Source organism: Nesoenas mayeri, assembly GCF_963082525.1.
Source record: "Nesoenas mayeri genome assembly, chromosome: Z".
NCBI classification, from domain to species: Eukaryota; Metazoa; Chordata; class Aves; order Columbiformes; family Columbidae; genus Nesoenas; species Nesoenas mayeri.
The window spans coordinates 32,067,513-32,139,601 of NC_137542.1; the positions used below are offsets into that span (position 1 = coordinate 32,067,513).

Sequence of the window (72,089 nt, forward strand, 5' to 3'; positions counted from 1 at the left end):
ATATTTTTAGCTATTATCTATTGTCAGTATCTTTGAGAGACCAGAATGAATAGCCTCATCATCACTTCAGGTCTAGTGACACCTGCACAATTAATAGATTATTTTAATAACAACAAAGCTGAGTGGCAATTGGCCCATTTTGCGAACAAAAACATAAATGTGTCTGAGACATTTAATAATTACAAAATCGTTTCTTGAGGCAAGCTTCAGTGCTGTAACATCCAAAGAAAAGCCAAAGATGAAAATAGCTGAAGAAAAAAACTGAAAATGCTTTATTTTTTACTTGAAGTTCTTTGTCTTTTTCAGAGATTCCTACTGCTAGGAGTAGGGTTTGTGTGGCTGTTTGTTCAATGGTGGGCTGTAGAATGAACAGTTGTTGAAAGTTAGGGCTAAAAAATCAGCAATCTGAACAGGTTTTTATTAATAAAGAATGATGCAATGGAATATTTAGGACCAAAATTATTCCCTGTGTGTTTGCAGTTCATTCAGCTGAATGGCACTGGTGGTGTTACTGAGAGTTCAATAGCTGAAATCCTTTCCCTTCTTCCTAATAATCTTTGGGGCTTTCTTCAAAGAGTGACAACTATATGTGTTATTTGGGCTTTAGAAAAGGAAAGACAAAGCAAAACTCCAGTGCTGACTACAGGACTGTGGCTTTGAACCATCTGTGTTGCTAGGCATGATGCTCTGCCCTCTGTAAGAATTTACAGTGAGAGAAGCTCCGTGAGGACCAGCAGCTGCTAGATGTATGAATTAGCAGCTGTAATACAAATCCTAGCTGTTCAGAAAAATTTGTAGTAAGGCTGAAAACCTGCAGTTTTCAAAACTTGACATAAATTTTTCAAATAATTGCTTCTGGGTGACTCCAGTCTTAAAGTCACAGGAAATATGTTGTTCTTTTGCAGCTCAAGAAACAACTATGTAGGACTATTTTTTTCAGCAGAATGACCTCAAAATGAGTCATACATCTGTGGTTAAATATTTTATTAAATGCAGTAGGCCCTGTGCTATCTGGTGTATTGCTTCAGTTGATTTCACTATACAGTTTCAAGGTCCTGCTGACTCCTGTACTGAGAATACATAACAGCTTTATTTATTAAACAGAGACACGATGGCAGTGACACTAGTCGAGATACTGTGTTTTACGGTATGGGGAATTATTTCCATTTAAATTCTGCAGATCCCTGATTATACAGGTTTTGAACATGATTGTCAGAATTGCCAACAGAACATGTGCAGTGCAGTTATCATGAGGGTAATTATCATCCACTGCCTGGCTGTGTAAACAAAGAGTCATCTGAAAAAGCTATTGGTAAATCACTGATGGTCCTCATTCAGTCCTGGAAACTGTTTTTCTCTAGAAACTGTTTTTAGAAACTCCATTTCTGACGCCAGTCTTTATCTACCCAAGCAAGGCAGAGATTATCTTAACTAGGTCACTTGTTGTCTACGAAGAACAATACTTATACTGAACATCATATGGAGAGGTTCAAGAAAAATACAGACTATAGGATCAACATTTAGTTAGGGAGAGACTTTTGTTTAATGTTATGAGCTAGCTGAACAAAGTGAGTGATCCCAAAAATATTTGACAATATTTTGCTTTGTTGTATGCCACATTTCTCTTTTAAAAATTTAGTTTTAGTATAGAACAAGAGGAATCCAAAAGGGTTTTTTTTTAATAATCTGTACATCTGGAGAAAATTTACTACCTTGAACTAGTTCAGGATATACCTTACAAATGGCATAGGGACTCTTCATTGTAGCAGAGATAGGCCATAGGAACAAGGACTAAGGCGAAGATGAGTCATACTTAATGTTGTTTTGAAATATGAATTTTCCAACAAAACTAGTTTGTTAATGGCAGATTACAGGTATTTGGGTAGACGAAAGCTTCTCTTCATAAAAATTGTATTTTTGTGCCAGGAAAATGGAAATTGAGTCATACTGCTTATGCTGTAAAAGAGGTTTTCCTCGTCGTATGACAGAATACGGCTTTGTTACTGCAGTGATATATGACTGATTACAGTGCTTTTACATGCCATCAATTTTTAAGTAATTTCCTCTCCTATCTAATTTATATTTCTAATTAAATCCTTGGGTAGAAACTGAACTGAATACATACGACTATCTTTTTGCTGGCAATTTGTGGAATTACAAGCATTTGGAAAAAACGTGGTTTTGTATAATTCCAGGAGAGACCTCAAATATCTCTGCTCCCAGCACATGAGAATTAAATTTCTGTGTGCTGGCAGGAGACGGATTTAAGACATAATCCTCCTCTCACTGTTCCCTACTAGTTGATTTAGGCAGTTCTTGCTCTTTGAGCTGACTTTTGTGAATATTATTCTCAGGCATATAACTCTTCCCTTATATTTTTTAAGGCACTGTCATCGAACATGATGTCTGTGAAGCATTTGAGCTCTTGAGCAAGGCACTGAAACAATGCCTGTAGCCACTCTATTTCCCTCAGCTATTCAGCTTCAAAGATGAGCAACATTTGCTTGTAAGCATGACGGCTTCTAATGGAGCAGGAACTTAAATCTCTCTTGCGTTATATATAGATATATAGATAAATATATAAGTACATATATATTTGTAAAGCTATAGATATGCTTAAAACAGTAAAAAAGATCGAAAATGTTGAAGGTTATAACTACAAAGGCTCCAAGTAGGAGGACTTCAAAATGTGGTATCACTTCCAAAACGATAGTCTCTTTGTCTGTATCCAAGACCTTGGTTTGGATTATTACAAAGGTAAGGATTCACTTACAAATCTGGAGTACAGTCCAAATTTTCGTAGCTAGTTTTGATTCTTGGTTTTAAAGAATTTTCACAGGTTAAGAACTTCATCCCATCTTCTTATGAAACCTTACACAGCCAGGAGTAAGTGCTACTCTCTACCAGAAAATGGAAAGGAGTTAGAAACCTTCATTTTCCTTCCTGTATCTCACTTTATCTGATTGGCTTAATCACCTCCAGTTCTGTAAACTGCAGTGGCTAATTTGGGATATACCATGTTTACTGACAATTTGCAGTTTCTTCAACAACTTTATTTTTTAAAATGTAGGAAAGGTATCAAAAATTTGCACCGTGAAATGCAGCTAATGGAGATATTTAAGAGGCGTTTTTTTCAGCTACACACGTGATGTTCATTTAATTAGAGCCACAACAGAATTACACTCTAGAAGTATTAAATTTAATTGTAATGTTAGTGAAGTGAAAAACAATCTACAGTTCATGCATGCTATTTTTTGGAAGCTAACAGACATAAATACCTTTTAATTTTAAAGCTCTAGTTTGACATTTGAACGAATGACATAACTAGCTTTTTATGCATCCGCTAAAGACAATAGCTGCTAGTTCTCCTTGATAAAAATGTTAAATGTCAGAAGACAGTTTCAATGTTAATGTCAGTTTTGCTGTCTATGAATAATCTTAACTTACCAAGAAGCATAATCATTCAAAAGTAGCTGAAAACTAGATCTGTGAGGGCTCTTAGTTAGTAATGCAAATGTGTATGTGTAGCAGCCTGTTCCTACATAGTTTTAGGACAAGAAACTGGTAGAATGAGCTAATGCTCAGGCATTCCTCTCCAGAGATCTATGTTCAAATTCATGCTTTTACAATACTTGTAAAAATGAATCTTCACACATAAATAATACAATCCCTCTGTGCAGTTCGCTCATGAACTAGGACTGGAATAGCACAGGTGTTACTGCCTGAGCTGGAAAATATGTGTAGAAAGGAATATCCAGGGAAAGAAAAAAACCAAAACAGTAGTATAGTCTTCTACTATTAAAGTGCAGTCCGCTCAGTGGAGAAAACTATTAGCATATAATAGAAGACAGGTGTGTTAATACATTGTTAGAAAAGTACTTAAGATGCCTAGTAGCGATGACTTCAGAAAAAAAAATTAAATACCTGAGTAGCGAGGCAAGTGATTAATGATCTTATAGCTAACTATATTTTATTTAATTATGTTGGCATTCTGTATCATTTTTGAAATTAGTGTTGTTATGTCCTGCATTTGGAGAAAAATGCACGTAACTCACCAGAATTTCAAAGGCAGCTACCTGGTAAAGTCTGCGTGTTTAATTTCTGTACTTTCAGTAAGGCCACGAACGTAACTAGTCCATTTTTTTTTTAAAAACCTCTGAGTACATTTTCACATATCTGGTACAAAAATGTGTCCAGATTGCGGAAGTCAGTACTATTGCGTCCAACAGAATTCCCTTGTAACATGACCAGTTTCAACATTGCTATGTTATGTTCCTAACTTCTTACTATTACCATTTCTTTAAAAAAATTAAGAATGCAAGTATATTTTCTTATTAGCAAAGAGAAAAGAATGAATGAGAAAAGAAAGAAAAAAAAAAAGAAAACTGAATGGAAATTGTGCTAATCAGTACAACAAAGTCACAAAGTCATCAGTTAGTTTGTCTGCCATCCATTACACCTTTTGCCCTTTTTCCTTTTTCTTTTCTTTTTTTTTCTTTTCTTTTCTTTTCTTTTTTTTTTTTTTTTTTTAAGCGAACTGAGCTATTTTGTTGAGTTCTAAACCCAGAAACACCACAAAGAGTAATTTACTAATCTTGGCCAGTCCTATACTGCTAACACTGTCTATACATACTTGGAAGCACAATTAGTTTTGTGAGCATAGCATTATCAGTTACTTGAAGAAGACAACAACAGTAAACTGGGGGATTTGCAGGTCTAAGTGCCCTTTTCATTATCCCTGTATATGGTACAGCTGACATCATGCAAAACCACCCACTTCCAATGCAGGACTATGTTCTAATGGGAGCTATGCAAACCTCACGGTGCCAGGAACAGCTCCAGAAGGAAATAGGTCAGTGTGTATTTGCTATATTGCAAATGCAATTCCTGACCATTTGACTGTGTCTGATGCAGTCTTTGGAGAAACTGAATGAAGGCTGTTTTGGTAAAAGATTCTCAGGACGTGGACAACCTGTGGATTTGTTAGTGATACTGGAGTTTCATGTCACTCTGATAATCATCTAATGTATTTAAAATTAGCATTTCCACCTTACACATGTGTACCTTACACGTCATATCCTTAATCTGACAAATAGATTATATGATTCTGGGGTATTCTGTAAGGTGTTATGTCTAGAATAAGAGGACACAATCTGATGATCTTCTATTGTTACCCTTATGGTGAAACTAATGAGCAGACTATGTGATTCTGTGAACTATGTTGTCAGTTATTGACAGTACTGCTAATAATACACATCACACTATATTTATTCCTAAAATTACTACTATTCATGTGAAACTTTATTTGCCTGTCTGCTGAATCTTTGCACCTAATTTTACTGCAAGTAACATTTTTTGAGATAGCAAATTTTAAACAGGACATTATTTGCTTGAAAGTACTTTTGACTTAATGAAGTTTCATAAATACTAGCACATCTCTTATAATTTCTGCTGTGTGAGAGGATGCACATCAGCTTACTAGTGGCGTTGTTAGCTGGGGACAGGCTACTGAAAATGAATTATCACTTTTTCACTTTATTTTTTTTTAAAGTAGAAGATCTTTTTTGCCTTCCACCCACAGTCATCCAGTATTTTTCAATTTTAAACAAGCAAACAATACTGCTCCTCCCTTTACCTCTTTTTTCCCTCCACACACAAAAAAAAAAAAAAAAAAAAAGGAAAACCAATGGTAATGACATTTTCTGTATGTCATTTGCAGGGAGTTTGTAGCTCAACTGAAATACATTCTTTACAGTGGCAATTACACATATGGGAACGCAGCTGGCAGTGTGAGGGATGTTTTAAACGCTTCATCTCTTGATAAGTGGCATCTACCTGACTTGGGTGAGGAGAATATAATTCAGGCCATGATCTCCTTAGAAACTTTGTATTTTTTTACCATTTCCTAGGGATCCTGGGAAAGATTCATGAAGATTAATCCAGACTATAACTGTATTAACTGTACCAGACTCACTGGGACAAGAGAGTGGTTATGTCTTTGCCCTCATAGAATTTTACTTTCCCTAAGTGATCATTCCAGTCTTGTTTTTTTAAACATAAACATTTATGTCATCATTGACCACCCCTATTTGCAGAAGAAAACGTCAAGATATATGTGCTAAATCTCAAAAATAATTACTTTTATTTATTTTAGTCTCCCTCCCTTTTTTATATGTGAGGTTAGCAGTCCAGTTTTCCATCCACAACTCAGCCACTCTGAGCTGCTGCTTTACCCCTGCTACATGAAATGAAACTTTCCAGGCAAATACTGGGGCATAATTTTGCAGCAACACTCAAGCCCCATCCGTCAGCCATTCCACATGATAATCTGGGTGTGAGGGTAGGAAATGAAGAGCTTAGCCCAAATATTTTCTTATTCTGAAAGGAAGCCCTTCCTGGTATTTGACGTAATTATGATTCAGTGTAACTTCAGTGCCTGTTGAACAATCACATATCCATGGGAAATGTGACATTTTGCTGAAACATGCTTTGGTGCCACTGCTGGCACCTGACCTACTGGCTAAAAGAAAGAAAACTACTGGCTTGAAAATAATATACTGTTTTCCTCTTAGGAAATACAGAGCCTATGGTTCTGTAGATTCTGCCTTTATTATCTTCTTCATGTCATAACCATCCTATTTCTTGAGATACTGCATGGGACAGGACTCTTTTATTAGCCTTTTAAAAGAGGCAGATTGCCCAGGCTGTCTTGGTTACACTAAGGAATATGGAGGAGCAGCTGGAATTCTGTATATTTTTAGTGGGCACAGCTGGGAAACAAACACCTGTAGGCTGCTCAAGCCAGCTAAATACTGCTGAAATACACCACAGAGCTCCAAAACACCAATGGCTGACCTCGTGATGGACAGAGCATGAAAGAGGAACATGTGTTAGAAGACCAAAGTAGAAAGAAACAAGAAAAGATAGTTGTTTATGGATCCTACTCTTTTATAAGAGCTTGGGTTCATACCACAGTTATGACAGAAGAGAGACTTACAATGCCCAGTGTTGAAGAGAGTTGCTTTTTCAGTATTCTATGATACTACTTAGGGCTCATCAAAGCTGGTATCATGATCCATTAGAGGAGGACACCATGCAAGTAGTGTATCAAAACAGGCTACAAAACAGACTTTATGCAATCAGCCTTAAATCAAACTGAGACAGTATGAAACTTGGTTAAAATAATCTGATACTTTATTTCAAAAATTTCAAAAGCAATGCATTAGAACATATGATTTAGAGTTTTAAGATTTCTGCTATATTTTATACACATGAAGTAATAATCTCTGGCAATCATTAATAAGATTAAGCAAACTATCTTTTAGTCAATAAGTCTAACATAAAGTGCTGTAATAATTCTTTTTATGCTATATAAGTGATTATCCCCATAAAGTGTGCAGATTTTCTCCACCTGTTGTTGATCTGCTGCTAATCATGTAACACAAGTTTGCTCTGTCTTCAGAATTAGACACTCCAAACAGCCCATTTAACAAACAAAGGCGTAAGGATAACAACAGAAATCTCAGCATTGATACTGGCATAAACCTTTTGGGTTTGGGTTTGTTTGGAAGGCTTTCTTCTCCTTCACTTTCTTTCATCTTACATTCTATCAGAAAAGTCCTCTGCAGAAGAGTTGTCTTTTCTTCCAACCACTGTCAAGCCTTTATTTCTTAAAATATATATTCAGAAGTATATATGAAACATAAACCACATTAAAAAAAAAAAAAAAGATGTTACTGGTATATTTTCTCTCTCTAGAAGCAACACCTTGTGTCACAACGTTTACATGTTCTATCTTTTTTTACTATGTTTCATAGCACCTATCACTCATGTTCATTTAGTACTGAGAAAAACTATCAGACTCAGCATTTAGATTCCAAAATTAAAATAGATTTCAATCACATTTTATAGGTCATCTACTTAGAAAGTGGTCTCAAGAGGCAAAATTTTATTAGTGAACAATAATGATCTAGTGAGGAAAGATACAAGACATATCTGAATGTAAATATCAAGCATTTAAAATATTATTCTGCATAAATATGTATAAATACTGGTAATATTACTGTTTTTTCATACAGTAGCTCATATAGACTGTCCCTTAATAGCCTATTATAGGTTAATTACAGTTTTATTTTCCCAGATAAGATCATCTCATGTACTTCTTTGGATAACAAGACATATGCTTTCTTAGAATTATCTAAAAAATAAAGAGGATCAGTAATTGTAGATGGATTAAAACCTTCATCCACCAGTCTAACTTTCTGTTGTTTGAATGTTCCCGTCATTTCCATTTTTTCCTAGAGAAGAAAGAAAGATTTATTTTCCAATAGAAGAACTTCTTTCCTTTTGCTTACATTCATGTTGGCTTTTGAAAATCTTACTTGATGTAAGTTGGACACTGTTTATTCTTATTATGCTAGAAAACTAGAACTTTTGTGCTGCTATGGGCCAACACATGGCGGAAAAAAGCTACTGCCCATTGCTTTTTGCATCGTTATGCAGTGTTTCATCAGTGTCTCACCTGCTCTAGCCCCAGCCTGCCCCAGATAATCTAGCTTCTTCATTTGTGTGCATTACAAAACTACACATCCTAAAGAATGTGAGAGTAAAAGCTGTCATTATCAAGAACTTCTTACTGATAACACTCAAAATATTCTTTATATCTATGATTATTGTCACCTTTAATAAAGGGCTGAAAGAAACACATACTAAATCAGCCATACTGATACTCAGCCAGCTCCAAATAAAAGTTGGCTTTCAGCATAAATTTTATGTTCCCAGCTTCTTTTCAGTGTCCTTGTGTCCTTTGGAAAAGCAGTGGGAAGCACTGTAGTGAGACTGTTTTCTCTATCCTCCCTACCTCTTATCAGCCCCTCCTTTAGACCTCTCTCCATTATCTTCTCTTCTGTATTTATTTTTTATGTATATGCAAAAAAATATCCAAAACAAAAAATGAAGTATTATCTCCAACAACTCAGAGAGCTATTATATCTACTCCAGATCTACCTCTTGATTGTATCTACCTGATTTTGTTGGTCTAAGAAACATTCTGTCATCTTCCAAAGTATGACTACATGTCAGATCAAGCTTGATAGGTTTTAAATTTTTTTCCTTGAAGTTTCACTCACTACCTTCTTTCTGGATTAACAGCAGCAATACCAACAGCAATTCATCTATAATGCAGGCATTTAACTTCTAATCAAGGTTCCAGATACTTGACATAGGCTACGTCCAAGAGTCAGATACCTTCTGCCCAGCATAAAGGATTTTTTGGTACATCTATATAGCAAATGTAGACTCAGTTCTCATAATTTCTTACACTGACTACTGCAACATTCTCAAGTGTAATTTTGCTTGTATCAGAATGCTGCTGCAAAGGGTATCTTCCTGGACTTATGAGACAGATGCATATATATTTCAGTTTCAAGGTTCTTCACAGTCTTTTACTTTTCCCCTCTTTGTTATGAATCAGTGTGCAATCTCTGATTGGCCCAGGGAATGAACTTTCATAACTTCTCTTTTCAAACAATGATTTTTTTTTTTTCATCTCCTCCTCAGACTTAGGAGACTTCCTTCATAAATATCTTAAAAAATATTTTTCTGTTTGCCTTTGTCATTATGTTTTCAAAATACCAGAAATTAAGATGCTGATCAGACTTCACTTATTGTGATGATCAGTATTGTATGTTTTCTGTACCCTCCTTTATTTTTTTTTCTAAACCTATTTAGTCTATTGTATTACATTTACATTTTAACTCTTTGCAGGAGGGACTATTTTTCTCCCAAATTGGACAGTTATGATAGCAGAGTACTAGCACACAAACAGGGATCATTTTAGTGATTATGGTGGTGACAATAATAATGTACATTTTTAATTCACCATTTCAATTTACCTACTACCTATTCAAATGCTTTAACTTTTGTCATGCTGTTACATAGCAAATAACATTTCATTTATTGTGCACAATCACTGTCTCCTGCTTTAGATTTACTTTTCTCTTCTCTGATTTCCACTGAATAAAATGGATTTTAGATTATTTTCTCCAAATGTAATTATTCACATTTTACCATCTCAATCATTTTGTTTTCCCATGTTCATGCCACTAATCTCCTTAAATCCTTTTGTATGATCTCTTTCCTTACTCATTTGTACAATTCCTCCCATTTTAACAAAATCTGCACATTTTATTGACTTTTTGTGTAATTCCTTTGCCAGGAATCCATTAATGAAGACAGCAAATGGGACTAGTTCTAAAACTAATGAAGTTATACATGAACAAGCACTTTCTGTTATTTGTTTATCCTTCTATGTTCAAATACATGTTTGTATGCACTGTGCAATAATTCAGCTTACCTGGACTCTTAAAAAAAGAGGACAAGCATAACTTGGTAGATAGGTCACTACTTGCTTATACATTTGCTCCAAGTCTAATGATGTGTTCTTCTTTAAAATAAGAGAGGCCATTCCTGCTTTTCCTTCATGATCTGGGGTAAAGGAAGTGAGATGAGAATTTTGAAACATGAATAAAGTTGACATGTTAGTGAGAAACCTTAAAAAACATAACTGTAGTGCCTTAATAAACTGACAGTCATATCTTCTGAATTTCAGTAAAGCTGGAAGATTACATTCTCATTTTATATGGTATTACATGTATTTGGAGATCACTCAAGTGATCAGTTAAGCAATAATGCTGAAAACGAATGAGACATTCAAAACTGCCTGGACACATTCCTGTGTGATCTGCTCTGGGTGAACCTGCTTTAGCAGGTGGGTTGGACTAGATGATCTCCAGAGGTCCCTTTCAACCCCAACCATTCTGTGATTCTGTAATTTTCTGATTCTTCACGTTGTTCTTGGTTTTGTAGTATATATGTAGTTTATATATCTGTCGTTTATGAGGCCAAGTGAAAAGGGAAATAAGTCAGAAGAATGTCTTCATACTTTTTACTTTAGAGTTATTTTGATCTCTACCTTATTGACATTTTATGTTGACACACAGATGTGTGGATCTTTCACAGATGCCAATTTAATAAATCTTTGAACTTTTATTTAGATCATGTAGCTACCACAAATTCATGAAAGATAACTTCTCAAAAATATGCATCACTGCATACATATAAAAAGGCATGATTCACTGGCTCACTCACAATCTGGTGGTATTTTCACTATCTACATCTACGTTTTAGCTATGTATTAAACAGATGAATCAATCAGAAGTGATTCATAGGCTTAAAATATGAAATAAAAGAGCTATGAGAGTTAACAGCTAACCTAGGTGAAGAAAAAGATACAGCTAAAGCTTCCTTTACCTGGCACAGACACACCATACACATTTGCTTCTTGTATGAAGTCCAACATTACGATGACGTCAGAAACTTCTGTAGTTGCAACATTCTCCCCTTTCCATCTAAATAATGCAAAAATACTTTAATCTCATGAAAACATATGGAAACCTCCTCTTTAAAAAACATTCACTTTAGTAGGATCTCCATTCATTTCAGACTAAGAACACCTCAAATTTGTTCCCACTTGTCATGCTGGTATATTGATCTGATTACCAGAAGACAATGCTTACAATTGAAATGGTACTGGATATTAGCTATCAGTATAAACCACAATGAAAGCTTATCATAATCTGATAAAGTGTTTTTTAAAATTTTGATGTATCTAAATGTATCAAATGTGACCAGTCTTTACTATTTGATACATTTTTCTCTGCTTCAGTATCTAAGGTCCTTGCTCTAAGCAAAACCATCGCTAGTCACTGTGCTTATTGGAAGGACTGTTCTAGGAGCTGCAATTTCTATAAAATATTCTGGAAATTAGCTATCCAGCTGCATGGGAACACTTTTTACAAAATTAAGCCCCTATCATACACTTCAATATCATTATAAATCACAGTAGTAATAAACTGAAGAATTTTGGTTGAGAACAAATACTATAGAACAGTATTCTATTCTGCAAGTTCATGTTTTTATTGAAGAAATGTGAAAAGAAACAATTATTATACCTGAAGGTATCTCCAATCCTGTCCCAAAAATAAAGAAAATTCTCATGGTCTTGAACCATTAGGTCTCCAGTATTAAAATAAACATCTCCCTTCTTAAATACCTCACAGAGTAATTTCTTTTCTGTGTGTCTCTTATTACCAGCGTAACCAAAGAAGGGGTTCTTCGCATTGACTTTGGAAATGAGAAGACCAGCCTCACCTATACAGAGAAGTGGAAAGAATGTAAACCTAAGGTATCATTTCACATTTCCTGTACTTTACATTAATAGTCATTCGGTACATATGATTTTACAGGACCAGGAATCAAGTTTGGCAGGCTTCAGTACATGAGACCCAATAATAAAAACTTACCTGTTTCTACTGCTTCGTGATTCTTGTGGTCACCTCTACATGCAAAGTGACCACAGAGACACAGTATAACTGAAACTATCAGCCTTCTGTATTTCTTTCTGATGACTTATCAAACAATTTTCTCCCAGAACTGCCACCTTTCAGTTGTGAGTTCACCAGCAGGTCTATTATACTCTCAAAGTGAACACTTCAAGTGAATATTGTGTCTCACTCCCTATACCTTAGGAATTTTTATTAATGTGATATAGCCTCATTGCTTTCTCTTTGCAGTGGAATATAAAAAATTTAATATGTTTTTTTTTTTCCTAAAAAAATACAAAGAGATAGGGATAGGATTATCCTGTTATGCATGCAAAGTGTCGGGGTGGTAGTTTGCTGAAAGTGGAGTAGTGATATGAACTAACCTTTTTGGAAGCACATTCTGAACAATAAAGCTTAAGAGTTACGTTACTTTGCATCAGAGATAAAAATTTTAAAAATAAAAATATATAACACTAAAAATGTGTCCAAAGGGTATGCACAATTTTTAATTTAAGACTGCCTCCTCATAAGAGTTGTGCCTTCTTTCCATAAATAGGTAGGGTCTAAGGTGTAAGCGTTTTGTTCACTGGTAGTGCTCTCAAGACACAGGGCACAGGTAAGAGAACGTCTATAGATAAAGATAATACTTTTTAAGAGACTGACCAGTGTAACTGGAAAAAAATTAGACCAAATGTCTAATTAGAGTACGTGTAGCCATCACAGGTTGATTCAACATCCCTACAGATAATTTTCTATAAAATTTCATGTTTTGGGGACAGTATCTTTCTGAAAGTGACCATCCTTGATTAAGACCTGTTAGAGAATCTCTTAACTCCTTTGAAAAGTCTGCTTCAGCTCCTTGGTAAAGCTTTCTATGTGATCTTTAATATGATATGTTTTTGCTTCAATTTCCAGGCATTAATTACAGCTGTTACCTTCCTAAAGTATAGCAGAGATGCTTCAGCACCTGATAAACACTTCGAAAATAGGTATAATCAAGAGATACCAGGTATTTGATAAGCATTTTGAAGAAAGCTACAAGCAAGCAACCTATTTATTCAAAACAAAATAAAAAACAAAAACATAAACAAAAAACCACACACAAACAAACAAACAAAACAAGAAAAAAAAAAAGGAAAAGAAAAGAAAAAGAAAAAAATATAAGCTTTATCAACTCAGTCAGGAACACTTAATCTCTCAACAAAATGCATTGCTCTAATCCACCAGTCTTGTAGATCCCATAGGCAACCATCTCACTATGTTAGCTTCCTTAAAAAACACAGAGGTCATTATCTACAGCTTCAGAGATAATATCACATCATCACATTTGAAAGTTGCTCTTCTGTGCATATGTCCAGGGATCTCCTAAGTTCTTCTGGTGTCAGCACTGGTATGTTTAATAATGTGCTGTCTTAGATCAAAAATCATACTTTTTTTGTTAGAGCGAAGAGTAATAGTTGGTGTTGGCATAAGTACTGTAACAAATAGCAAGGCTGCTTAAAAATTCTCTGGAGTATTTGTATTATAGGCAAAAGAATATTATAGCCTATTAAAATACATACTTACCTTTCTTAACTTTTTCACACCATCCATGCTTATTTCTAATTGGTTCATCTTTTTCGAAATCATACTTGATTAAATCAAATGGGAAAAAAAGCTAAAAAAGGGAAAAAAATATCATCAGTTATTCATCTACACAGTGACATCTGGTGGCAGCAAATATAAGCAAGGAAACCTTTACTCCAGTCTTGCCCATCTGCAAGTAGAATGTAGTGTCATTTAAAACTAAAAATACTCTGTATGTAAACTTACATGATTTCCTAGAGGTAAGAAACATCAAAACATTTTTATAATCTTGTAACTTTCAAAAGTCCTTTGTGAAGACATAGAACTGTAATTTTGTTAATTTTCTTACAAATAAGTTACAGGATCCATATATCAGTGGAACAGCCTACATAAGTCAGAATAATAGAAGTATATCTGGAATTTAATTGACATTTAATGATGGTGGCTGATATGAAAAGTGCTCTTGGGGTCTTCTGGCACCTGAAACAACTGGCAAAAACAAAGGCCTAAGTGAGATCAACTTGAGTGCCATCACACGGCACGCACAAGACAAACAAGTGATAGGGGCCAGTCAGTATGGGTTTACGAAAGGCAGGTCCTGCTTGACCAACCTGATCTTGTTCTATGACAAAGTGACCCGCTTAGGGGAAGAGGAGAAGGCTATGGATGTTGTGTACTTAGACTCCCGAAACGAGGTTGTAGTGTTGAGGATGTTGGTCTCTTCTCCCAAGTAGCAAGTGATAGGACAAGAGGAAATGGAGTCAAGTTGCAGCATGGAAGGTTTAGATTCGAGATTAGGAAAAACTTATTTACAGAAAGGGTTCCATAGCACTGGAACAGGCTGCCCAGGTAAGTGGTGGAGTCACTGTCCCTGGAGGTGCTTAAAAGATGTGTAGGTGAGGCTCTTAGGGACAAGATTTAGTGTTAGATGTAGGTATGGTTGGATTAAATGATCTCAAGGGTCTCTTCCAACCAAATGATTCTCTAATTCTATGATCTCCTTACAAAGGAAAATCTGCTTCATCTAGGGCTTCAGACTTGCTTACCTAGCTTCAGTTCTTCCCTCAAGCTTTCACAGGCTGGTTTATGGTGGAAAGTCTTGGTGTGAGCACCAGCAGAAGAATATGTACTTTCATGTTGTTTGACATGGTATGTAGTTGTCCATGCTCCACAGTTATGTCAGGGTTAGTTCTGCATTTCTCTAAAATACCATTTACCCTGGAGTTCTGACACTTCTGACCTAACTGACCTGCCAGTTATGTTTTACAGCTAACCTTCCTCTTATATAAGAATCACAGAGAATGTGGCTCTGAGTAAGGTGAAGAAGAGAGCAAGATGTTCTTGTCAACATCAGAAACCACAATACTTTTTTTCTCCAATATCCAGGGTCTAATTCTTACTTCATTTTTCTGCTGTGATATAAATCCAAATTAGGCCTTTGAGGGACACTGATGTCTTATCATATGCCTGACACTACACGGACCATTGTGTTTGCAGTTTTTATCCCAAGGCTTCGGTTTGCCCAGCTTGGGATTCTGATTTTCCTTTTCTTATAGAAGTATATGAGCAATCTATTTAAGAATTAGTCAAACCAAGGATATAGAATTCTCTTCACAGCACATAGAGAAAACAATTTTTAAAAATATTAATACATACCAGCCGTTCTTCACAATAAAGCAATACAATATAATTTAAGGATAGTGTTATGAAAGTGATTGAAGCAAAGGGTAGAATGCTAAAACATAAAACCATTTGCTGTAGCTGTATCTTTTCCAGATATTAGTCTGTACAATGCATTATTTTACACTGTTATAAATACTCAGAAATTTTAATTTAGTATCTGAGATAATTTAAAAACTGTTAAGATCTTTACTATTATTTTGCTGCATACAAGTTTTAGTACCTGCAACTTTAGAATATTTACTATGCCTATTCCAGTTAGGTTTTTTTTAAATAATAGTCACGCTAATACATAATTAAAAGGAGAAATCACCACATATTGCCTTAGGCATGCATAGTGAAATTATGCCATTATACATCCTGTGCAAAAAGCTGTCTCCATGCAAAACATGTAGTCTGGGTATAGGCCTACATTTGTTTTATCTCATTATTTAAAATTTATTGGAAAAGAGGGCCTGAGCTATTGAAGCATTACCATATTATTTTTACATAGTACTGCATGCAGCATTCAACATTTTAATCTACAATTTACTGCCTAAAGAACCTCATAAATGTACTGAACAAAAAGCATAATTCATCTGGTTGAAACTTAAAATGAGTTGACTTGTAACATTACTGTCTGTTACTATGCTGCCTGAATGTTATTTAATAACAGCAACCCCCACTCCCTCTCCTTTTTTAATTGACTGGAAATATGCAAGTTTAAATGTTGTTTTGAAAACAGTTTTGAAATTCCTTAAGTTTCAGCTTAAAGTGAATGCTCACAGAACCTTCATCAGAGAACAAAGATAACAAGCTATTGCTTTGTATGTAGTTATTTGTTTTAGAGATGAGATATTGCTGAATTCTCTAAGAGCAGATCTGTTTATAAAACACAGCATTACATTTAGTAGATTTAGTCCCAAACATCTTAAAAAGTGAAATGTAAGAAAAAAAGTCTGGAGCATACTATCATCATAGTTTACAAATGTTTTACTTGCAATGATTTACTTATCCTGTAAAGAGTAGATGTATAGGTCCTCTGAATAGTTTTATTAGCCAAAGTAAACAAAACCAATAAAAAAACCCTTTTAAAGCTATGCTTGATATTAACTGAATCACCACATATTAAAAAAAAAAAAAAAAAAAAAAAAGTATCAAATACACTTGAAGTACCTTAGATTATTTTACCTCAAAACTAGTCAGAAGAGCAGAAACAACATTAATTAACTTAATTAACTTTAGAGCTTCCACTGCTTGGATCAAAACAGGCCAATGTTCTTCCTGTGAATACACTCTTTCAGGGTTTTAAGATTTGCTTAAACCCAACTTTATTTACTTTGAAACTTAGAAATATCTCTTCTGCCACTTAAGCTCTATGACTGTGTGAAAAAAATGCACAATAGTAATTCTATGTTGCTGTGTGAAAGACGAAACTTTTTATATGTTGAAATGATTTATGATTTGTTCTAAGATTTAAATATTTCTCACCTCAAAGCTGATTTTGATCCATACAGTTTTGAGTAAGATAGATTGTAAGATCATAATGTATGATTGTAATACAAGAAAATAAGTAATAGTTGGAACACTTATACTTAAAATAATAAAAAATACATTTATAAATTAATTTTGGAATATTTTTTCTACATGCTGGGGTTTTTTAGGTGTACTTGCTATGGGTTATTTTTAGCCCTTCTTACAACCTTCCTTGGATCTCATTAGTCTCTCCCACTGCAAGTTCTCTGGCATCACTCAGAATTTATTTCAGTGTAAGAAACGAGATTTATATATATGTTTCATAGACATGACTGAGAGTCTCACAGATTTTTCCCATTTACATAAATACAGACAATATATATAATATAAAATAAAATTAATCGTTAATATTAACTACATATGTATGCCAGATGAAAATATTAAGCAGCAATTTATTATATTACTATGTTAATTGATACACTACCTTATTTTTAAAACATTTTAAGTTCTACCATCTATAAAGCTATTCAGAGGCTTCTACTTTTCTGTTCATTTGCTTTACATGAATATTATTATTGAAAGATTTATTCATATACCACAGTGATGCTTTCTAATACATGAGTATAGTGTGAAAATGAAGAAGTGCAAAAAAGAGCACTGCCTCAAGTTAACATATCACACACAGTGGCTTCTTGGATGTCTGGGAACTGCTATAACATTCATCTGTTTCTTCCTGTTAACTTGTGTCTTCCAAATTATTTATGAAAATAAATGTGTTAGGTAGAACTTTAATATTGATCACAAGTATTTGTACCCAAACGTTGGCAATTACTGTCAGAAAAGTTACTTTGCTCATTCTGAGAGCTTAATTTGTCTTTTAAAGCTGTAACCTTTGTCTGCATTTCACCTTTAGAAACTGTACCATTGCCATTACCTACAATAGATATGCCTTCCTATTTGTTTTCCTTTTTCCCTGCTAAAAATATTATACTTTGAACCTACATGCCCAATGCCTGTATGCATGGGTTTTATACTGCATTTACTTCCTTCTGACTGTGCAAATATGCCAGTAGAGAGTAAGTTTCTTCTTTCTCCTTCACTGTACCACATGCATGAACACACAGGACTCTTCCCCTTTCTCTATTCCCAGTTTAATAAATAAGTGTTTAGGAAATCCCTGGAGAGTATGTCTAAAGGTATCTCCTCATATCGTCCCATATGTCAAAAGAACAATATTTGAAAAGTTGTAGCATTTCTCTAAAGAAAGAAAAAAATGGGAATTGTATAGCTGGGCTTTGCCTGTGCCATCCTCTGCTTTCCAGTAGGATACAGTCTCCCTTTCCAATTTCAGATCATTCGTGGGTAAGCAAATCAGAAACAAAGCTGCTCTCCTTCACATTTTGCTAGATATCCAGTGGGTGCCATTCAGACTGCAGTAAACCAAGCACAACAGCTACACTTTAGAATGCATTGTTTAATAATCTGTAACCTGTAAAATGTATTTAAAAACATGCAACAAATGCCTGAAATAAGTAAAAATGAACTTTTCTATTGCATTAAAATAGTTTCATGGTACTTACAGATTTCAGAGTAATCAAAAATACCAATAAAAGGTCCCCAAACTTAAGCACTTCATAGAAACATAGAACAATTTTGGTTGGAACAAGTGCATATTTTATATATATACTTTTTTTAAAAAGCAAAAATAACGGAAAGTGTGTCTTGTGGTATTTTTAACACTCTTTCTCTCTCTTAAACTATTACAGACTTTTCTGAAACCGCATTTTATCTAAATCCTTGTTCATGTCAACACTACTCTGCTTCAGCGTATGAGGGAGCTAGCTGCTCCTGCAAACATGCGCCGTGAAGCAGACTGAGGAAACTGCCAGCCCGAGGAGCTGCACTGGTGACAGAAGCAGAGCCCCAGCAGTCAGCAGATTGCAGAACTGTTAACCTGAGACATGTAACTATTGTAATATCATTAATATGCCATGTAGTTCCATGGACACAAATTCTTTCAGAGAGAGACTGTGTATGTTGCACAACCACAAATGCTATGGATCAAAATATACTATTTATGAAAAAGTTCCTGATGGAGCTTTGGAGTAGTCTCTGAAACCTCCTTGATTTGGAAGAGATTTGGGGCAGTTCTATTTCCACATAAAATGAGTCACATAATCCACCCACTGACCTGGCTAGACAAACCATGCCTGTGAAACAAAGGTGAGGCAGTTTGTCACTGCAGTGAATTTGGTTTTCAGTGACAACCTTCATTTTTTTCTCAAACTCTACAGTCATAGAATGCCAAATGCATATACACTGGAGGATGGTCTGGGTGTCAGTATGCCCCAGGCCCCTCGAAGAATGGCAGTAGCTAAATATTGAGGCTGCTTACAAATAATGTGCTTTAGCTACTTTCCTTATGACAGAAACTAAGGAAATAACTGAAGACTTACTATAGATTTCTAGGGAAAAGAGAGTACTGAAAAAGACAGAATAAAATTGATTTCAAGCTGAGCCAAATGGAATGAATGGCTTTTTCTGGTTCATAAAATATCTTATGGTCTTTCCATATTCGTACTCAGTAAGCAACGGGACAATCCATAATTATCTTAGCAGACTATACTGATGTTTCCATAGACTCTAACAGTTCCAACTTGGAAGAGTATATAAATTACAGAAAAGATGTCTAGTGAGATCAAGTGTTCAGTTACAGCTCCATTTATTTTTTAATTGCAGTTTGCATGAGCTATTTTTTCTCTCAGTCTGCAGTGACTGAGTCAAATAATGAATCCAATTATTAAAGAGGAAAAGGTAGCATGTTTCATGTGCAAAAAACCCCAAATTCTAATTCATCTTGGAAACGCAAACAGAATATGTTAATGACATACAAAGTGCCACTATTAATACACACAAAACCCCCACACTACTTAATTAAAAATAAAGATAATTAAACCAATAAATAGGTAATTTCAAGTCTAATCCTTTATCTGCTGTAACCTTTACATGGTATTTCCAAAAGGTTAATGACTTATGACAATACTCTGTCAAAAGTTCTGAAATACTGAAACTTGTTTTTCAGATTTGGAATAAATATATAATTATTAAGAACAAAAAAAAAACCCAAAACAAAACCAAAAAAGGCATGTAGCTTTAAAAAGTCTGAAACAAAAATTAACATTAACTCTTAAGGTTCCTGTGCACATACTGTTCCCTAAATTCCAGATTCCCGATTTCCTGTAGTGGATCTTTATCCTTCTAGAGACATCCACCAGCGCCAGATGTCCACCGTGCATCAGTCACACAGAACAGAGAATCAGCAGAGTCGGTCTGCTTGAACTCCTGAGCTCTCAACAGCTCCTGAAAAAGACACTAGCTTTCATGGTGTTTTTCTGAGTGTTTCCATCCCCTTCCTGAAGTCTGGGTTCCTATTCCAGAAGTGAAGAGTGTAACATGGTCTGTGGTGATCATAACGTGGTGATGGTGTGTCGAAGTTGTGGACCTTGGAACATACACTGCCTAGAAATCTATTTGCACATCACCAGAAGATACCTCTGATGTATTTCCAAACAACATTTTAACATTATTACCTAAAAAAAGTTTTGTCAGGACATTTTACTATCAGTTCTCCTCGGGAGAACAAATTACACTTAAGTCAGCAGGATTTATATATACAGGCAGATATCTCAGTATAGATAGGTATCTCAATTAATTTGCAAATTCTAGGCAATGCACATAGTCCTCTTTATTTCAAGAACAGTAAAAATTGATGTAAATAGCAACGTCTTGAATATCTAGTCTCCTTGCTGGAAAGCCTAGCTAAATAATCTTTCATATTATTAGCTAAAGCCTGCAACACGTTACTTACTGACTTCTCAACCCATTTAGGAGATGGTATTAATACGTCCCAAAGAGAAAATCTATCTGTGAATTTTGAGGTGAGATAAATTCTTCTTCATTTACTCAGAAGGACGTCACACAGCCACCCTGTGTAATATAAATAATATGTATTCCTCTTCCTCAACTTTGTCAACAGTGTCAAAGCTGATTAAATACAACACAATCAAATAAGCAGTGAAAAAAAATTTTGATTTTTCTAGTTTCAGTAACTTAGAACAAACCAAATAAATACAGTCGACTTAGTAGAAAAGGCGCATAGAATTTTTAAATTAATAGCTTTGGCAAATATTGTCCATCACAATTACTCAACAGTGATTATATTTCTATTGTTTTATCTTTGAAATTTGTGAATAATGATACAGACTAGGTGTAAATTCATTTGAGTTAATTATGTTTAGTTGCAGCTAGGTATAAAATATCTCTTACAGTTATATCTCCCTACATGTTATTTTAATTACCATTAATTCCCATTTGTGTCAAATATTTACATAGTAAAATGCAATATAAATACACTGTATTAAAAAAAGCTCTAAATATAAACCGTAGAAAACTGTCAGAACAACACAGGTGTATGTTTATTTCATGATGATGAGTTCTGAAGTATTAAAACAAACCAAAGTAATACTTGGAACCTCCTCAAAACTGTCAGAAGAAAGGCAAGGCCTTTTTGACTCTTGTGTATTTTAAGAAAAATCTGTGTGCTACTGCTGAAAACATAACTGGCTTCAGTGCTAAGCACAAACTGCAATACTTTGGCAGCCAAGATTTTACAGAGGGTCAATTAAACTTGCAGTAGCTAAGTTAGAAAATTTGCCATGGACTTATGACTGCAGCCCCACGTCCTGTGGTCAAACTGAAAAACACCTTTACATTCGGCAGTTCCTTTACAAAGTACAATGTAAATAAATAGTCACCTTATAAAAGAAATTGGTGCGTCCAACAGATCCAATTTTTCCTGTGTGGTTCATGAAACAAATGTTTCCTTCAGTAGCACCATAAAACTCACAGATCTTAATAGCACCAAATCTGTCTAAAAATTCTCTCCACACATCATTTCTTACTCCATTTCCTACTGCCAGTCGGACTTTGTGATTCTTTTCTCCTTCCTTCTGTTAAAAAAAAGAAAATAATAGTTTAAAGTATAATCTACTGATAACCTTATTTGATTGTTGCATCTACTGTGGGAAAAATGTACTTTCTTCAAATATATCAAGTATAAACAACAGAAACAACAAAACATCACCACCATCAACAACAATTAAGAAGTTAAAGAAAGCTGGCAGAGGTGCCGACAGCTACACTGCAGCAAACTGCAATCAAAACCTTATTATCTTGTTGAGCAAGCAAATTATTCCCTAAATAACAACTAAATTGATTTATATAAATGCTTCCAAATTGTAAAAGTTGTATCATCTCAGTTTGTTTCCACTCAGAGAAATTAGAAAACTGAAAGACAGGAATTAAGTCTGCAATGTATTAAAGTCAGCATAGACTAATGGTTACTTTCTTGTATCTTCAGAGTGATTATAAGAAACAATCAGAGTTCACACACTCGTAATATCTGTTCCATCCCACACATTACGTATGAGTTATCTTTTGTATTTCTTTCAATATGAAGACTTTTACAATTTTGTTCATTGTTACTTGGAATACACTATTCCTTTGTGATCTTGAGTCTTAACTGTTGTCAACTCCCATGTTTTATTACAAGAAACACAATAGTATGAGTTGACACAGTTCAGTGAGACTAATTTTATGAATCTGTTCTCAAACCTTGCAGTTGCATGGAGCACCTTTAAAATACAATGATTTAAGTATCAGAAAGCAGAAGATCCGAAATGTTGTTTTGTTTTTCAGTTTCACCTATTTTAAAATAGACTTCCTTTTTAATCATTGCAAGTGGCAATACAGAAAGTCTTAGAAGTGAGACAGCACAAAATAAACAAAGGTACAGTTTGTTACCACATACGTTTAGAACTCCATAGCACTCTGGTATCACAACACTGTATATACCTTTATATGTGCACTTAGACAAGTGTATACAAACATCTCTACATATACACATATTCACACCATATATATGTGTGTGTGTGCATAGATATACACATCCATATATATATACCAAAGAAAGCAGATAGTCCTTATTTTCTACTCTTCTATCCTTGTTTCCTTTCCCCTCACAACGCTAATCCAGTATGAATTAGGTATGTCTTTATAGTGAAAATCCATTTTAGCACCTTTAATCTGGCTTAAAAGTATAGCAAGTCATTTCTGCGAAGAGAGCTGGTCAGCCAACTGAAACAAGAATCTTTAAATATTTTGTATGTTAAAAACATTTAACCTTCTACTGAATACATAGACAGGAGTGTTCCTCAGAGGCTTATGTAATGGCGAAATGCAACTTTTCATGTGGATCATGAAATCTCATTTTTATAACAAAAACTCTAAACACAGTGAAATTTTAAGCTCCTCCTCTACATCACAAAGAAGGACCAGTCTTTTTTCTTCCCTGTTCAAAATCGGTAACTCCTAGAATGATAAAAAATTCCTTTATTGAGCATCAGATTCTTTCTGCTGGATATCAACTTCTTTTGCTGAAATGATTCAGCAAGGAACTCACCTATTTCACTAGATGCAGATAGGTCTTACAATTACAATATAAGGCATTAGTCTGCTATTCTGCCTCAAAACTACATCACTCACCAGCCTCCCTTGGTCACTAACCATTCTGTTTCTGCAATAATCCAATTCTTTCCTTTTCACTTCTCCTCTCCTATCTTACTTTAGATGCAAAAATCATTTTGGAACACATAAGCACATACTTCACTGATTTAATGATAAATCATTAGTAACAAGTACTACATTACATAGTACAACAAAACTGACTGTGGACATAGCCTGGAACAAAGTGCATAAAAATTACCCATAGGTGTAATTTTTGGAGTGGTTTCTTTTTTCAATTTCAGATGCAATGTCGCAATGCAACAGTGCAGATTTTCATATATCTGAAATAATAATGTCTGTTATACTACACATTCAAAATCATTATACTGTGAAAAACAACAAAAGTATTCCTTTTTTTAAGAGAAAGTGTTTCAGTGCTACTTTGAACTTTGTCAGGAAAGATTTCAACTCTTTTTCTCCCCTAGAAAATTGTCCTCCATCTTCAGTCAGCTCAACTTAAAACATTTCAAAGTGGGTTATTTTGCTTATAGTTTCATTGCTAAACTGAAATTAACATGTCAGTAACTGAACTGCAGTTACTCCTTGCTGACACCGCTGAATTATTCAAATATACTGCCTCTGCTAAGATGAAAAATAGCATACAAGATTATTTCGCAGAAATCCTTTGTTCCACAACAAACGGAAGAGACAAATACGTGTGTGTATATATACAAACACTAAATGGGTCATTCATCAGAATGGGAACATACAAAATCTCTAGAGATCCAAGTTAATAAACAGGCAAGTTTGTTTCCATTATTTATATTTTTAGAAAGATAAAAGCATTGATGGCTGTTTGCTGAAAAGACACAAACTAGGAAACAATGACCTACATATATTATGGGGTTTTTTTGTTTGTTGTTTTTCTTGTTGTTTTGTTTTGTTTTCCAAAACAACAAATATAGCTACTTCACTATCTTCAATCACTCATGTTATTTTGGCTGATTTATACTACTACAGCACAAAGTTGTTTCTCTAGTGGAAAAGATGGCAGCTGGCAGCTCATCGCCTGGATGGATAAAGAACTGGCTGGATGGGCGGGCCCAAAGAGTTGTGGTGAATGGAGTCAGATCCAGCTGCTGGCCAGTCATGAGTGGTGTTCCCCGGGGCTCAGTATTAGGGCCAGTTCTGTTTAATCTCTTTATCAATGATCTGGATGAGGGGATTCAGTAAGTTTGAAGACAACATCAAATTGGGTGGGAGTGTTGATCTGCTGGAGGGCAGGAAGGCTCTACAGAGGGATCTGAACCAGCTGGATCATTGGGCTGAGGCCAATTGTATAAGGTTCAACAAGGCCAAGTGCCGGGTCCTGCACTTGGGTCACAACAACCCCAGGCAGTGCTATAGGCTCAGGGAAGAGTGGCTGGAAAGCTGCCTGGCAGAGAGGGATCTGGGGGTGCTGACTGACAGCCAGCTGAACATGAGCCAGCAGTGTGCCCAGGTGGCCAAAAAGGCCGACAGCATCCTGGCTTGTATCAGGAATAGTGTGGCCAGCAGGACTAGGCAAGTGATTGTGCTGCTGTACTCGGCACTGGTGCGGTCGGACTTTGAATACTGTGTTCAGTTTGGGACCCCTCATCATAAGAAGGACTTTGAAATACTAGAGAGAGTTCAGAGAAGGGCAATGAAGCTGGTGAGGGGCCTGGTGCGCAAGTCTAACAAGGAGCAGCTGAGGGAACTGAGGCTGTTTAGCCTGGAGAGAAGGAGGCTGAGGGGAGACATTATCGCTGTCTATAGCTACCTGAAAGGAGGTTATAGCATGGAGGTTGTTGGTCTCTTCTCCCAAGTAGCAAGTGATAGGAAGAAAGGAAATGGCCTCAAGTTGCTCCAGGGGAGGTTGAGATTGGATATAAGAAAAAAATTCTTCCCAGAAATGGTTGTCAGGCATTGGAACAGTTGCCTGCATGCGTATTCTTAGTCTGCTTTGACAGCACAGTTCCTAGTTAACACTTCCTTCACTAAAAGCTGTATTTCCTCACAGTATCTCATTTATGAAGGACTTAGCACTTTGCCCTACTCAACTATCACAAATAAGTGCAAATAATGTGTGTTCTGTGATAATTTGCTCGGTTTTATGTTTCTGAATGTGATTAATAGTTTTCTATAGATAATTAGAAGGACAGATTTTAGATAATAGACTGTTAGAACACTTTTCCAAGATTTAAAAAAAAATGTCTACTTATTCATTTTCCTGAACTGTGGTTTTCTTTTCTTAGAGAGTCATTCTAAAATAAAATGGAAATTGAATCTGTATACACTTATTTCTTATAGTAAAGGTGAAACATTTTTTTCAATGCCTTTTGAAGCATTAACAAGCAAGAACTGTTTTTACCTCACACCTGGACTTTTCTTCAGTTCATTCTGCCAAGATCTTTGAACTGTATACCAAATATCTGCATACTTCATAAATCAGTTTCTGGCACACTATTTCTTCATTTTGAGTGCTTTCTTCATTTGTATAGTAATAAGTTGACAAGTCAAGATCTGCCTTATTACACTGAATACCACATACTTGGGATTCTTCATCTGCCAGCCTTTTCTCCTTAAGTGTTCTTTGCAAACTATGTGGATTATCTACTTGATTAAGTCGTTGATAAAAGAAATGCCTTTTAAAGTGCCATCAACAGTATATAATCGGTGCGGGAAGGATTCGTGACTGGGGCTATATAAAAATTTACTTAGCAGCTGCTTTAAAAGAATAAAAAAAAAACGTGTTCTTTGTCCCACTTTCACCATTTCTGTGGCAGGAAAAGCCAAATAAAGAGAAATAAAGGCAACTCCAAGCAAAGGAGGCATGAAGTGTTTCTTGTATTATGGCCTTGATGAAACTAAAAGCAATCTCAGGACTTGAGAAATGCAATATTAATATATAATATAATGGACAGATCACACAGGATTTACATTAATGTATTTAGAAGGAATGTGTGTAACAACACATTCACCAAGTCTCTATTAGCCCTGAAAAGAAGGACGTAAGGTAGTTAGTAGACAGACTATAAGATGAGATATCCTACTGCCATTATGATGACAGAAATAATTAATTATTCAAGACGCATGCTTATGTTTACTTTTCAGTAATGCCTAATTACAAATTGTTAATAGATTTTTTGAGCAAAATACATACACCAATTTAAAAATACAAGTAAAGAAAACAGGAAGAGTACTGAAGAGGTCCACCGTAAGAAAGGAACAGAAATTCTAGGAACCGGACACTTCCTTCCAGTTCTGGAACTGGTTGTTTACTATTTAGTATAGATCACTCTCACCACACTTTCATTAATCAAGCTCCTGATAATCTAATAGGATTAGATTCTAAAAGGAGTTTTCCTCCTTTAGCTCTTCTAATAGGAAATATTTTGTTTAGCTGTACTTCTACTTCCTTAGGTAAAAAAAAAAAAAAAAGGTCATTTTTGTCTGTGTTCCATCTAGTAACATGAAGTAGATAGTTGTATTTTTGGTGATTGCTACAAGAGCCCACAAGTCAAAAAGAATTACAGAAAACTTTCTAATGGTCAATTCAGAGAACTAAAGCGTGCACAGGTAATTTCTTGCACTCATTATTGCACACAGTATTCTGTAAGCAATATGATGATTCCCTTTGTAAAAGTACGATTGCGATCTGTAGGTTTCACTATCAGGACATTTGTTGCATTGCTCCACTAGCTTAACTCAAAAGATGAGTATCTAAGAAATGAAGTTGAAAGGAAGGAAATTGGTCAAGTTATATGACCTCCTAAAGACTCAGAAATGTTTTGAACCATCATGCTACAACCAGTAGGTGACATTGCAACTAGTATTCAGTGCTGTTTTGGGTATGGAAAACCAATGCTTCCCAAGGCCAAAGGAACCCTATAAACATTATAGAAGACTTCTTCGGTAAGAAAACCTGGAAACCTTTACCATTATTCCTGGGCTGAATGAAGAAACAGGCACAGAATCATCCTGTAGATGGAGTCCTAGAGAGGTATGCCAGTACCTTTAAATATCAGAAAGTAGTAGCAAAAATGGATAGGATTATAATTTGTTCTTAAACCTAATTTTTAAAAATAGTGTTGTTTTCATAGTCATGGCAGTTTAAAGCATAAAGTTTATTGTGATACATTTTAATTAGATCAACTGATATAGTTGGGAGTTAAAAATACAAGCTTTGAAATCCTAGGTCCATTTTTAAGCTTCATTCTAGATGTGCTGAATACATTATTAGTCTAAAAATTCTATTTTCTCTAACTGCACGTACAGTGTTTAATTCTCCTTTTAGACACTACTGATACTGTAGTAAATCAACAACAACTTGGGTTAAGAATAATATCTGCTTACAACATACACGGGTGGTCACTTTTTTTTTTTTAAACAGGTTACTAAAAGAATAAATAAATTGCTAAATTCCCCTCAGTAAATAAAATTTCAATGACATACAGAGATTTTTCAGAGAGTTCAAATGGAAGGTACAGATGTGGTTGTCTGTAACTGACACATTACTGGCTTAGGGTATTTAATACAATGTTTATGCTGAAAATCTACAAGGGTCTTGCTAAATTTCCATTAGTAAACAATTTCCATTACTGAACATAAATTGAGCTAAACTTTAAGGAGAATAAAATGTAATGTCAAGTAAAACCTGCACCGCAAATAAATGCCTACTGATTCCGTTTTCCTTCCTTACCTGACTATCAAAATCTGTTTCTAGGTGGGAGACAGTGGGACACATATAAACCGTGTTCTTACACCCTTCACACAACACTTCAGTGAGCAGCTCGGAAAGAACGCTTCATTCTGTTTGCTCATCCCAGCAACACTGACCTCCTTGTTTTCTCCTTCTAAACTTTTATTGTTCTGACACAGAAGAGTTTTAATAAAATAAATCCTTAAGCTCTCCTTCAGAGAGCTTAATCCCATCGAAAGAAGCCTGGGCCAAACTAGATCTAGTAGAGAGATCAGCTTGCTTCAGTTTAACAAAATAAAGTCTGAAAGCTGATATACATGGTCTTATACCCAAGGATAAGGTATACCTTACTTACACCCAAGTAAGGGTACCCTTAATACCCCCAAGGAAAGAGGACATGTCACTTATGCCAAAGTATAACATTGTCTCAAAGCCAAATGGACATACAACAGGACAGATATTGAAAGAAAATTTCTAAGCAATGATACAAGTAATTGTGAAAGATTTCGAATACAAGTAGACATGAACTCTGGTTTTAATACAGATCTTACCAAGTTCATGCAAAGTTCAGTCAATTAACGTCATAATGCATGACAGCTTATGAGAGCAGAATACAAGACATAATGATCAAGAAAACATTTCTAGCCTCTGTTTGTAAATCACTTCAGTATTCAGGTCTCCTTTACATGAAAGCAGGAAAGAGATGCCGTATAACCATTCATATCTTTCCAAAAGCAACAGATATTTTAAAATAGCTCATTTGTTCAAATTTGAAATAAATCTGCAATTGCATTATGAAGATTTTGTATACACTTTATATGTTAAATTTTAAATGTGTTGCAACCCTCCAAGGAAAATATATCCACAGATTAGTAGAGAAGTATTTCCAAGGCCTTTGCTTAGAGAGGAAACAGGTAGCTATGCTAAGCCATACTTCTGAAAAGTCACAGATCACTGTTAACAGGGACTTTGAGCAATGTCAGCCAGCAAGAACAAATTATTAATTTGTTGAATATTCTCTTTCACTGGAGCAGTCATGCTAGTATTTTAGAGCAGGATCCATTTTGTAGTTACTGATTGCTGCTAGCCATCCATGCTGGCTCTCGTACTTTCACTATGATTAAAAGAATGCAGAAAAAGGGCTTGGAAGAGGACAGGCATGAGGATTACTCATTTATTTAGGAACCCAGCAAAATCTATGAACATCACATAATGCAAGGTCTTTGCACTCATATTTAAGGAAAAAAAGATAACTTCCTTTTCTAACAAATGTTACTTCCAGACAACGGATTACTAAACCAAACTGGATGGAGAACAGGCTTCAGAAAAATTCTACTGTAAAAGAGTCTTTGAGAGCTCTTGCAGATGTCAGTGGGAGGCAAAATGATCAAACAAGACAAAGCTAATAAGGAAAGTTAAGCCAAGAGTCTATGCTACCACAGAGACTTGCCAAAAGTTCTGTTCAAAAGCTATGACATAAAAGATCTCAATGCACCTTTCAACTATTAGAAACATACAATTTATTTCAAGTTTAGTGTCAGAGAAACATGAAGCACTTAAGATAATTGCTATGGTTTTAAAATGTGTTCATTAGAAGGGCTTAATAGCACTCTAGCCTTGAGAACACTGCCACCATAATACCTTCACAGAGCTTTAAAACTTGTATTAGCCATATCTTTCTCATGCTGTCAGTATATATAGTAGTAATAAGTTAATGAAAGATAGATAACAACTTGGCAAATTACTTTACGAACTTGAAAAATAATGGATTGCATAACATATTTTAAAGCCTTCCATTTATTTATGTGAACATGTTTATCTTCCAGTTTTAACATGACAAATAATTACTATTTTTCTTCAAGTATCTAACTGTCAAACTGATCCATTTCATAATTTCAATTTTTGTTGATAAGTTACATGAGGTTTGTCTTTAGCCAGCTAGCAAAAAAAAGCCAAAACAAAAGAAAACCTTGAAGCCTCACCAGGCCAAGAGTTTGGACACGCCAGCTCCTAGAAAGTATGCACTTAAATTAATAAACAGAAAAGTTATATAGTTAATAAATAGTTAATAATGGTATAAGCATAGTATACAAGCAGTTAATGATGACATAAATAACTTTATTTGGAAAACTTACAACTTCTTTAACTTTATGATGGCTTGGTAAGAATTTAAAAATAAGTCTGTTTTACAAAGCAAAGCATATTAATCTATAATTTTTGCTTTAAGATACTGAATGGAATAAAATAGTAAAAGAAAATGCCATGCTCTAACTGCACAGTTGTTAAAGTACAGAAAGCAGAACAATTAATATCTGAGGCTTTAGACACCGCAAAAGTTGTCAAGTGTTGGAGAGAAGGGAGATAACTTTGGGGAAATCACGTTAGCCTACAATGAAGAAAAATCAAAATGTATAATATAAAACCTAGGCCCTTCATTTGTTTTGTTTTTCTTTGTAGTCTTTAACTTGGCTTTTCCTTATTCTGTAAACTTTTGTTTATGGTATGATAAAAAGGAAACAAATAAAATCAAACAAACAAAACCAAACCACCAAAAAAAAAACCACCAAATAAAAAAGAAACAGAGACAGAAAGGGATCATTATTCTGGTTTCACACCACAGCCAATGGTGGTCACTGGGACATCAGCCACGCTCTCTTTAATTGAAGAATATTCTCCTTACGAGGCATGCATAGATAGTGCTGTAAGACCTATGACTCACTGCTACATTACTTAAACATCCCTTTTTTTCAGGAGAAAAAAAAAATCCCATGTCTTATGAACACGGACCTTTTCCATTTTTTGGTCAGCAACTTGAGATATTAATACAAATTGTTATTCCGCTGGAAAACAAGGCTGATTTGCATTCTCTTTGAATTATTAGAACACTGCTTAAGGAACAGGTTATTCTAGAAAATAATAAAATTAAGAGTTGGATTAGAAAAGAATTTTCAGATTAATTAATTTGAATTATTGGCATTATTTCCTAAGAGATGACTCATTTCAATAAAATTCAATGAAAAGAAAATAGAAATAAATCACTGAATCTTGTTTTTTTGTTTAAAATCACAAAATGAAATTATTATAGACTCAAAGGAAGAATGTTTAAAAAGATAACAGTTGCATTGCATCCAACTTCCGTACTTTTTCACAAATCTCTCTGACTTCCAAACATTTTCTTAAATTAAAAGAGGATACAGTTCTTTTTGCTTAATGTTGTACACGTACTTGGAATCTGTTATCTTTTCTTTAAATTTAGCATTCAAAATAAAAGCTGTTTCTAATAATAATTGGCTGTGTAAAGTCATTTATTAAAATGCTTAACCAGGAGAGATAATGTGTGATGTAATCTTTAGGATTTATTATTGAAATGAAATAGGACAACCTACAGCTCATAAATGGATGGAAGTTGCCAGCATTAGCAAGATGAATTTTAGTTTTTACTGGACTATGAATGTTCGTTTCATATTAATTTTGACACACCTAGCACAAGCATTTGAGGATAGAAAGGCAGTTTGGTTTGCTATGCAACAGGTTATATCCATTCTGTCTATTTTATTCTATAGAACTTCAATTTATTCCAACAAATTTCATGCATCATCTCGAGTTCTCACTGTCATCAATGGGTAAATACTGAAAGAGCAAAACCAGCCACATAAGAAGTTAATTTAGGTAATCAGAGTCAGCTATACTTGGTAATTACAGCAGGTTCAGCATATATCGTACTTGATACCATGTAGGGAGACACCACGGACCGCCAAGGCAAAAGAAGTATTTTCAAGATGTGGCTAAGGCAGTTTCAGAGAGGAATGTCACTTTTACAAAAGTCACTTTGTTGTCTGGAACAGCTCTCTAACTGGAGCAAAAGGCATTCTGTCTTTGAGCTGCTAACCTAGATCAAAACCATTCCAAACTTAAAAATGTGGTTTAGTTGTTCTCAAAACAAGCACATTCTACAAGCCAAAATAGTGCTCAAACATGATGTACACAACTTGAGATCTCCGGTATACTTACATACCAAGAAACAAAGTTCTGAAAATTCTGAAAATACCTTGAACAGTAACCTTGGTTTTCTAAGATTACACTGTCAAACTCTGTGAAATAATATTTTTTCACCAAATGATGCTGAATCAGTTTTTCAGTCCTGAAATCTTTTAACGTTTCAACATCTGATTCACATCATTTGTTTCTTTTACAGCCTAGAGACCACCAAATATTGGAAGAACCTCACATAAAAAAGAAGAACAGAGGGACGGGTTCAGTACAGTTTTCTTTCACTTTTAACATAACCACAGTAAGAACAATAAATGTACATATCAGATGGAGATGAACAGCCATCATTTTGGTTCCACTTACCAATGGCTGGCTGCAAAGGTAACGGCAAAGTTCTCCAATATACTGGATGACAGTCACATTGTACTTTTTGCAGTCACTCCAAAATTGACTAGCGGAGAACTTCTTTTTTAACACACAGGTTGCACCTTTGTGGAAACAGCAGAGAAAGAAATTAAGCATTTTCTCTGCATGGCAGTTTTGCCAGCTGTGTTCTCTCTTTCCACTAAACAGAACATAAGAGGAACTAAGAGCAGCCTTGTTCACAGAACCATATGGTATTTAAGCTGTTTTGTTAGAAGACATGTTCAAACCTGGTAGACAAAGAAGGGAGATGAGCCCAGTCTCCTCCTTGGTGAGACAGTACACCAATAGATAAGAGATTGAAAGCTAGAAGACAGCTTCTCTTTGTTAGTGTTGTAACATCACTCAAAAGCATTTAACTGAAAATTACCATGCTCAGTCTGTACATACACTAACACACTATACACACAGACAAAATATTACATATGTCCTTAAGTTCCTTTTTACCTAAATATAAAAGAAACTAAAAACATTCGTGACACAAATGTCTATAACTAATTCTTCTCCAGTACTGCAAAAATACCTTGCAAGAGATCCTTAGCTATTTACAACAGTCCCCATTCCAAAATACATAAATATAAAGCTATTCCAAAGAGAGTATTCATTTGGTTTCAGCAAAGCATCAGTCCTCCTAATAGCAGTGAATTTTAGTGTGTTTCATAAATTTTCATAATCATTAATTTTTTATTAACAACACAATTAAACGAAACGAGCCCTACCCAATTCAATGCATCCACCGATGCCGAGAAGAGATGCTGAACTGTGATAAAGAGGCAGAGTAACATAAATTATGTCTTCTGCGGTAGCACCAAAAGCCCACAGTCCAGCAGCTCCTTTAAGAACCTGCATGTGACTGATGACTGCGGCCTTTGGAAGACCTGTAATGAAAACACAAAACAATGCATAAAGCTTCTCTTAAAAATAGTACTTTTTTTTTCCCCCTGTTTAAAGTCTCTAAAATCATAAAAGGATCAATTATTTATTCCATAACTAAATTTTCAGTGATCTGTTTAGATGCCCATTATTAGATAACTGGCTGTTTAGTGCATTATTGCATGTTTGTTCTGTACACATAAAGATAGACAGGCCACTTCGTAACATCATCTTTTATTTATTTAATCTGATACCAAGTCAATTCAAAGAGGTGAAAACATGAATAAACTCCATGGTTAGCACGCTATCAAATTATGTAGAGCCAACAAGGGGCCTGTACATACAGACTTCCTTCAACATAAAGAGACACCACACTAGATCTCTTTCAGGCAATAGTCACTGTGACTGTAATGTAGTTAAGAAAGGTATGAGATCTACAGAAAGTAGATTATGTAGTGGGTGGATGTGTACATCTGCACCCACTTATTTATAAATTAATGTAATACATACAAGCATTCAAATAATTTTTTAATTCTACATAACTAAAATTTGAGACTTCACATAGATATTCTGAATGCTGTTACTAGAACTAAATCCTCCTACATGCAGAATTCTATAGTAGTTTTCATCTAAAACTCCTTACTTTTAACCAGCCAACTCAACTGTATTCAGATTATTAGTATTACAAACATAGCTGACCTCACGACAATATTTATGATTGCCTAATTTTTTTATTTTAGACTGACAGTATTATTTTCTAATTTTTCCTCAGAACCCAAGGCAAATAAATCAAATAATTATTTGTATGAGGGAACGAAGACATAAAACACATCTTAATGTTAAATCTTTTAATGGCTAAAACTGTTGTGTTCGGCTGAATGAGAATGCCAATCTGCTTATCTTAACAACCTCATGCTGCTTTTCATGTCATGATCATGATCAGTTTTTTTAAAGTCTTAGCTTCTTAGCTGCTGGAGCACTGGTAATAAATTCAGCCATCTGTTTCTAAACTAAAAGGCTAGTAACTTAATCCTATTTTCTTTCTCTACGGTGACCTGCACAGAACATGACTTAAGAAGAAAACCCAAATGTCTACTTGCTTGGTTTTTGAACTTCTAGATACAATGTTAGCCCTATTAGGTAGGCAGTGGTGTGTGATCACAAAATAAATGTTTATTATCATTGTAAACCCACCAAAAAAGAAAAATGTTTTATAAATGTCTTAGCTTTGAAGTAATGAGGCAAAGCTTCTCATAGTAATTGCACAATATGGCAGTAAAAAAAAAAATTAAAAGAAGCCCATAAACCACTGAATTTCAATAGTTATTGACAAGAAACATGCTTATTTTCTACCATAATGCTTCTACGTAAGAAAGGTGATTTTCTGCAAATATGAGAGTTTCAGAAAATCAAGTCAGTGAAAGCTGATGGAAAATATAGACTCTTTAGGAGACCTGTACCTGTTGTTCCTGAAGTAAATATATATAAAACAGATGACTTGAGGTTGTTGGCAGACTGTCGTTTAACTGGAACAGGGTCTTCAGATGCAGCCTCTATTTTGTCTAAAAGGGTATGCACGCTTGGAAAAGTGGAGTCTTTGGTCATTACCCAAACACTGACATCTTTTTCGAGATTAGAAAGAATTTCTTCCAGTGTCCCAAGCAAATCTTGAAAATGAACATAAAATAATGTTACTTACATTATGTCTTCACAAAACTAGTGAATAAAGTATTTGTCCTCTAAACATTTTGCTTTTTGTAATATAAGGAGGAATGAAAGTAACCACAACAGACATCAACAAATTCAATACAATAATGATGAATTAGAATGAAAATTCACTGAAAACAGGACATAATGTGGTAATAATAGTGCTGACTCCACACGGTCTAATTCTTAACTAGCCCTCAGGGCAAAATGGCAAGCCTTAATGACTAGCTCCTGCTTCCCACCTCATTTTGAATAACCCTTTGTCACTGTGAAGATCAAAATGAAGTGCAGTTAAGCTTCAACTACATCCTGAAGAAAGATGTTGAAGATGCAAGGCAAGTGCCCTTAATGGCAACCTCCTCAAGCAGTATTTTTTGCAAAAGCACAGAAGTGACTCATTTGAAAATCCACAAAAAAACTATATCATGTATGCAGGTATCTGAATTTCACAGAACAGAAATATGATACAGGCCCATGGTTTATTCAGAGACTGCCAGGGAACAATGTGACTATTTATGTAGTGCTTTACGTGCATTAGATACCTTAATGAATCTGATTTTAGGTACAGCATACAATTTTATTTTCTTACAATCACATGTTCATTCACTGAAAGCCATTCCTTCTATTGCCTTTCATGTGACTAAAAGCAAAACCTCACTTTTATTAAATAAAAACTGCAGCATAACTAAGATCTATTTGGTTGCATAATCAGGAAAGAAACCATGAGAGAGAGTTCTAGATTAAACAAAAAGAAGAAATACAAATAGAGGCCAAACAAGTGATACATTTTGTAATTACATTTCTATTTCTAAGCATTTTTACCATCTATCATTTTCTCAGAAAACTCCACAGGCATTAAAATACTAATCCAGGAAAATTCTCAAGAATAGGAATAATACTTCTTTCAATAGAACTACGCATATACTTAAAGACTCATTTACACTTAAGTGCTTTGCTGGAGCTCAGCCTATGTAATTAATCTTGCAAATATCCCTGTGGGTATAAATTTATGTTATTATTTCAGTTTTTATAGATGAGTAAACAAGTTGCCATGACTCACCAAGAATCTCATAATGAGGCATTGCCACAGCCAGCATTTGAAATCCTGATGTCAACTCCAAGCTTATTTCACAAACATTAAATATGGATGCCATTAATAGAACCTCCTTGTATAGATTTTACACCAAAATAATTGAAGATTTTTAATCCTTCAGAAAACTACTTTCCTAATGACAGACTGTTGTATATATTTTAATGAATGACATACTAATCTTTGTTACTGTAACAGAGATATAGCCTACTGTTGCCAAGTAAACATATGTCTTAAAAACCTAAAGCCTACAGAGTACAAGTTCTGTATATTTTATGAATGTTTAACAAATAGATCTGATGGAGTGTGACATTCAGTTTTGTGTTCTAATTTCTTTGCACTGCAGAACGGTATCAGGAAAGAATCACCCAAATAATTATGAAAATCTAAAAGACAGCCTCCTGTTTGAATCGTTGGACTACAGTCCCCTTCCACTACACATAGCAACAGAACGAAAAAATGTGAATTTTAAAAAAAAAAAGTTAAGGACAATAGTGTTAACTGCAGGAAACTGAATGCCCTGAAATCAAGGTTCATTGGGATATTAATTCTGGTTTGCTGTCATATTGTAAAATCAGGACATATTTTTCAAGTAATAAATATGAAAATACAACAGTATTATTTCTAATGAGAAACACCTATTAATAAACCAATTGTGACAGAATAACTGTATAGTTATTACCTTCAAATACTGACTTCTGTCTTCCTATTATACATATATAGAGATACATGGTCTCCTAAATATACTAATAATAGTTTGTGTGGCTATAAGTTAGGCTGAGAACATAGGAAAAGAAACACAGTGGCTGGTGTTCCATTTCTGTTCTGAATAACAGTAAAATAATATAGCACACTGGCTACAACTACAGTGCCAGTAAAGGTGTTAAGGATTGTTAATTGTTCAGAATTTTTATTAATTTCTTGGCTCGTCCCGCTTCCAGTGGACATTTGAATCAGACTCAGCTGTCTATCCTGTGTAGTGTTCTTATTAGATAAAAAATGTGATGTAGAAATATTGAGAAAAAAATGCCGAATAAAAGTTGTTGTGCAAAATGACTCTGTGTAACTAAAGCATAATTGTAAATGATATTTCACCTATTTTTTAACTGAAAACTATCTTCTTGCAAAAGGCCTGGAAAACAAAAGAAACACACAAAAAAACAAACCAAACCAACAAACAAAAAAACCCCAAACACACACAGAAAAACCAACCACACAACAACAACAACAAAACAACCAAAAAAACCCAACTCCCTGAGTATCGCCCTTTTAAAGCACTGTAGATACCAAAGGGATTTCCTTATTTTCCATAGATAAATTCATTCCTTCTTGAATTTCCTTGAATTATTTTGCTTTTTACATTTCTGAATGTGATCAAGGTGAAGTTGTATTACTTACCAACTTTTAACTTCTCTACAGAAGATATTGTTGTTTAGGACTGCAGGACATGAAGAAATTCACAAGTATTACTAATTCTTCAGTATTCAAAAGTTCTAGATAAGATGTGCACCAAGTTTTTTGTGTATTTGAGTAATATGAGGTACACGTTGTAAAAAATAAGAGGACTTTTTTTTATTTTTCTCTCCTTCCTTCAAAGGAAGAAAGATGGCAACTATTATTTCAACTCTACAGACACAATCATTTAAGATTCAAGAATGTCAGGAGGACATAGCTCCCTTTTAGTAGACTGAAAGATATTTACTGTAAATTATCAAGATCAATCTTCAGATTAAACATATACACTGTTTATGGTTTCTTTAAATGCTCATAAAGCCTACAGGTATTGTTGTTGCACACAGGCTTGCTTGTTTGGCTTTTTTTAACTACTATCGGACTATGAATTGACTATAAAATAGAATTTTTCTTCTGTGCTCAGGAATCTAGTACTTGGAACAATATGTGAGCAGCTTGTAATTACACATTATCTTGAAAGAAATTTCTAGCTAGACGGCAGAGAACAGCAGAAGCGATTTCCTGAATAAAAAAGGATAATTTAAAACAGCTGTATTCAAAGTGCTAGAAACTGAAAATTACTTCTGGAACACACAGGAGTATGGGCCTTTTGAAGATAAGTCTCAGTTGTACTAATATATTTCCAAAGAATAATTCTGATGATAGTCAACTAATGTTCTGTTCCACGAACAAAGAACTTGTGTGCCAGACTTCGTGTAGGGCTCACTTGTCTTACATATCAGGTTGTCCAACTGTTAGGAAAAAACAGCCCTCTTGGAGGAACTACAGTTTGATTATTTCTAGAGGTATCTGGTATGTGTACTTTAACATAGAATCATATAGAAAAGCAATTACAGTAAAGCACTTTGTCTATTTAAGCTTGTTGTTTCTCTCAAGTACTTGTTTGTTTTTACACAAGTATATTTAAGTTTTGGTTTATTTGTTTTGGAATAAAAGACTGCTAATCTAAAGCTTGGCAGTGTACTCAGCAGTTCTGTGTGCATTGTTTACACAGTTCGTATACAAATATTCACCATTTGCTAACCATTTGGCTTCTACTGGGAAAAACAAAACCTCTATAACTGATCAAGATGAACATACTTCTCCATTTCTTTGGTTTTTTCCCCTCTTGCTTTTAAAGCATTTCATTATTGAATAAAAAGTGTGAAACTGTTACATGAAATTCATATGAATACATAATTGTTACATCTTTTGAGAAAGCAGGGAAAATATGTTTTGGTTTTGAACTATTGTCCTAGCCTTCAAGTTGCATAAAAGGTTTTTATGTTATTTTCTGGCAAAGAAACAATGCAGCCTGTTGGCAAGGACATAGTCCTACACTGATGAAAGGAATAAATCAGATTATGAGATCAACTTGTACTGAACAGAAAGTTACTCCGAAGGAAAGCTGTATGAAACGGTTCTTACATTTTGATGTGTATGCTGGTCGATATGCTCAGTAAGCTATAGCAAGTCCAAACTCTTCTCCACACTGTTTGGCCTCAAAAAATAATTGTTACTTGTACTTGATCCCCCAAGTGGCTCTTTACACTGAGCACTTATTCTCACTAAGCAATAATAACAGAAATTACAAGTCAGTTGTGGCTCATGATCAGTGCTGGTATTTTGAAACATCACTGAAGCCAGTAAAGGTAGTAAAACAAATATCAGCATGGGAATCACTGTTTTTCACTCCAAGGCCACCTGGGACAGAGGCACAGAGTAAGTAAAAGCAAGTAATCAAAGAGTTATGGTGTCTAACAGAGTGGACGTCTTCTGCAGGTCATCTTTGGTTTCCTTGTCCTAAATGTTTAGGTCTAAATAGCTTTTTATTCCAAATAGCTTTAAAAAATGGTTTTTATAAAATACTTGTATATAATACCACATGACCTTAATTAAGAAATACTAAAAAAGACTTTGTTTACTCTCTTTATTCTGCCAGCATAAACACTCATTCTGAGTTCAGATGGTGAGGAGTTCAGAAAACCCTCTGCAGCAACAGAAAGCACTGCTGTTGCCTCAAGAGTAAATAATCCTGGCCAGGAAAACGCTATACGTGCACAGCTGGAAGATGCAATTCTGTACAGAATCAAAGAATCACAGAGTGGCTGTGGTTGGAAGGGACCTTGGGAGGTCACCTTGGTCCCACACTCCTGCTCAAGCAGGGCCACATAGAGCAGGCTGCTCACAAGTGTCCATGTACAGTCCATGAACAGTCTTTTCTGTCAAGACTGATGTAAACCCAGCTCATGGAGTTTAGTAATGTAATCCTTTCATAGTTGAATCCTTGCATCAGAACTCATAACGCTGATCTGGGATGTCCTACTAAGAGCTGAACTCTTTCGAGTAGCAACATACTATAAATGCACTGGAAAATTCCATTTGCACCTTTCTGGTGGGTCACTAGATTGTAAGTGCTGTTTACTAGCTGTTACACAGGTGCTGTCCAAAGATAAAATCTAATCCCTTGTTAAAGCAAGACTCCAATTAATAGAAATATTCCCTAGAAAGGACACAGTGCCTTAAAAGGTGCCTCCATTATAAGCAGTATCTTATTCCTCTGTTTAACCAGTAGTTTTTAAGTGAATAAAGGTAGCATAGTCTGGTAACAAAGGTAGTAAGGGCAAATATCTTTTTAACCAGTCAGATTGCTGTTCAAGTAAGTTAATGCTGGCAGTCTGACCAAAAGGCATACGAGTTTGGTTTTTTCTCCTTTACAAATTCCTCGTTTATTTATATGTTAGTTAACTGCTGTTTTATTAAAAATGCAGTTTTAAACTCCAACTTCTGAATCTCTTTCAACAAACATCTCCCAGAATGGGTGTGGTAGTAGATACTGCTGCTGGGAATGGAAGCATGAGAATGTTACACAACAAATGAAAGAAAAAGCTAAATGCTCTGGGAACACAGCAGACAAAAGTAGCTAAAGCAAAAGCTCTGCCACTATGGTAAGAGGAAATACTGGAAAGGAACACAAAGTCTAAATACTGGCAAATGAGAGAATCTGTATTTGCCTTTCAGCCTGTGGTTGGATGAGAAAGAAAAAGCCAAGTTACTAGATTGTGCTCAACGAATTAAAAGAACATTGCTATCACAGAAAAAAAAAAAAAAAGTCATTTAGAGATATCAATTTCATATAAGAAACCAACAAGAGGGAGAAATCTTGACTTTTTATAATAATATCTGAGGCTTCAGAGTAAAACATTCAATTGCAGAGAGTTCATAGAATATATCAGTCAAAACCAAACCCCCCAAACTCAGGTACTGTTGGAAGACTTCCATCTAAAGTTAGAAAATACCCAATCAAAATAGCAGAGAATTGTCAGACCAGAAGATAGTCTGATTGCAAGTGCAGAAGGAAAGACAAGATGATACTAATTGGACCAGGTTATCCAACCACAACCTCTAAAATATGCAAGCACAAAACTGAAGACTACAAATTCCACAAATGAGAGTGATCTTGCAAGAGGTAGTATGAAAGGCTGAACAAAGCATCGAAGAAAATGCAAACATAAACAGTACTCAGCCTATTTGGATAGAGGTATCACGTTTGTAAAAAATAAAAGCTTTTTGGAAAAACGACCAGAAGCACCAGAAGAAGTTGCAATATACAATTGTGTCATGGAGGGGAATGCTACGCCACCATTCTTACTTAACAGGGAAGATTTTGCAATGAAGAGTTATCTGTGGGCACTGTCCCAGATATCAGTAAAAAGTGGAAGGTTCCCTTCAGCACAAACAAAACCTTAAAATTAAATGGATTTGAATACAGGTTCTTGATTTCATGTGCCATTACAGACAAGAATTTTGAGAGCAAATTTTGTGTTGCTGGGCACAGCCAGTTAATGGTCAAATTGTTAAGGGTAAGGGGATGATTTCTGCTGTGCTGCAGTATATTAACAAGACTGAAGGCCATCCAAAATATTTAAAAGATAGTTTTGTAACTGTTACAAAAAATGGAATTGCTAAGTCAAGCCTATATTTGTTTATGAAGGGTAAAAAACCTACATATTTTTGAAAATTAGAATTTCCACTATCCAGAAATAATACCATTACATACTAATCTCTGATTTAAAAAAAACAATCTTAGTTGCCAAAAATTATGCTTGATTATGACAATAACAGATATTGGACCCCAGGTTAATTGTTCTTAGGGTAAAAATTTTTCCAAAAAATAGACTATGTTCAACGTGTGCACAGTCCTCTGAAAAAATGGTGCCACGAGAGCAAAACACACAAGAAAGCTGAACTCATGTCTACTGATAAGGAAGAATCCCTTGAAACACACACTAACGCTGGACAAAAAGATGTTAAACACACCTCTGAGAATTATCTGACTGTGTAACCTCAGTGTTAAATACTGCTCTGAAATTTTCATAAACATTAGGGGGAAATTATTATGTACAATAATTATGCAAAATATGTTTTTGTTTCAAGAGTGTTATGAATTAGTCTTCACAGTCACTGAACAGTATATGAGACTTCAGTTGTGAAACCTGGACTGCTTTGGAGTCTCCTTTTGGAGCCAATAAACAAGGACATTAACAGAAGTTCAACTTCTTTCACAGATACAGTTTAAAAAGAGCCTCTAGGTCCTGAAAAGGAATACTGTGAAGCCTTGCAGGCTCAAGGGACTGAAAAACTTAATGCAGAGACTAAAACTGATGAACAAAATAACATCAATACATAAAAGACCAGCTCAGAGACTACTTTGTTTGTATCTCTGTTGTATTATCTGTCTGCACATCACTCTTCTTTTGTGAGCAGCAGCAGAGTCCTGGAAGAAGTCAGTTTAACACAGTTGTTCTTGCCATTAGTTGCTGCTAACAAATTAAGAGCGGAGAAACATGGACCATGATCATGCTTTGCAAATGCTTTTTTCATTCATTAGTTTATCTCTCATTTTAATAAAGATTACTCATAGATAAAAGTTATGATCCAAAGTTCTCCTCCATCAAAGTCAATGAGCAAGAATTTCCTGAACATTAATTTCATTCCTCAATCCATTTAATCAAAAGCACATATTCCTGAGTGGGTGTTAAATGAGATTATTGTTGTTGTTGTTGTTATTATTATTATTATTATTGTATGAAGGCAAAATTATAAAATTGTCAGTTCAGAAGCATTGTTATCACGTGTTTTGGGATTATATTTGCATTGGCTTTTGTTTCATTAGCTTCTTTTAATTATCAGGCATTCTTAAACCAGCATACCATATACAATCAGAATGACAAAATTTATAATTAAAAATATGCAAGGAAAAAATATTAAATACATTTTTGAAAGCATAAATTTTGCAGCAGCAGAGAACATGGGGAAGGAAATCCACATTTAGGTGTCATGGATGCAAAACCCCACAACCTGTGTAATCAGAATAAGACAAGAACTTCTGAAATAGAAATAAGGCAGAGTAGACTTGAAATAATAGCAAGGCAGAACAAGATTAATATTTTATGTTTTGAAATATCCTCCTCCACCCAAATGTCAAGGTTGTGTGTGATCTTTTACCATTGAAGGTTAACTTGCACTTGATCATATATGCTGCACCTAGTTTAGGTTTTGGCCATGTCTTCAGTTTTTACATCTCTATAAATGAAGCCCAATTAGAATATATGACGCACAGTATGCCTACATCGAGATTTTAAATTATTTTGAAACACTCAATAAAAACGCAATACTTTGTAAACTTGCACAATTATCTCAAATTCAAATACAGCAACTTCTTCTATAATCAAACATCAACAGTAAGGTGGTTATTACAAAACAAACTCCTATGTGCTGCAACTGTTGAAAAAACCTCTTGAATTTTAGTTCCTGGAAGACTACCATACCTCTGCAAATAGTTGGGCAGCAGAGGCTGTACAGTCTGAGCTTAGAACTTCTGCTTTGCAGTGGTTTTGATCACTAGAAAGACACGGGGATAGCACAGGAGAATAAAGTACTGACTTAAAGAAGATTAAAATGGACTATTTAAAAATGAATGGGAAATTATTCTTAATAGATCATTTTAATCTTTTCTGAGACACATTAAGCAACCACTGAAGTGATTAAATGTTTGGAACAGGCTGTACTTAGATGTACTTTCCTGCAGTGTACACTTTTTTTGGATGTCTCCAAAGCATGGATAGACTTGATTCTGCCTGAGAGGCTTAAGCTTTATGATCTCTTGAACCTCTTTAGTCCTAGATTTCCTTCATTCTGTGAACATCTGAAAATCAGGCTTTCAATAACGGAGTTAGAGAGACATACACCTGGGAGAAGTGACATTAAAAGTTTTGGATGTATGAATCTGGCATATACTTTACCTGCTCCCACAACCAGCATCTTGGGCTCACAGCTACTGATACAGTGCAGGAGAGATTTGGAGCGAACATTGAAGTTGAGGAAGGCGACCACACAGCCCAGCTTGGCCAGTCCGAACCACACATGGATGAAGTCTGGCTCGTTGCCCATCAGCAAGGCCACTGTGTCACCCTTCTTCAGAGCCCCATGGTGCAGGAAGACCTGCGCTATCTTGTTACTCCTCCTGTCCACATCCCGGTAGGTGTGCACCTTCCCCTCATAGATGAGGAACGGCTTGTGGGGCTGCTTCTCAGCCAGCTTCACAAACTTGTCCAGGATGGTGACAATCTTCCCTTGCAACCGGTACATCTCCACTTTCAGCCCATATATCAATACTTTCAGCAGGTATCTGAGGTCAGCCCAGAAGTAGGGGAAGAAGAGTTTCTGAATGAGGTGCAAGGAGACAATCCCGGCAGCAGCGCCCGGTACCCAGGAGGGCGGCATTGCGAGTGGATAAAGGTCGTCCCAGTTGCTCATATCACCGCAGCCAGGCAGCTTGAAACACGGTAGTCGGAACGCAGGGAGCAGCCGGGCACGGTGCGGAGCCTGAGGAGAAGGCAGGTGAGGGCTGATGCTTTTCGCGCCGTCTCCTGCTCCAGAGGGGTCCACCGCCCTGGGAAGCCCGCACCAAACCGCGCTCAGGCAGAGCACGGGGAGCCGAGCAACAGACGGCGACCGCCGGGCGAACACCTCAGCCCCGCCGCCCGCCTCAGCCCCGCCACGGCCGCTGCCCGGAGCCGCCCGTGCGCCTCAGGCTCCCCCGACTGCAGCGGGCCCCGCACCTGCGGGACGGCACGCCTCGGCGGGCGAGGTGAGGGCAGGCAGGGCCGGAGCTCCGGACCTCACCGCGCACGGCCGCGGCGTGAGCTCCCCGCCCCCGGGACTCACGGACGGCACCGAGCTGCTGGCGGGGCGGCGCGGCGCGGCTGCTCCCTGAGCCTGTTGCATAAGGCGCGATCCGCTTCCTCACCCCCGCCCCCGGCCGCGGTAGCCCGGGACTTTGGATCCTGCCTAAGGCGGTGGCCGAGCGCAGGAAGTGTGGCCCCGGCATGGCCCCCGCCGCGGCGAGCGGCGGCAGAGCGAGGGCTGGGGACCCGGTCCCTGGGAGGGCGGCGGGGACGCATCGGGAGGGCAGATGCCCTCGGGCTGTGCCCTCGCTACCTGTAGCAGTTCGGCCCCGGGATGTCAGTTACCGGCGCTGGTCCCTGGGGCTCGGCTCCGTGCGGAGGCGTCGAGCGGGGCTCAGCCTCCAGCCCGTCATCAGAGGGGCTCAGGCCAGCCTGCTTCCCACGCTCACACACCACCGGCGCCTCTGGAGCACTTTCAGGCCGAGGAGACCAGCGTTGCAACAAGCCCAGCTACAGGAAATACCTTCAAGAGTGGTTCAGTCCTCCTGGAGGCTGGCGGCTGGGTCAAGGCCACGGGTCAGTGTACCATGCAAATGTGTCTTCTTTGTGCTGAAGGGATGCTGCTGGAAAGCAGCAGTCACACCAGGGGACAGTGGTGATCTTGCTGCTGCTGAAGTCTGACACGCCAAGCACCTCAACACACTGATGGCTCCCTGCCATCTAAAGGCATCCACTGCTGTCATGGTGTTCATGTGTTTTAGTGTGGCTGAGTGTGGAATTATGTGGGCCATGAGAAGCTGAGGTAATTTTGTGAGTGACACATTTTCTGCCTTTGTGTTGACCACAAACAATTTGAACTCGTAACTCCAGTGCATTGTGACAAAAAATCAGAAGGTACTTACTTCTTTTAAAACTGCAGCCTATAGCAAATACATTTTTTTTTTTACAGCATGTAAATGTGCTTTGAAACAATTCTGAATTTTCTCCTCTTCCTCTCCTCTTCTCCTCTTTCTCCCCTCCCATCCCTTCCCTTCTACACTATCTGTACTATACAGCTTTTCTTCCTAGGACAGAGGGAGTTTGCATATGGCAATTTAGAATGTTTAATTATTGCAAATACGTGTGAGAGTTTTGGTTTAAACATTTCATAAATTAAGCAAATGACCTAAATGTATCCAGAGTCCTCCTTACAAAACTTAGGCTTACTTTGAACCATGGCATATTTCCTGCAAAGCTTGCTTTGTATAACTTTGGTTTATTTCTTGGCTAACCAAGGTCACCTCAGCAAGAAAGTCCTGTCAGCTTCTTCCTCTCTTTTGCCCAAGTATTCCTCTTTTTGTCTAAGGATCTCCTTAGCCACTTTTTAGCCTTGTGACAAAAGCAAAAAAATGACTATCACTGAAGTGTGAATGGAAATGTTTATGGGTGAGGAAGCAACAGCTGCAAAAGATCTGAAGGCGTGATCTATACTGATAATGAAGAACAGATTTTCCAGGTAATCAAATTCAGGATTGTATTGTTTCTGGCAAACCCAGGCAGCTTGCCTTCTGATTAAACCACAAGTTAAGGGACAAACCTGCCCTCTCACAGAGGAGGATGACAACAAGGTTGCAGCAAATCACATATGCCATTGCTTTCCTGGTACCCAATAGTTGGTAGGAAAACAAGGAACTACTAAAGAACTCAAGACGTAATTCAGATGCTACAAATAGATTCCTTAAATTGTCATTACAAGAAGACTTTTTCCTCCACAATAAATATGACACAGATTTCTGTTCAAAAAACTCAAAAATTTGTAGATTACTCTAAATCAAAGTGCACACTGCCTTCCTCAGTGTTTGAAAAAATGATTGCAGACACATAACAGAAACAATAGATCATTGATTTCTTAGGGTTTTGGGCATATGTTCCATATCATGTAGTCAGAGAGAAAAGACTTGGTTCACAGAGCTCTTGCAGGTATATTTTGTACCAATCCTCCACTAATCTTCACAGGAAAATTTCAGTTTACTCTGTTTTGGTTTGTCTGGTTGCTTAGTTGGCTGGGGTTTTTGTTTGGTTTTTTGTTTGTTTGTTTGTGTTTTTCTTGATTTATGGGTGTTGTTTGTTTATTTGTTTTTTCCCCAACCTTGAAACCCAGGAACACAAGGAATAATGGAAATTTAATTCTGGCCATTTGACCAAAGCTCAGCTTCATGCTCATTTTGTCATGTTATTTGAGAAGGTTTTTAGCTCTTGCCTTAGAACCCTGGGAATCAGATGAACTGTCTTTCCTGTGGTCTCCTGTGCATTGACAATTGAATGAGAGGATCAGGGAAAAAGATGGGCTGAGGCAGCAACAAACCCATTGAGAAGTGGCAGGCAACAGCCTCTTATGCTGCTTTTCAGTCCTAAGAATGCTTCTCACTACTTGGAACATCTCTTCTTTAGGTCGTTACACAGTCAAACTATGTTAAATCATGTGTGGTCTTTGTCAGTTCCAACTGGAGAGACAATCATTTTACCTCTAACTCTATGGTTTTGACTAATTTATATTATAAAATTTTTAATCTATGCTAACTCATTTGGCTTTACTCCAAAAGAATGGAGTAGAATAGACATTTGAAGAGTTGAGCTGTCTTCTCAGCTGGCTCTAGTACTGTTAGCATCTGGTTCTCCACTAGGACTAAGGCTTGATTAGATAAAGAATATACAGACAGCTTTGTTGTATGGGGGCTGTCTGTATGAGGGCATCCATTGGAAGCAAATTAAATAGTGCAAAACTAGATGACAAATAGATTTCATAGCTCTTTAAAAGTGATAGTAGCAGTAGGCTATTGATATGGTAGTGTTCCTTACTTGTAAGATCTGCATATGTTGTATCCCGTATAGGTCTACATTTACAGGAAGACAAAATTATTTAGTTTTTCTGCTGGGAAGCATCACTTCTTCCAGAAGGACATTTGTGAGGAGATAGAATTTTAGTTTGCTTTTCTTAGGTGAAAATAACTGAAAGGGCCTATGTTTTTTTTTTTTTTTTTTTTTAAATTATAAGTAAATCAAATGCTACGGTAACTACTTATGCTTACAGTAATGATGCAAAGAAACACCCTACTGTACAGTTATTTGGTTGGCCACAGTTTGGTGTGGTTAACTACTGCTGCATAAATGTGCATAAATAACGAACAAAGAGAAAGACTGTGAGCTTTAAGGAAGATGTACACTTACATGTTGGTTTGAAAGAAGATAGAGGGCAGTTGAAAGATACTCTTTTTTTTGCAAGGAGGCAGAAAGAAGGTGACAGAAAGAAAGAAAAAGAGTAGTGCAGTGATGACAAGAAATGAGAACAAAAATACTTGAAGAGTCAGATCTATGAAAAGCTCTGGGAACAGTGAAGAGACTGAAAAGAAAAGCAAAAAGTGATAGGTAATTGGCAGAGCACGAAAGGAAGATAAATGCAGAATGGCTTTTAAATGTACTGTTCTGTGAGCTGAAAATCAGACAGGCAAGTGAGCAGGAAATTGCTTTTACTAAGGTTACTAATGGTTAGTACATCACCAAAGACATTAGTCATAAGAACAAAGAAGAAGAATTTTGTGCTTTAGGTGTTGTCAGTGCTGCTAGTCCCAAATAACAGAACAAGACCTACCCTAAAGACTGATACTCTGAAATACTTAATTTCAAAGTAAAATTGTGGGTTTGTAATCTCTGAATTGTACCTGTTCCTATCAAGGATGCACAGAAATTGTGTAAATCCTCTGTACTCGTTATACAAGTTTCTTTGTAAAGCTAACATTACTTTGCTTCTTGTCATCCTCCACAAGGGAGGAAGGCAATTTCTGTAGTGTATGAACTGTTTTTCAGTATTTTTCTCATTCATTAGGAAAATGGATAAGCCGAGCCAAGAAATTTCAGTAGGCAAAATGAAAGAGTCACAGAATTCGGGTGAATTGGATTTGATCCCTGTCTGTGCCAGAATTCCTGTGTAATACTGGATTAATCACTTATGCCTTGCCCAAACTGGGTGATTTACTCATTCTATGTGCCTAACCTTAGGCATTAAGACCCTCTTAGACTCTTTGATTTGGTGCTTACTCAAACAACTATAGATTAAGACATGGGGAACCATGCTTTGTATACTGTGCTAAGTGGAATGGTGAAAAATTGAACCCTTAAAAGTTATCAGACATGTTTGACTAACTTTTCTAAGTTGGATTCAGCTCATAGGTATCTGTGAGTTAGATGAGTGTCTACATGTGAGCATTGGTTATAGTGTGATCTTGGACCAAAAAAGACTGAATATGATTAACGGAATTTAGAGTCACTTGTCTGACCAAATGGTGATGTGTAATTTGGGATGAGTTTGAGTACTTGCTTGACTATGCTGGCAAGGTCTCAATTGTAACAGCAGTGTAAGAGTGTAGCTTATACACAGGCATTGTCTGTGCCTTGGGCCTGAATCAGTTGCGCATGATTAGATATCTAGTGGTATTCTACATTCCTTGGGCATAAAACCTGACCTTTATCTGCTTATACAGAAGGCGCTGACTTCTGAGTCATGGTTGCCAGTCTCGTGGACCCCAAGTGGCACTTACATGGCTCAGCTGAAGTAGCTGGTCTAGCCCTTAAAGTTAGGAGAGCTAAATTCACCTTTACTGTTTTTACTCTCTGCAGTTTTAACTTTTTATCCAATGGAGATATATGCACATTTATTACTATTTTTGAAGTAAATAGCATAGGATTTGAAAAGCTTACAAAGAAATGAATAATTTTATTTCATATTTACTAGTTAATATCAATAATGAAGAAAAAAGTTTCTGCATAGAATCATATAATCACAGAATGTCCTGAGTTGGAAGGGACCCACAAGGATCATCGAGTCCAGCTGCTGTCCCCGCATCTGACAACCCCACAGTTCACGTCATGTGTCTGAGGGTGTTGTCCAGTGTCTTCTTGAACACTGTCAGGCTTGGGGCCATGACACCTCCCTGGGGAGCCTGTTCCAGTGCTCCACCACCCTCTGGGTGAAGAACCTTTTCCTAATGTCCAACCTAAACCTCCCCTGGCACACCTTCCTGACATTCCCTTGGATTCTGTCATTGGTCACCAAAGAGAAGAGATCAGCACCTGCCCCTCCTCCTCCCCTTGTGAGGAAGCTGTAGCCACCATGAGGTCTCCCTTCAGTCTCCTCCAGGCTGAACAAACCAAGTGACATCAGCTGCTCTTCATACGGCTTCCCTTCCAAACCCTTCACCAACTTTGTATCCCTCTTCTGGACACTCTCCAGTAGCTTTATATACTTTTTATCCTGTGTTGCCCAGACCTGCACACAGTGCTCTAGGTGAGGCCGCACCAGTGCGAGCAGAGCGGGACAATCACCTCCCTCACCCGGCTGGCAATGCTGTGCTTGATGCACCCCAGGACACAGGTGGCCCTCTTGGCTGCCAGGGCACTGTTGGCTCATGTTCAACTTGCCATCGACCAGAAACCCCAGATCCCTCTCTGCAGAGCTGCTCTCCAGCATCTTGTCCCCCAGTCTGTAGGTACAGCCAGGGTTGCCATGTCCCAGGTACAAAATCCAGCACTTGCCTTTGTTGAAATTCACGCATGCATGGGACAATGAGTGTAACACAAATTACTGAACTGTTGTTAAGTAAATACAAGCTTCTGTGTGCATTGAAGAAAGCAATATTTCTCTGGGAAAACTGCATGTTATTATAAGATTAAAATTTACTAACATAACACATACTTGCAAGTGGTTAATTCATACTGTGAATAAACCTTAGTTAAGACTACACCAAAGATTAACTCTATAAACTTATATTTTAAAAGTAGTGATATTTAAGTAAACAGAAGTCTCAAAATATAGCAAGAAATTTATCTGTTAATCGACTTCTTGTTACATGCCATGAGCTGGAATCTGTTTTGCTCTTGACGTTATGTAGAACTCATAGATTCTTAACACAGACAAAGCACTGAGCTCTGAATTATTTAGTATGCTCTAATTATTCTGCTCAATTTCCCTTCAAAAGAAAACATTTTGATGCCTGGGAGTATGGTATGACCCAATAATGAAATATAGAGGAGCTTAATTGTCTTCTATTACAAATTGGAAGAGAAAAATCGTTTTGAAATATGTGATTAGATAAAACTGAAACATTTCCTTGTAACTTCTCATTGTAGCAAGAAAGTATACACAAATTACTGAAATGCCTTTGTAGTGTAGAAAACGAGTTGTTTAAATGTTTTCATTTTGACACATGATGTCTTTTTATATGCAGGTTACAAAACATAATGCTGCATGTATATTTGCGTTAACTCTGAACATGGCTAATATGCCTAAGGTGATTAGCTCGTACTGTTTTAGATGCATAACCATCAACAAAGTGAAATACTTCATTTTTCCAGTGAACGTAGTACCATAAATTTTGAACTGTCAGCAATGTATTTCAATTTTTTATTTAAGTAATTTTAAAGTAGTGACTTTTCTGCTGGAATAGAAGTTTTGAATTTTACAGTAGAAAAAAGTGAAATAGAAATTCCTAGAATAAAAGAGTGAGTGTCTATGACTTAAAAATAGGCAGCTAGCTTTTCAGATTGTCAGAGAATGCTCTAGTGAGGAAAAGGAAGAGCACAGCTTCACAGTCTGAAGATTATCTTGCAGATTGAATTCTTCTTTATTTGAATCTTTTTCTATATTTAAAAAAAATTAGCAAGATATAATCTGGAAAATTTATATAAAAATAAATGTGTCTTGAAAATACAGTTTGCAACTCTTCACAACTCGCTGTTCAACTACATTCCTGTTAATGTAAAATATCTAAATAATAGTGTCTATTAATTTCCACAGTTTAAATATACAACTTCTGTCTAGCAAAGCCTAAAATCTTAAATCTAAAACAGGGCAAGTCATAGGCAAACCAGGAATGGATGGCTGAGTGGCCAGTCCATTAATCATAGCACTGAAACAGCCAAACAAAAGTAACTCTTGACTAATAATGTCACATGAGGGTTCTGGGAAAGAATGGTGTCATACTGGAGTTATTGCAGGGACATGAGGAGATAACAACTAAAGGTATTGTGGTGGCAGGAACAGGTTATTATGGAAGTTTATGATAACTGGAAAGCATTTAGGACTCAAATCCATGGCAAATTAAAAAAAAAAAGTTTTTATAATATTTTGTAATGCTTCTTCTGTAGTTTTGTGAAGACATTAATTTAAAATACATTACGTGAAATGTCTTGTTTCAATTAATTAATTATAGCATGTCAACACTACAGATTTGTGTCAACCTATCAAGGATGTAGAGAAATATCATTTCTGGTAGATGTTATTTTATTAACAAAAAGCTTTACTGTTAATGTAGTAGACTATTAACAAAGAAAAAAAAAGGCCAAAAAAAAAAAAAAAAGCCCAACTTTATTGTTATCTGTTAAGTGCTTTGAATAAGCTCTATGGCTAAATCTGTATATTTGCCTGTATTCATTAAACTGTGTTCATACTAGGAGTCATTTGCCTATATATTATGCCAGTGTATTAGTACTTGGTGATATTTAGCCATAAACTCCAGAGAAGTAAATTGAAATATTCTGATTTTCTCACTCCATGAACAACGTTGTTGTCTGCTGCTGGAGTAAGCTCATAGCAATGAGCTTTTTGGATCCCACAAAGATGGAGTTGGGGTTCAGTCTCGCTGACATCTAGAAGTTATTTGAATTAAGAACCAATAGCAGTCTGCAAATATAAACCAATTTTTTTATTTCTTTTAAAAAAATTATTTAGTTGCCAGTTTATGCATTTGAGATGAAAGCTAATATTTTTGATTTAACTCCTTACACAGCTCCTGCCTTGCTAATTAAGTATAGGAAGTACAGGAAATGTCAAAGGGACTCTTGCCTTCCTTGACTCTTGGGGACAACTGATCATTTCTCTAGACACATCAAAAGCACCTGTTAAATAGGAGTCCCATGAAGATTTGAATCTGAATATAAGTTTTAGAAAGGATATTTGGGTGCAGTTTCAAGTGTAAGGTATGCAAGAAGACTAAAGCATGGGGAAACCAAGACAGGACATGAACTGAATGGATATGGAAACAAATGTCTTCTTAGTACGAAGTGCCATCATGTTCACATCCATTAAATAAGTATTTTATTGACTGCTAATTTAATTTAACATAAGTTAAAGGTTATCTGAAAGTACCTAACATGTAGGCATTCCATGCCTTAATTTTTGTTATTCTTCTTGTTGTTCTAGACTACTAATGGAGAACATATTATCCAAATTCCTTTTTAAGACATGTCAAATAAGAAAAATATACTTCTGTGTAATCTTATCTTGGCTTGGAATAGGATAACATAGGAGTCTAGCAGAAAGTCCTCCAGTGACTGCCAGGGAAATCTTCTGGCATGTTGGCCTGTGTCAAAACAGTGCAGAGCACATCTGAGGCATGAAGATCGTGAGCAAAACTGCAGCAATGAGTAACTGTGACAAACTGGCTCTAAGAGATGATGTCTGAACTAGATGTCTGGCATTTCCATTTGGTTTGCTTCTGCTTTGTGTGTATGTGCCAGGGAGACCAAAGTTAATGAAAAAAAAAAAATAAAAATCTGGTCAGGGTGTTTTGAATAGCTACCATCTCAAAGTATTCAGTCTTTTTATTATCCTGTTGAATTTTGAGGTGAAAGGGCTTCTGGAGTCATCCTTCAAAGGATTAGAACAGGGTGTTTGCCTTCTGTGCCTTCAGGCATGCCTAAGATAGTTTTCAACTTGCCTCTGTATTCTGAGCTTTCAAGTTTCCATCACAGAGCTAAACAGTATGCCAGAGAACATCCGTCCCTTTTTTGTGCTTTCATTATTTTGTACTTTGATTACATTAGAAATTTTACTTGATGACTCTGAAGATAGTATTGTCAATGTTAGCTGATACGACAGTTCATTACTGTGGCCTCTTCTTGCTAGCATCACTTCTCTGTACTTGTACTCCTATTTCTGAATCCGTCCCTATGTTTTAAAAAATAGTGTCTTCTGTATGGAACACCACTTTCAGAAATACTTTGTCATCTGGTACAGTAATTGCTTCAAATTTAATAGCAAAAATCATTTGCTCATTTTCTTAGTTTTCTCCTCACATACTCCTTTTCTGTTGTGTGGAAATGAAAAGGGGAAACCACTCTCTTGAAAGCCCAAGAACTAACTTACAATAGACGAGGGAGAAAAGAATTGTAGATGCTTAAGAGTTACAGGTACTTGTACTTCTCTGCACATGTTTGGACCATTTCTTCTGAAACCACAGTCATTTTGTGGTGCAAGAGACTCATTCCTCAAGCATCGTCTACCTGGATTCTGGTAAATGTGATTGTAAAGCAAATTGTTCTTGTATTAAGTCTCCTGAATTGAGTTGGTGTGTTTTTTTACAGCTAATAAGTTCCTGGCACACGTGAATTTCAGTCTTGCTTGAAGCAATGTTTGACATGCTTTCTGTATTCCCTTTATTTTTTCCTGATATTCTCCTTTCCCCCTTTACAAGGCAGCTTTCTCTGAGAGATCACTGAAGAGAAAACTCCCCCTTCATGTTGCCATGGCTCCATTTGACACAGTCAGTGTCACCAATCAGCAGCAACAGCGGGGCTACTCAACAAGCTAGGGGACAAAACATGGTGAGGATGCCCACAACACAGGCAGTAGTGCCCTTCCTGACTGGAGGGTAGTCCTGCTGCACCAGAACACACCGGGTCTGGGGAACTTCAAAATAGGAGCTGTCAACAGTTCCAGACAGGGCACAGGGATCAGTCAGGTCCATGGTCCATCCACTGAGTCCAGACAGGAGATGAGGCCAGAGGGAGAACTAGAGACAAGGATACAACAAGGTCCATCCTCCAGAGAGGACAATGTTGTTAAGGTAGGCATGGCTGCCCAGGCCTGAGCTGATAGAGAGCTCTTGCGGCCTTACGGTGGAGGGGATGAGATTGAAGGTGACTGTTAGTCAGGACCATTAATGCCAATAGTGACACTTGCCCATGCAAGTGATGCCTGAGGCTTGATTCTCACATGTTCTAAGAAACTGCAATGCCCTCTGACTCCAGCTGAAGCCTCATGTCTTTAGCATGTTTCTGAAAAATATGTCTGAAAGAAAAAATAATTCATCTTCATTCAGGTAACTTGTCATATCAAATGTAGATGAAATCTGTCATATTCAACCATCTTGATTGCTAAACCTCATGAAGTTAATGAGGAACAAATAAAGTGATTTAATCAGGTATTTTGATGTCATTAACTTCGCATTTATTTCATCTAGTCAGTACTATTAACAATTGCACAGAAAATATTTTTTGTATGTGTCATTTTATGGTGTTTCAAAGCTGTAAGCCGTGAACATTTCAGACAAATTGGCCATTTTCTTAGTTTCTAACTGCCTGGGGTGTGTCTATGTTATTAAGTGGTTATCTTAAAAATGAGGAGGTAAATATGTAGCTACCTTCAAATGGCAGCCTAGTAATAAAAGAAAAAAAAAAAAGTGGTAACAACAAGGCAAGTATAGACAGTTACAAAAAAACCAGCATTATGTGAGCAAATAACTATACTTTTGTTTCTGAAAAGGATTTTCTTGCCAAAAATATCAGCTGGATGCAGTTTAATAACTTTTTTATATCTACATGAATGATCTTGTTGCAAAACGTAACTATCATGCCAGGGTGCTGAAAAAGTGATTTTCAAGGATGTGTCTGTGTGCAGTGGCCAATTTTTTTTTTTTAAAGACCTTACTGTAATGAACATTAGTAACCTATATTGTACACTAGTCTATTAACTATTTAATGAGTGGCCTGTTGGTTAATCACAGCTTCATAGTCCTGTCTCAACAGTGTTAACAATCCCCTTATAGCATGAGTGTTAGTGGTCAGTGAAGTACTAATGCATGCTACACTAATCCCTTTTTGTATTTTCTCAGCTGTTATACTGTCTGCTGAGGTGCCACTGTGTTGACAGCACTGAGTCTTGCTTTAACATGAGATAGTCAGCTCCACTTATGACTGAAACCAAAAGGAATTCTGGAATCTTTCAAAAGTTCAGCTGACCATGCAAAGATATACAAAGATGACCAGCCAACATGATCTGACTGGAGTAATTTGTGGTTAGTATGTCTTCCTGCATCTCTGTCTGTCTTTACACCACGATAGCTGAAAAATAACAGCTTGGGGAAATGAGCTTAAGAGTTGCTTTTGCAGTTGCTACAGAATGCCAAAGCAGGAAAGTTTGTGCCTGATTTGCCTGTGGAATATGCAAAACAGAGAACTGCCTAGCTGGAAGAATAAAAAATATAGACTGGAGGAGAGTTTCACATCTGTAATAACAGTGACTGCAGCAGCCTACCCTGTTTCCCCAAAAACAAGACCTATCCCAAAAATAAGCCCTAGCATGATTTTTCAGGGTTTTTGAGGATGTTCAAAATGTAAGTCCTACTCCAAAAATAAGCCCTAGTTACAGTTCATTAAAAAAAAGTCAGTTTAAATAGTGTCCAGGGAGCTGTACATGTAAAAAAGTAACAAGTTTTGGAGCAAAAATTAATGTAAGACCCTGTCTTATTTTTGGGGAAACAGAGTACCTAGACAGCACAGGCTCAGGTGTGGCATTTCTCTTCATGCACGCTCTTCAAGAAGCTTAGTCAAGGTCTCTCACCCCAGTAAAATAGCAAGGGTTACGGTTTGTTTGTCTTAGACTTCTTCTGAAAATGAGGGCAGGAAAGGATGAAGACAGACATGGGGGAAGGGGCAGAAGAAAGTAAAGGTAGGATAATAACATGCTGCACCTTATCCTGTCCCCTTCTTGTCACGTGCCCATCACACTACCTTGCCTTCCAAAGGTTGGTTATATGATGCTCTTTGCATCATCAGAGATCAAGAAAGCACAGTGGTGGTAAGAAGAAAAGCAAAATGTCACAGTTATCTGTCATAAGAACCAATAGTTACTCTGACTTTTAGTACTGATTATTTGTTTTTCTGAAGTTAAAGTTCAGAATTCTTTGCTGTGCCTATATATTTCAGAAATACAATCTATGTTCATATCAGTTTTTTCTGAGGGATTTTAGAGCCTTATTACTCATTTGGGGCTTTTGTCTTGGAAAGTGATAAGGGGACAAATTGGAACTTGCTAAAAATCCTTTTCTGAATGGGTGCTCAGTGTACTTATGATTTGGTTAGTCGTTACTTATTTGTGTTTATTTAATTAAAAAGTTACTTATTTTGCATGTCTTGCAAATGCCATATTCAGAAATTACTGGTTAGTGAACTACTTTGAGAAAGGCTGCCATAGTTGATTTTGAGTAAAAATTAAAGAATCATCACCTTGCAGTTTCAAAAACAGATCAGAAAAAATATATGAAAGGTATTGCTAAATATAATCTAGGTAAAAGAACAAGCATTTAATAGACTTCTTTATTAAGGGTTCCACAATCAGGAATTCTGTTACTTTTAAACTGTTTTTCAACACAGAACATAGCAATTATTAAAGTGTTGTCAGTCAAAATTGCTAAATACTGCTACTGTATGTATAGAAAACCTATCTGATAGAGCTGGTAGAAAATAATTAATATAAAGACCTATTGCTACACAATACCTTTTTCTATTCCTCGTCTCAATAAGCAGACTCCAAATGTTCATTTGCTGTCTGTAACGTTCAGAAGCACAATATCCCACATATCATCTCTTTCGGTTCTCTCACAAACCCCGCTGTAAGGCTGCATAAGTATCTCTGTCTCTGAAAGTCCTTAATGAGTTTGCATATTATTGTTGTTCTTTTTTTTTTTTTTTTTTTTTCCTTCTGAAAAAGGGCTCAGGCTTGAAGAAATACTATAGACTGTTTAGGGTTTTTTACAAAGGAAGTGGTACTTGTGTTAATATTATCTAACTATTTTTACTGTGTCCTTGTCAAGACCATATATTTTTCACTTTTGGGATAGGTGACTGAGAATCTTAATTTATTGATACTGACATTTTTCCTCATTATTATTTTATTTTCCTGATTTTCTTATTGAGGTATGTACATGAATCCTATGGTTTTAGCTTTCTTTTTAGGTCCTGAAGTAAAAGTACAAAGAATTATGTATAAGGATTCTCTATTGTAGTTCACATAAAATATGTGTGTATTGTTAGTAGTGATGTGTCAGTGTAGATGTTCACTTAACAGAAAGAAAAGTGAGTGTAAAAATAATAAGCATACATACAGAAGGAGAATAAGTGAAAATTTTATATCACCTACTTTGTACAAGTACAAATTTTATATCATCTACTTTGTACAAGTAAATAATTTATTTTGTTTAAAATGTAGGGAGTTTTGGACTGCTAATTCTTGTGATTCCATTTCTTATTTAAAGTTCATTTGTAGACCATAGCATATTACATGTCTTAGAGCAAGAAGCAAACTACATTGGAGATTATTTTAAAACATAATCTAGATTTCTTCAGTGCTTTTACTTCAAGAGCTACAGTCGTTGCCATATGCAGGAATGAATGATCTCCAAGATACAGGCAATATAAAAGACAGTACCAGTATCTGTTCTTAAAGGGGCCCATAACTTCATACAGCAATTGTTATTATAATGGTCAAGACAAAAACTGAGATTAACTTAGTCATTTTGAAAGAATTTAGTAACTTCTATTTTGTGTAACATACCAACAGTTACAGAGTTCTCTCATTTGATTTCCATAAGTGTTCCTTTAATTAAAACCCCTATTTGTAGAAAATGTTGGAAGATGTCAAACTTGTTTGACATATCAATATTTTTTAATCTGGTCCTATCAAAGAAAATAGAGAAACAAGTGCTTTTAAAACTAAAAGAATACTAGCAATGTCAGATAAAATTTGCAATGCTACATAAAACCATTGGGATATTTTAAAATCAGCATGTAGAACATGAATTAGAATGCCATGCAACATTTCAGTTGGCCCTGAACTTTTGATAGTGTTAGCCTGCTTTCTGGTAGTTTGTTGTCCTGCCTGCCTGAGGCTTGGAGCTCCTGCACTGCCTAATATCTGCACAGGGTTAAAAACTTTCCAGGTGTCTGGATGTATGAGATTTCCAGGTTCCTGTTCTTAGCTGTCAAGACTCCAAAGATTTGTGGCTTGGTATTAATAAACTTCTGGTTTTATTTCTTCCAAAAGAAGCAGTGGGAGAATTGATTTTTCTTTTTAATGCCTTCCCTCTTATGTATTCTCACCATGTTGGTCTCCTGGGGAGTACTTTGAATATTTAACTTGCTTTTCAACTAAAAAAAACCCCATTTATTCATACATAAGGATGGGTCTTGCACAAGTTAAATCATGTACAGGAACAGCAGAGTGATGAATCTGTGGTGATGCACATCAGCCCTGACAGAAGCATTTTCTGGAGGCTCCTGGGTTGTTATATGCATGAACCTGACACGGTCAGAAGCCTTGATAGTACAAATCGCATTTAGCTGCTGTGTCGAACAGACTGCAGAATCTGATCAGCAATCACATGTTACATTGGAAGAAATGATCAGTGAAAATTACAAGCTTTAAGTCTCAAAAGTACAAACCTCAGAAGTTTTTTAATAAAAATGGCAAAAGGCATGCCTTTGCCAAATAGTTTGCTTGCATACAAATAATAGATATCTCTTCCTGTCCATTTTACGGATACATAAGCTTAATAGGCAGCATCAACACTATACAAATATTATAATTTGTAGTATGTATGTACACTTCTGTATAAATGCATCTGTAGCACATTTATTGATACACAAACACATTTTTTTTTTAATCTTCTTCCCAGAGGTGCTTTCTTTCTGCTTATAGCACAACAAAGGCATGTAAGCATCACCTGCTTTCTTCAGATCTTAAAAAAAAAGAAGCATAATCAGCAAGTAAAAGCCACAGTACCCTTGCAGCTAAAAGGATTCCAGGTTTTGCACAAAGAAATTAGTACCCTTTCTATTTATTGTTGAAAATATTAATATGCTAAGGATTTTTTTATAGGACTTTTTGCCTATTGCTAAAAACTTTTTGGTCTTGATATGAAATATTTAGTTCCTCAATTTCTTTAAGGGTCTTCTTATTTGATAGGTCTCTGTTGTTTCATATTCATCTGTGACATGGCTTAATAAATCATATATTTAAAAGCTTTTTGTACTAAAAATACTTAATATAGTATTTTAAATTATTTTTTATAAGGATAGTTCGACTCTGGTTTAAACAGTGAGTTTCAACTATTACCATTTGTTTAAGGTTGCTGTACAGTCCTTGGTGGAATTCGTTTGTGAAAGTAAATTTCTTAGGTAATATAATTTTCAAAAGTGAATTCTTGTCTTCTTCAAAGCAAAAGCAAAGTCATCCATACATGAATTTGAAATGGAGAAATGTTACTGGTACTGTTTTGAACTGAGTGTTTGGTGATATGAAAAAGAAACAATGCAACAAAACAGACAAGATTCTGAAGTCTGATATGACCATGGAAAGTACCTAAGCAGAAACAAATAACACAAGAGAATGGTTAGCTCTGGAAGAGATGACTAAAAGCTTTGAACCATGAAGCAGATGAAAGCAAATGGAAAAATACCTGACTCTGCCATCTGTTTCTATTCTTACCACAATAACTTTACAGATCTTGAATTTTGGCAGGTCACCTAGACCTTATTAATGCATACAGAGGAGATTACTTTTAGTCCTGAGATTAAAATCCTCCTGGTTTTGAATGAAAATTACAAAGCATAGGGTGAGGAGGGGCCTCAAGAAGTCATCTAGTGCATCTTCACTTTAAAAAAACATTCAGCTGTAAATGAAGTATTCCTGATATTTATCTCATGAGCAGATATGGTTAATGAGCACAACATATGCAACCAATCCTTGTGCCTGCATGAAGACACATGGCGACCTGTGAATGCTCATTATTACTGGATTTTTTTGGGGGATTACAGAATGATGTTCACAAGTAAGTCCATAACAAGCTATTTTAAATACCCTGGCCAGAAGCCTAGGACACATCTGAGAAAATTTTTAAAAGCTTCCAACAACATTTCGCAGCCACCACAGGAGTTTCTACAAGTGTATGAAAGTGTTTCATCATACTCAGCTGCCCCATTCTCTCACCTTGAAAGTACTGTTTGGTTCAGCTTCCAGGCATTGAGAACTCTTCACCCAGAGATAACCTTCTGTGCTGCTGCTCTGCTGCTCGTGCAAGTGCAAGTGCAAATGCAAGTGCAAGGCTCTAACTTTGCAGAGCCAGGGGAGAATGAAGGACCATCCATGTGAAAATGTAGTCCTTTTAAGGAGGATTTCACTTTAGTGTTCTGTGGACATCTAATTTAGGTGCAACCCAAAGCACGCAGGTTTAAAATCTTTATCACCACTAGGAAGAGATAGGCACTTTCAGAGACAGCTTGCATGCTTAATTAGGTGACCGATATGTGCTATTGATGCTACGCATCATAAAAATTACTTTGTAACATTTTTGGTTGTATCTTTGTGGATGAATGCAAGCATAGCTGAATTTCTTTCTGTGCTCTGAGCTGTTCTGCGAGCAATGTAACCATGTTAGCCTTTCAGAAAGAACAAGCTTTCATGGAGGTCAAGTTATCTTGGCCATTGTGGTCCTTGCCCACGGTAACCAGGATGGGTTTGCTGTTAGAACTTTCTTTACATGGCCTGGTGGAGAATGAGCTCCCTTGGAATGCTTGAACCTACTTTAGAAGACCTGTCCTTTGATTTTATTTGATCACTCTAACCAATAAACCCTTCTCTCAAAAAGTTTCTGATGAGTTATTTTCCTTTTTGTGTTGGTACAATTGCTTCCTTCTTGTATTTGAATCTTTACATGTTTTCCATCTTATTGCTTCCCCTGTTCACAAAACTGTTTTGCAGTTCACTTGTAGCTAAAAAAATGTATTGGTAGCTAAGAAAGTACTGGTAGTTCTACCACTGAATGGACAGAAATTTATTAGTATATCTTTGGTTCTTTAAACCAGAGATCAAATTACTATTTTGAACTGGAAACAAGAGAGATGTTATTTCTTTTCTAGGGCTTTTAGAAAACATTAAGGATAAACACTTTTAGTTGAAGTGAGGTGGGGCATAATTTTCTGCCTGTAAATATGTGACTTTTAATTGTGCAGCCAAGCATAGAATTGTTATCTTGTGCTCTTCATTTTAACTTTTTCTGAATAATAAAATTTGGGAAGGAATTGAATGTAGAGACGAAAAAGGTGAGGAAGACAGGAGGAAAAAATGGACAGAGAGTGTTCAGTAATATATTTCTGCAGTAAGAATAAAGCCAGATAGGTGACTATTTTTGTTCTGGGCTTCTGGCAGCACCGTAATTTTATTCTTATTATTAGAAAATATTTACGTTAAAGTACTTTTGAAAATCAACAGTGTTCTTGTCTGCATTAGGAGGAACATTGCCAGCAGGTCAAGGGAGGTGATCCTTCCCCTCTCCTCAGCACTGATGAGGCCACATCTGCAGTACTATGTACAGTTCTGGGTTCCCCAGTATAAGGAGACATGGAAATACTACTGGAGAGAGTTCAGTACAACATGAAGATCATTATGGGACTGAAGCATGTCTCATATGAGGAGAGGTTGAGTGAGCTGGAACTGCTTAGCCTGGAGAAGAAAAGGCTCAAGGGAGATCTTGTCACTGTGTACAAATACCTGAAAGCAGGTTGTAAAGAAGACAGAGCCAGACTGTTTCCAGTGGTGCCCAGTGACAGGACAAGAGGCAATAAGCACGAATTGAAACATAGGAAATTCCTCCTGAACATCAGGAAAAAGTTTTAACACCAGGAAAAAGTTTTTTAATATGAGGGTGATCAAGCACTGGTGCAGGTTATCCAGAGAGGTGTGGATTCTCCCTCCCTGGAAATACTCAAAAGCCATCTGGGCAGCTGGATCTAGTCACCTTGGCTGGAGTGGGGGTGTTTGAACCAGAAGACCTCCCTAACTCCCTTCCAACTTCAACCGTTTTGTGATTAAAAATCAGACTACTGCTGTTTTGTAAAACTCTCTGTGTTGAAAAACTACAGAGGAAAGTAAGTACCAGTAATGTTCAGAAATGCTACCATCCTATGGTGCCTGAAATGACCAAATATGCTGATAGCATTCTTACATTCAAATATTTACCCACATAGTATATAATTAGACATAGTGCCTACATGCCTGGTAAAGCAAGCTTTCAAATTAGTTTTGTGATTCCTTAGTACTACTGTAATGATTTCTTTCAGTAGATTAGGTTGTTTTCATTTTGAAATTAAATACTTTTTAATTACTTTGCAAGAAATTACTATACAAGATTATAAATTATATATGGCTTAGTGGCATATAGAAGTTTTGTTTTATGAACCAAAAGGCTGTATGAAGGGTTCTATAATCCTCAGAAAGACCCTCAAAGCAGAATAAAAAGATTCTTTGCTGTCAAGAGCTTACAACTGATATGTTCCTTTTAACGTTACACAATAATATAATGTTAGGTACTGGTTAGCAGCTTATGCCTTTTATAATGCTTGGTAAAAACTTTGTCTCCATTGATTTTATACTTCCGCTAGCATGCCTTGGTGTCATATGACATCTAACGTCTGTAAGTATCACTCCCCCTGGCACTAAGTGTTATGCCTTTGCCTGTTTACATAATCATTCTCAGGTACTGAGAATGTTGTTTATTTCTTTAGAGAAGATAGACTAAAAACATATTTTACAAAAATGCATGTAGTTTGAGTTTCTTGATTACAATGTACAGAAAATGAAACTAAAAGCTTCTAATATTACAGCTAAATATGATTTATAGTTAACATAAAATTATTGTGCTGGCATTTTCATTTGATTCAATGAGCATCATAGTTTATTGAAAACAATATGCTATATTAGGAACAGTATTTATCATTTAAGTGCATTATTATATCTACAAAACTATATAACCTGACAAACTTTTTGTAGAGCTTCATAAACACAAAATGATGCCAACTTTCTAAAAATCTAAATCTAAATCTTGTGATGCTAAAGACCTTTTCTGAGAACTGTTAACACTGACGTACATGGATGCATATGTGTGCACACAGACACACAGATGTGTAATATGACTTTAGTAAAATGCAGTACCATATCTTTTGTAAGAATCAGTTTTCAGGATTTTTCTCAAAGATATTCTCAGTTGTGAGGCCATCCTGTTTTCAGTTTTGGAGCTTCAGCTCTCTGAGTAGGAGTATTCCATTCTAAGTAGGAGTTTGGAGATTCTGTACAACTCTAGGTACTGAATAGATCTGGTTTGGTCACTGAATGTAAAAAAATAGGAAAAATATTATCCGGATTTTGAAACGGTACTGTTCTTCCTTAGAACTTTAAATCTGGAAATTAGAAAGCATCTGTAAACATCTGGCCTCAGAACACAGCATATCTAGGAATTACCTTGTCCATTGTATTTAGAAGAAGAGTAGCACTAAAAAATCTGTTTTGTTTAGGAATATACACACACAAATGAGAATAAAAACATTCTGAGCCCAGAATATTGATTATGTGCTTATATAATTGGTTTTTTTTGCATATTTTGGTATATTGTAACTATTTGGATATGTTATTGGGTATATTATCAATAGATCCCTGTTTGGATCTATTGATAATATATTTTTCCTGTGTAATTTTCAAGTTCTAAGTATGTGTCAAGAACCTCTTGTTCACCAAACAGAGTTAATACCTGCCCCAAAATATCACCATCTAAATTAAGATATCTGTTCGTTAATAAATAAATAAATTTTTCCTTACCTGTGTGTGCTTTCTTACACCTTCCATTTTCATCCTTCTTAAGTTCTTGTTTCCAGACATCATATTTCAACAATTCAAAAGAATGTAGGAACCGAATTTTAAAAGTTGACATGCATACTTAAAAACATTATTGTTTAACTCGCTTTCCAGATGTTCTGATAGAAATTGCTTTGAATTAATGAAGAGTACCCTATTGATTTAGAACAGCCTGAAATATACTGACAGTATTCTGAAAAGCAGTTGTCAGAAAGTGTTCATACCATGGTAAGCAGCAAGTATACATATACAGATGAAGCATTCATCTCCTTTATTGATAAAAAGAAATTCATTGTTTTAGACTATGGTCAGATTGAAATAATTTATATGAAGTAAAGTGCTTTTGATCAAGTTTTTGATTTTGTTTTAAAACTACCATGCATCTCTAAGTAGAGGCTTAACTTTACTGGAATGCAAATCAAGAAGATTCTCGACAAAAAATCCAAATTAATTGTAGAGACATTTCAAAAATTACTCCAGCCATATACAAATGGAAATGTAGAGCTCAATAGTTTGATTTAGGCTTTTCTGCATTAATTCCCTGCCCACATCATAGCTGAGATGTATATTATTAAGTTTAAAAGAATTACTTTATACTGAAAATGTAAATAAGTAGGTTTTAAGTAAGTGCTATTTCCCATAGAATGGCATGAAGCTCCTTACCATATTTCATATGATTAGGTGAAGTTTTTAAATCTTAAATCCAAATTCAGAAAAGGTGGTAATCAATTCTGCAGCCAAAATGTACTTGTTAACATACCACTGCTAAATGTCAGTTATGTTGTTATTGTGGAAAATTGCTCACATGCTTGCTTATATGTTTTCTGCATTGAGACAGACTGCACAGCACCCTACATATACGACTACAGACAAGACTCTGCCTGTGGAAAACCTCTTACTTTTTTTGAGATGTAGTTGGGTTTGAGTGATTCAGTTACTGCCATGGCTGAACGACAGCAGAAAATAAAATTATTTCAGGTCCAGAGGAACTGTTTCGTCAAACCAAATAGATGCATTTTCTTTTCCATTTCAGTGTTATTTTAAACTTAAAAAGTAATAAAAATGTATTTAGTTTATAAATAATATTAAAGTCATTTCAAAATGGAATGTTGCCTAAGAATTACACTGTAGTATGTTAGCAGAATCAGCATTTCAAATTTTTGACCTTTAAAAATACTTACATAAAATTGTTTTGTGAACTCTGGATTAACAGACAATTTCATTTGATCCAGAACTGCATTTTATGGCAGATAAATTATTTGTCACAATCGCATCAGCTGGAATGCAGACTAAACTCCACTTGTTAAAAACAGGAGTAGAGTCTTCCCTGCTTCTTCATAATGAGCTGTTTTCTTTTGCAGATTTAATGGTAAACCTGAAAGGATAGCATGGTTTAATCACATGTATGTGATCAAACCCAATTATGAACCAGTTGGCAGGCTGATTGGGAGAGTTACTTCATGCCAAATATTGTCTCTTCTTCAGCACTTAGTCTTCAGGAGAAAATAATGTTTTGTTTCTTTATTTGTTTTGTTGTTGTTACTGTTTGTTTGTTTGGGTTTTTGTTTGGGTTTTCTTTGTTTGTTTGGGGTTTTGCTTGTTTTTTGTTTGTTTGGTTAGTTGGTTTTTTGTTTGTTTGTTTGGGTTTTTGTTGTTCTTTCAAAATAGCTGGTGAGATTCTAGGAGTAAGAGTAAATCTCAATAGCTTCAGAGACTATAAGCATAGGAACAACTGTTATATGGACCTTGTTTCATCCCTCAATTCTAAAATATCTTTATTTTAAGAGTTGTATGGTTCTCTTTAAAAACAGCTTGACATAAATTCTGTTTTGTTTGTTAATTTCTAGGGATACCATGTTTCAAATGTAATTCCTATAGGTACATGGATGTTAGGTAAGATTCCTGTAGACTTATGTGGTCAGAGGGTAGTGTCTACAGTTTCTGCCTACATCAAGAAATCCAGGAGTTTCTCCTAGTTCTGAAGTCCATGTTATTTCTTGATTTCAGTGTGAGACCTAGACATGCTCTGTGAAAGGAGGTAAGGACAGACATCCTGGATATGGCCTAGAGCACAGTTCAACAGGTCCCTCACCTAGGTAGCTCTCATCCTGGGAAACACCAAGACTGCTGTGCTCTGGCATGCCACAGCCTAAGGAGCCTAGCGGAAATGAAGCCTGTACAGGCTTCTTTCACTGTGGAAGAACCTGTGTGTTTGTCAGGGTTTAACCCCAGCTCACAACTAAGCGCCACACAGCTGCTCACTCACTACCCCTCACTAGAATGGGGGAGGAGAGAAATAGAAGGGTGAAAGTGAGAAAACTCTTTTAAAGTACAATAATAATAACAACAACAACAACAACAGTTATTATTTGTAATGAAAAGGGAAATAACAAAAATAGAAAGAAATTAAACCCAAGAAATGAAAGGGATGCAAATGAAAAACAATTGCTCATCACCAACCAATCAATGCCCAGCCAGTCTCTGAGCAGTGGCCCCTGGCTAAATTCCATCTGAGGTTATGTACTGAGCATGATGTCATATGATCTGGAATATGCCTCTGGTTAGCTGGGGTCTGCTGTCCCAGCTGTGTCCCCTCCCAGCTTCTTGTGCCTGCCTGCTGGTGGGGTGGGTTGAGAAGCACAAAAGGTCTTGACTCCGTGTAAGCTCTGCTCAGCAATAACTAAGACATCCCTGAATTATCAACACTATGCTGCTTCCAGCACAAATCCAAAACTTAGCCCCATACTGGCAACTTTGAGGAAAATTTGCTCTACTCCAGCCAAAACCAGCACCATTGTACACTAGAAGTTATATGTATTATACTTTGATAAGATACCTATGACAGGACTCTGCGTTGACCCTTATCCACTTCTGTTGGTATCTTTAGATTCCTAAACTCAGCTAGGCCATCTTTCTGTTTTTTCCTCGTCTTACAGGTTGCCAGTTAAATATCAATATCTTCTCTGTTAAATTCTTGTTATCGAGCCAAGTAAAGAAAGTTCTTCCTGTCTTTTCCTGCAGGAGAGCCATTTACAGAACCAACTTGGCCTAGTTAATAATTCATTTGTGGGTTTGTGTTTTATTGGGGTGTGTGTGCTTTTTTTGTTTTGTTTTGGGTATTTTTTTTGTTTGTTGGTTAGTTTTGTTTTGTTTGTTTTGTTTATGTGTTTTGGGGGGCTTTTTTGTGTTTGTTTGTTTGTTTTTTAATCTGACAACTACTCACATAGTGTTTGTACAGACTTGAGTTCTGGCCAACAGTTTTCACAGATTGTTCCTTCTAATACCTTTTTGTCTTTGACCCCTCTCCTACATCTGGACCACAAAATAATAAGCCTCTGTTCAAACCAGCCGGTGAATTTTCTCAGCTATTCCCTTGTTGCTAGTTCGTGTGCCAATCTCTGAACAATGTTGTTGGAGAACATTTGAACCTTGTGCTTGTACATAATGTTTTCTGCGGTAGGTAGGAGTAATTCTTATTACATCCCTTCAGTAACTTCCTAACTTCCAAATATAAAATTAAGAAAATTAATAAATCTTTTCCACCATCATTAAGAAAACAAGTGTTGCAATATATTAGTAATAAATATTTTCAGACTTGCTTTTCTGCTGCTGCTCTGTTTGGTGACATCTTACTTTTGCCCTAAATCTATTCATGATTTAGACCCATGTTCTTCAGGACTGTTATCCCACGGGCGACCAAGATATGCACCACACTATTAGTCCTATAGCTTTATACAAATAGGTTTGTCATCGCATAAACAGCCATGGAACAAAACATGCCTCTGGAACACCTCTTCAGAAAAAAGTTAAATAAAACTCATTCAGCAGTTTCAAATCCATAAAAAAAATAATTATCAGCCAGTACATACTGAATAGAGTAGCCCTCTCTTAGTAACTACTTTGGAACAGTGCAGTGCAGGTGGTCATTTAATTCGGTTCATGCTCGTGTTTGATTATTGCATGCAATAAAGCTTTTTTGCTTATACTTTTTCCTTACTGACCTGCCACTTGCTTGTCACTCAGATGAAAAGCTGATGAGCTTGGCTTTACAAAGTAATTTCTGTTAGTGTCTGGGCATAATTGTCCCATCCTGCCAGACTTGTTTCTGTGTAACCACTACATTTGCTGATATAAACTTTTTTGCTATTGGAGAACCGCAAGAAATATAAGACCCAAATTTTGTACACACTAAAAAAAACCCCTTTTGAACATTAATAATACTATACTATTGAAAAATGTTCGAATCTACATTACTTATAAAATAAGATTTGCTATATTTTAAATCTGTATTTGCTAACAAGAATTTACACTGGGCTGGTTACAGAGGTAGTGACAGAATTCTCTTATGTTCAAAAACATTGCGACACTGTATTTTCTACAGTCATTCCAAAACTGGCTTGCATAAAATTTCTTCTTCAAAACACAAGTCCCTAGGAGATGAAACTATTCTCTTAATTCAATTGATTATAAATTCATCTATTTAAATAAATTATAAGCTATTTCTTACAAGACAATAAGATCTTACTGTTAATGTGAGTCACACCATGGAGCCTTCTTTGCTTCTTTTTCTGAATACCAACTAAAAATTTAGTCTTCTCCAGTTGTTAGGAATAGGTCAAACTATTTTGTTTATATCAAGATGATGAGTGGTATAATTTCTGGAAAAAAAAAAAAAGCTTGGATTGAGGGAAAATGCAGTTTCTCTATTTGTGTGAGAAGTGTGTGAGAAGGGAAAGCAGCTCTGTTGTTTCTATCTCACTCCCCTTTTCCTGTTTCTTGTCAAATCATCATCCTCATTTTTTTGTTGTTGTTGTTTCTATGACCTTGAAGTTCCTTCAGAACTTTCCATTCCAAAAAACCACTTCATCCTAGACTTCTCATGTCTGCCACCTGACGTTGTTTCCACAGTTTTTTCTAAGTGTTGTCGGCCAAGAGTTTGCAAATTTCCCTATTTCTAGCCTTTCCAAAATTCCTTTCAATCCAAGTCCTGTTTGTCCCACATAAAGCTTCCCAGTGTCATGCAAGTTCTGAATCTCTTCTAGTCCACTTGCTCCCAGCTTGCCCATTCATCCCAGACTTTAAGCCCTCTCAGAGCTCTTCCGCCTCACTTCAAAGTCTTGTTATTCCAATCCCAGGCTCTGAGGAGTCTCCATCTGAATAGCCCACCTAAGAAAGCTGTTGCCCTTATTTTTCTGTTCCAAGACAAATCATAGCTTCAAACCTTTTCATACACTACTTTTCCCATCTATTTTGTGTTTCTATTAGGCAGCAACAGGCTTGTTATCAGTTGCTATAGCCCAGCATGCCTGCCCATGCTGTTTTTGAAGAAACAAAGCACTGAAATGGCTTTTAAAGCAGTCCAGATACATACTTACCGTACCAAAACCCAACATCTGGGCAAGAGTCTAAGGACAGGAAAGAAGGACATATCTGAAAAAAAAATCTGATTATTAACTCTCCAGAAATAACTCCCGTTATAAGAATCAAAAGGAGAGGCTCTGTCATTCCATGTTAATATCATATATCTAATTCTGTAGGTGTTTCTCAAATATATGACTCAAAAAGCTCCAAAGCACATTTGGTTGATCTTATTCTGAAGATTAGTTAAAGCTTCCACAATGCATTAATTCCTTCTGAAACTAAAAATCAAGCCTGACTTCTCAGATGCCCATGTGAATGCCCTTTTAGACGTCTAATGTTGGATACAAATATGATTTCTGCTTAAACCTATAGAACATATGCAGTGGTATTAGAATTATGCAGACCTCAAGTCATGTTATGATGGTTTTATGCAACAATTGGTGTTTGTTCTTAGCTTCAAAAATCATGCATGTATCTTAGATACAGTTTGCAGACAGGAGAAGCTGCTAAAAATCAGAAAATTGCAATAGTCTATTGGTAGACATAATATTTGAGTTACCAAACAGGGTTACTTACCAAATAATAAGATGTTACAGCATTTTCAAGTTAATGAAACTTCACTAGAAGGTAAGCAGTAGCTAATTCAATGCATCCACTGGTGCCAAGAAGTGCAACACTGATGTGGTAAAAGAGAAGAGTGAGATACATGATATTCTGAGAAACTACACCACACTGAGTAAATGCTAAGCAGGCAAATAGAGCTCTTAAAGGAGCAATGATAGCAGCTTTTGGGAAACATGTCAAAGGGAAGAGAACAGATGTAATTGTAGTAACAGTAGAACTAATAATAATAGTGCTAACTAACTGTAGAACAGTAAATGTACTGCTTACATTAATAATTTTGCTGCAAATAGAATAATGTTTGAAATGTAGAGGGAGAATTGTCTTTTCTTCTGAGTCTTTGTCTGTTCTGTCCTTCAGTCTTTACTTCATGATTATATCTCCTTAGTCTCTCAGCTTCTTCTGTATTTTTGCCTGTAAGGCTATTTAATCCTCTTGTCTGCTTTGTCTGAGGGACAAAGTCCATACCCTTCACAGATGACTGCAAACCAGCTGTGTACAGTGTTGCCTCACCACGGTGAAAGAGTGGGAAAGCTTCTGAAGAGCCACTGTGCCACTCAGCTGCTCATTTTTCAGGCCAGTTTCAGAGGAAAAGTTTTCCTCCAAGGCCCAAGCACTTGTGCTGGCCATATTTCTTTTTGGTATAGGCCTGTGAAATTCTGTCACTGTAGAATCTGAGCAGCTGTTGGAGCCTGATTTTATTGGTTTTATATTTAAGAAACAAAGTTCAGCCATGGACTATCTATGTACAAGTTCACTAACTGGAATTACACCCTTGTTATGCCAAGGCAAAATGATTTAAAATGTACTATGCTTTTAACTAAATGAATTCCTCCCTATCTTGACTTAAAATTTCAAGTTCTGCCTTTTTGTGTGTCTGTCCTGTTTCTGAATTTATACCACCTTAATTTTAATAGAGCTGCAGTTGTTCTTTGCTGGTACACATCCTTATCTGTAGTTCCTGATGTGAAGATAAAGATATACATAGCTGTGTTTCTTGTGTTAGTGATGACTTTAAGGTGAGGCACCTTGTCTAGTTTGTGTGGTATAAGATAAACACGCTGGAAAGGAGAACTGATGCTCATCAGCTGGACATCAACATTGGAAATAAATGATTTCTCTATTGGAAAATAAATGATTTCTCTATTGATTCCGAACAGTCTGCCAAGTTTAAAAAAAAAAAAAAAAAACAAACAACAAAAAAGTATGATTGTTATTAAAATAATTACAACCACAG

The 72,089-nt window shown here is 36.2% G+C and overlaps 1 protein-coding gene across 1 annotated transcript; it reads right to left on the bottom strand.

Annotated features, from left to right (window-relative positions):
• Nucleotides 1-8,120: 8,120 nt before the first annotated feature.
• SLC27A6 (solute carrier family 27 member 6) lies at nt 8,121-44,725 on the bottom strand (the record flags this gene model as incomplete). The annotated part of the gene is made up of 10 exons (XM_080362282.1): nt 8,121-8,297; nt 10,355-10,485; nt 11,311-11,408; nt 12,012-12,210; nt 13,950-14,040; nt 21,899-22,093; nt 32,725-32,849; nt 33,504-33,662; nt 35,118-35,324; nt 44,212-44,725. The coding sequence occupies 10 exons, from the start codon at nt 44,723-44,725 to the stop codon at nt 8,121-8,123; spliced, it is 1,896 nt and encodes a 631-aa protein (XP_080218408.1).
• Between the last annotated feature and the right edge of the window lie 27,364 nt (nt 44,726-72,089).